Source organism: Carassius auratus, chromosome 41, assembly GCF_003368295.1.
Source record: "Carassius auratus strain Wakin chromosome 41, ASM336829v1, whole genome shotgun sequence".
In the NCBI taxonomy this organism is placed as follows: Eukaryota; Metazoa; Chordata; class Actinopteri; order Cypriniformes; family Cyprinidae; genus Carassius; species Carassius auratus.
In genome coordinates this window covers 23,363,112-23,424,059 of record NC_039283.1, presented here as the reverse complement: position 1 = coordinate 23,424,059, position 60,948 = coordinate 23,363,112, and the positions used below count along the sequence as shown (strand labels likewise).

General features: G+C 36.7%; 4 protein-coding genes across 10 annotated transcripts in view; 1 reads left to right on the top strand and 3 right to left on the bottom strand.

Moving 5' to 3' along the window:
- Positions 1-4,307: 4,307 nt before the first annotated feature.
- Positions 4,308-15,734, top strand: LOC113059325 (protein eva-1 homolog B-like). Of its 2 annotated transcripts, XM_026227750.1 has the most exons (4): positions 4,310-4,547; positions 12,343-12,459; positions 14,481-14,573; positions 14,681-15,734. In XM_026227750.1, exons 3-4 carry the CDS (start codon positions 14,507-14,509, stop codon positions 15,115-15,117), a joined length of 504 nt encoding a protein of 167 aa, XP_026083535.1. In that variant the 5' UTR covers positions 4,310-4,547; positions 12,343-12,459; positions 14,481-14,506; the 3' UTR covers positions 15,118-15,734. The 2 variants fall into 2 exon arrangements, with proteins under 2 accessions (XP_026083536.1, XP_026083535.1); XM_026227751.1 differs by lacking the exon at positions 12,343-12,459 and having other exon boundaries at positions 4,308-4,547.
- A 1,156-nt stretch (positions 15,735-16,890) lies between these two features.
- Positions 16,891-28,184, bottom strand: LOC113059324 (SH3 domain-containing kinase-binding protein 1-like). Of its 2 annotated transcripts, XM_026227748.1 has the most exons (17): positions 27,912-28,183; positions 26,473-26,630; positions 26,331-26,388; positions 25,537-25,649; positions 25,253-25,343; positions 24,697-24,755; positions 24,568-24,613; positions 24,117-24,211; positions 23,503-23,601; positions 23,019-23,070; positions 20,864-20,926; positions 20,573-20,696; positions 19,331-19,538; positions 18,941-19,009; positions 18,050-18,231; positions 17,904-17,967; positions 16,891-17,495 (listed from the first exon to the last, which is right to left on the bottom strand). In XM_026227748.1, exons 1-17 carry the CDS (start codon positions 27,913-27,915, stop codon positions 17,463-17,465), a joined length of 1,518 nt encoding a protein of 505 aa, XP_026083533.1. In that variant the 5' UTR covers positions 27,916-28,183; the 3' UTR covers positions 16,891-17,462. The 2 variants fall into 2 exon arrangements, with proteins under 2 accessions (XP_026083533.1, XP_026083534.1); XM_026227749.1 differs by lacking the exon at positions 18,941-19,009 and having other exon boundaries at positions 27,912-28,184.
- Positions 28,185-30,121: 1,937 nt separating this feature from the next.
- On the bottom strand, positions 30,122-51,470 carry LOC113059323 (thyroid hormone receptor-associated protein 3-like). Of its 5 annotated transcripts, none has more exons than XM_026227742.1 (12): positions 51,164-51,470; positions 43,777-43,934; positions 38,266-39,108; positions 36,005-36,691; positions 35,686-35,855; positions 35,314-35,425; positions 34,727-34,811; positions 33,854-34,041; positions 33,134-33,139; positions 32,843-33,008; positions 32,624-32,761; positions 30,122-31,344 (listed from the first exon to the last, which is right to left on the bottom strand). In XM_026227742.1, exons 2-12 carry the CDS (start codon positions 43,911-43,913, stop codon positions 31,120-31,122), a joined length of 2,757 nt encoding a protein of 918 aa, XP_026083527.1. In that variant the 5' UTR covers positions 43,914-43,934; positions 51,164-51,470; the 3' UTR covers positions 30,122-31,119. The 5 variants fall into 5 exon arrangements, with proteins under 5 accessions (XP_026083527.1, XP_026083528.1, XP_026083530.1 ...); XM_026227743.1 differs by having other exon boundaries at positions 32,624-32,758; positions 51,164-51,467; XM_026227745.1 differs by lacking the exon at positions 33,134-33,139 and having other exon boundaries at positions 51,164-51,467.
- A 5,390-nt stretch (positions 51,471-56,860) lies between these two features.
- The window catches only part of LOC113059322 (putative SCAN domain-containing protein SCAND2P), a 4,561-nt gene continuing 473 nt past the window's right edge, over positions 56,861-60,948 (bottom strand). The window contains exons 1-2 of the mRNA XM_026227741.1: positions 60,214-60,948; positions 56,861-56,902 (exon numbers count right to left, since the gene is read on the bottom strand). The exon at positions 60,214-60,948 is cut by the window's right edge and continues 473 nt beyond it. Coding sequence (XP_026083526.1) covers positions 56,900-56,902; positions 60,214-60,948 — 738 coding nt within the window. The 3' untranslated portion in view covers positions 56,861-56,899. The remainder of the gene's footprint in view (positions 56,903-60,213) is intronic.

Genomic DNA, 60,948 nt, shown 5'->3' with positions numbered 1-60,948 from the left:
TTCACTGCCAACATTTCACCTTATAAAAACATCTCGGGGCAGTTTAAATTGTATTTAAGCACTCTTAAGGGAACATTTGCCTTTTTTTTTTTTTTTTTTTTTTTTTTTTTTTATGAGGCTTGTGGTAGGATCGCTTGTGAGTCTGTGTTACTTATTACTTTATCAGTTATGTCTTTGCCAAACAGCTTGAAAAAATAAGTTGGTTAGGTTACTATCACTATTAATGCATATATTATATGCTCATTCTAACAAATGCTTAACTTTAACATTTGTGGTGCTTAATATTTTTGTGGAGGCAGCAATATTTTTTTTTTGGTCAGGATTCCTAGAAAAACAGAGAGATAGATTTATAGATTTTTTTTTTTTTTTTGTAACAGTAGAAGTGCATTTTCTGTTGCTTTTGATCAATTTAATGAATCCTTGCTTAATAATAGTAAAAGAAAAAAAAAATTATTTTATATATATATATATATATATATATATATATATATATATATATATATATATATATATATATATATATGTGTGTGTATGTATATATATATATATATATATACACACACACACCCATAACAAACTCAACTCCTCTTTATTTTCCTTTAAAACCAAACTCTCTAGCATCAAATAAAATAAATACTTTTTGAAGGCCTTCATGCTTTCACAATATTTCTACATTCAGAAAAGAAGGAAATGAAGGAGGGTTGTGAAAGTATTTAAGATCTTTAAGAAACCGGGGTCTTGGCCATGTGTATGAATGGGGGGAAGGAGGACTCAGCGATGCTTGGCTGCTGGGGTGTTGAACTGTTTATGTTTATGAACTGTTATGAGCTTGATGACTTTTGCTATAAACAACATCTGCTTATGATGTATGTGGCAGTTTCTTACAGGGGCTAATGTGGGAAAAACTTATTATGTAGGCCTATTTATATGTTTCATCCTTATAGAAGAGGGTGGAGGGAAATGTAATCGGTCTATAGGCAATAATTTGGTTAATTAGTAGGTAAGAAGTTACTAGAATTCTCTGGCAAATATTTGTGCATCAAAAAACTTCTCCAACCCAATTCTTGTTTTTAAAGATTTTAGTGGCAAGATAACATTGTCTGAGTAAGATGTCAAAGTCAGTCATGATTTTGTTTAGCAGAAAATGAAGGAAATGAAAGATTGACTCTAAAAATGTTGTGATGCATTCACCAAGCTAAAATAATATTTTTAAACACAATGAATACGTTTGAATTGTACACATCTTAATCATTTAATTGGTGCAAATATATTGCAAAATGCATTTGTAAAGTAATTATTATTTCTGTTCTGTCTGTAGATTTAATCATTTTTCTTGATTCAACAGAGCCGTGTTGAACTTCCTCCAGGAATCCTTGGCATTCATCTCAGCGCATGGTATTTTTCTATCATACACACATCTGAAATAGAATACATATTCTTCACAGCTGCAATTATATCAGTCAATTATCAGATTAGCGGTTGGCTGGAAAAGTAGTAACTACTCTACAGGAAACTGCTCTCAATTAAAGAGCTAATTGTAAAAGGAGACAGTATAGTGGCAGAGTTCACTGGAGTGGAAAGCATTATATTATATTATATTGGGTGAATTTGGTTAATTTTACCTGCCTTGAGTTTTTATTTTTATTCTGCATAGAAGTCATACAGTTGTTCAGATATTATTGAAGCCTCAAAAGTTTGGGGTCTGTAAGGGTTATTATTATTATTATCATTATTATCCTTTTTTATTATTATGAAGCTGATCAATGGCAGTAAACACATTCAATTAATAATGTTATAATAAATAAAAAAAATCAAATAAATGCTGTTCTTTTGAAATTTATATTCATCAAAGAAAAAAAACGTTTTTCAACAAATCTATTAAGCAGCACACAGGTGTTTTAAACATTGATAATAATAAGAAATGATTTTGAGCACAACATCATTAGAATGATTTCTGAAGGATCACGTGACACTGAAGACTGGAGTAATGGCTGCTGAAAATTTAGCTGTGCCATCATAGAAATAAATTATTTAGAAACACATTCTTAAATACTGTATGTTAAAATTAGCACATTTAGCAATAGTACTGTTTTTACTGTAGTTTTGATCAAATGCCTTGGTGAGCTTAAGAAACTTTTTTTTCTAAAATTCAAAATCTGACCTCAAACTTTTGAACGTATATTATGCTGTGTTGATACATAATGATACACAGCAGATGTACATAGAATTAGATAAATAGATACATCAAAAATCTCGTTTTGCAAAAAAAATAAAAAATAAAAAAATTATAATAATCTAAAGGGACAAATAAGTAAAAGTTGTGTAGATCTCCATTCCATATCTCAAGCAGTGTTAACTGAAGTACTGGTGTAGTGTTAGCTAACACACCTGGTGTGCTTTATCACCTCATTTCCCCTCAGTTATGGTCTCAGCAGACAAGCACGATCTTGCCTGTGATATCCTCCTGTCTGCACCACCCATTATAGCAGCTTTCTCCCATAAACACATCTGTGCATCTTCAGACCTCATGGACTGCTTTTGACAAATATGCCAATGATAAGTGCACATCGCCCCACTCATTCATTAAGCTTTGGATGTTCTTGTAATTTACTCCTTAGTGTTAAATGGGAGCGACAGGTCCAGCATAGACAGCCTTTGCCTCCCACTGGTCTTTCTCCAATTTTGCTCCCCCATGCTCCCTACTGGCTTCGAAGAGCCGCTGCACTGGAGTGGAAATCAGCCCATGGGACAGGTGGATATCTCTCAGCTGTGTGGAGATCCAGGCCAGAATGTCACAGAAGACAGGGAGCTCACCACTGGATCTTCTCTAAAATTCGGGGGAGAAGTAAAAGTAATTGAATTGGAAAAACATAATTTATGTTCTCTGTTACTTCAACAGATATGATGCAGATGTGTTTGGCAGGTAACAGTAACAATTAGATTTAATTTTACGTTTTCTGAAGAAAATGGGAGTGGTGCTTATAGATGTGTTGTAGTGTTGTAGTAAATGAGTCTTATGTCTGAATTCAAGACCATATTTTTCATGACCAGTTCTTTTGAGTCCAGGCTGAGTCCAAATGCTCCTGAATATATATATATATATGGTCATTGATGTTTTTGCTTTTGATAAATGGTTCTTATAGTCACCAAAGCTGCATGTGAACAGCAAACACTGAGATAATGTGAAACAGTTTTACTAATAAAAAAAAAACTATTTTAATATATTGCAACATTTATTTATTTATTTTATTTTTGCAAAATATTTATTTATTCCTATGATGGAAAAGCTGATTTTTTTGCAGCGATTTATTTATTCATTGTCACATGATCCTTCAGAACTCATTCTAATATGCAGATTTTTGAAACTGTAATATATATATATATATATATATATATATATATATATATATATATGTATATATATATATACATATATATATGTATATATATATATATATATATATATATATATATATATATGTATATATATATATATATATATATATATATATATATATATATATATATATATATATATATATATATATATATATATATACTTTTATACTTTTTTAACATTGTAAATATCTTAAAATGTCATCAATTTAACATTTCCTTTCTGGATAAAATAATTATTTTCTTGAGAAATGCTGTTCACCCCAGAATTTAGCATCATGGTAAATATATTATAAATATGCCATATTTTATGAAATTTTCATATCTTATTTAGTAGCTAGTCATCTGGACTTTTATTCACCTTGATTTGCTAGTTTTGTGTACTGCATAAAACTAGCAATTTAGTAAAACAAATGAACACAGATTTTGTTGTGTTATGTGTTTTATTATGTTGCAGGCTTAGCACCAATGAGTGTTGGGTATCTTAACTAAAAAACAAAACAAAACAAAAAAAAAAACAAGTGAGACTAGGCTACTTATGTGTAGTTGTCTACTTTTTGATTGCTGCTTGAAGTTTAGCTCACTACTTTTTCACAACAGTAGATTCAGTGTGGTTCTGTACAGTGAACTGCTTTCAGTTATGATTAGCATGTAGCTTGGCAAGCTACAGTTTCAAAGTAGCTTCCCCAAACTGAAGCAAACTCTCCCTGTTCAGTCAGTGATTCTCTCAATGGCTCTTTCATTCTTCTGTTCTGCCATGTTTTATTCAGTGTGGAAAATCTTAGTTAATTGGTCTAGAGTTGGCTTTTCATGGCTGTTTCCTTAACAACAGGGGAAAGACCCATTCTCCCTCCCTTTTTTATTTCCCAAACCCTGCCCATTTAAGGCTGTACCACTTTTTCCCCTTTTCCACGCTCTCCCTCTCTTTCCATGTCTTTCTGTTCTTCTGTGTGTGAGGACTCTGTGACAGCTTTTCCTGCTGCTTGTAGTGAACGGCTGAAAGGGAGTCAGACTCAAACTGAGGCAGACACTTACACTGCTCAACGGTTATTGGTCTAAATGTTTTGAATGGTCAATTCTGGACTAAACTTCCCAAGACGTCTGGTGAAGTGTCTGATGCTGCAGGAGAACAGCTTTGAGATTTATATGTGGTAAGTCTCTGTCCTTTTAGCATGCCATATTTAGTGATATTACATTGATATAACTTTAGTAATCTTGTTGCACTGTATGAAAATTGATAAGAAATACGAAATGATTCTGTGATGTTCTGCACCGCATTTGTCTTTTGCGTTTCAGTAAAGATGTCAAAAAATCCTTAAAACAAGACATGTTTTCTTGACAGGCAAAATAGTCCAGACTTTTTTCTTTGAAGAAACATGTCTTGAATTAAGTTTAGTGTTGTATTGTTGTTGTTATTGTTTTAAGCGTAAACCTCACTTTGGTTGACTGATTAAAATCAGAAAAAATATTTTAAGCATAAAATGTTTATTCTCTATTATATCCTAATATCTTAAGCAGGAAATGATCCTAATGTATTAACTTAATATTCTAATATCTTAAGCACACACACACACACACGCACACACACACACTCACACACACACACACACACACTCATATATATATATATATATATATATATATATATATATATATATATATATATATATATATATATATATATATATATATATATATATATATATATATATATATATATATATATAAAGCATACATTTTTTCACACAAAAAAAATGTTTTTTAATGTGATGATGCTGAGTGTTTTAAATATAGAGCTCTTGCACATGTCACGTCTCTATGACTTTGTTGACTCATTTGATCATAAATCATGTCCTGTAAGGTTATGATTATTGAATCCACCAACCAGAGATATCATCTGCGCGGATGGAAGTTATTTTAGATAATTTTGCTCTGCATGAAGCGTGTTTATGTGTGTATGGATGTTTTCCAGCAGGAGAGTTTGATCCAAGTTCTGGAGAGAAGCATCCCTAATATAAGTTGTGTTAGGGCCAGAGCTGTAGCTGTAAATTGGTTAATGTTTTATTATAAAAATAAACACCCGGGCTCATTGTGTGCTTATCTGCAGGAAGGTCAATAATAATGTAATGTGACCAGGTTGCTGAGGTGAGGGCTTCATGCATGGCTGATGTGTTTCGTCAACTAAAAGGGGTTTTCTTGTGCAAGAGCCAAGTGAGTTAAAAGGCCCTGTGTTTGCATGCCACACCTTTTCAGTTATTAAAAATGCACCATTTAAATTTACCTTTGACACGAAAAACTATTCAGAGTCTCACTCCTTTAAGGCAGCTGATTGTTAAAGTCTTAGTTTGTTTTGGTATGCAATGTTAGTTTTGATTTATAACCCCGATGGAGAAACGTGCAAAACTCGCAGCTGCTCTTTGTTTGGAGATGGCTGACTTGTGTTCATATCTGTTCAACCCTGCTCTGAGCATCTGCTTTCTTCTGCAGACACTCTACTGTTGATCAGTCAGCCACCGTGTCTTCTGCGGTAGTCTGTCGATTAAGGGAAGGTCAGAGGTCAATCTCTAATCTAAATGCATTTGTAAATACTCCAGTATCCATCTTTTTGTGATGAAACGACTACTGACATATTCACAAAATATAGTCCTGACTAATCATATAAAATATTATGAAAGTATCATAAAAATGGGTCATATTATATTTTATATTAAATCTATATAATCATATTATATATATATATATTATATTGCATTCCAAATCTTCTAAAGTTTTGTGTGAGGAGCAGCTCGTAAGTAATAAAATTGATTACAGACGAAAATTTATAACTTATCACATTTATTATTAATATATTCACTTGTAATATTCCTTTCCACTCTTAAATGAGATATGGCATCATAAGATTTGATGTAGGTGTCATTTGGTCATAAGCATCAATGGCATCAAATCACACTGACATGCACTTTTGTCTTGGAGAGACAACATTTTCATACATAAGTTCAATTCACTTTCATTGGCACTCAAATGTATCAAGGCTTTTATTCTGCTATGTCTTATCCAAGTTTGTTGGATTCAGAGGAATGTTTACACTGACACTCCTTTTGCTCTGAAGGTTTGAAACCTTTAATGACCATGTCAGTCTGTGCTTTTAAACACCTCCCAAACATTCTTTCTCTCCCCATCTCTGTTTTTATGAGCTTGTGGATTTTGATTGAGAGAATAAATCCCTAAATCTAACAATACAGAAAACCCCAGATAATAGAGCACAAAATCTCATCTCAGTGGTATGCGTTTGCTCAATTAATGCCATTGGCTTGATTTACAAATGCACTGAGAGTGTCAATCTCACATTATGGAGCAATAATACAGTTAAAGGGAAGTACATCCCTTGGAATGAGACTGAACATGGGTGTGTACAAAATTAAACATCATTAGTTCTCTGTATGCGGTTCTCTTTGACAGCTATTAAGAAATATATATAAAATAAATAAATGTGTGTGTATATATATATATATATATATATATATATATAAGATGCATTCAGTTTATTAAAACGATCCAAAATATAGCACAGTTTACACAAAAATATTAAGCAGAGCAATTGTTTTCAACATTGATAATAATTATAATAAATGGTTTTCAGCACAAATAAAGTAATGGCTAAATTACAATTACATATTTATTTTCAATAAATTACACATTTTATACAAGTTTACAAAGTGCTTTACAAACATAAAAATCATACATTTCTGCAAAAAAAGAGGAAAGTATGTAATAGAAAAAAAAAAGGGATTTGGGCTACTCCTAAATTCCTTATCCAATCACAGCTTTCTTTGATCTGTTTGCTCTCATAAACCTGAGTACTTGTGTTATGTTAATGCTTTAAAGCTCTATGGTCAGTATGGGGTTAAATAATGTCCGCCCACCCATGGGAAAGACGGACGGCATGTTTTGTGTCGTACAGTAATCAGAGGGTCTGAGTAATGGATCCAGCATGTTTCTTAGGATCTGCAAAGGCCTCCAGGCTCGGATCGATCTGCAGATGAGATCATTGTGCTATTTGTGGAGCTTTAGAGCTGGGATCACCTGAGGGTTAGTTGTGCCATCATCCACATACTCTCTGTGCCTTTCACACTGAACCCAAACTAGCAGGAACGAGACTGCAGATGCACATGATTAATTAAATCCAAATAACTCACGCTCTCATTTTCATGATGGGTCTCCTTAGGGTTTTAAAACTGAAGCGAGTCTTAATTGCTTTTAATTTAGAGTTTTAGCAGTGGTTAGAGACTCTTGAATTCTCATCCATTCCCATATATATATGTTTTGTCCCTATTGACCCTAGAGGTGGACTAGAGCCAACGATCAGGGTACATGAAACACGCATTATTAAAAGAAGTGTTTTTCTACTCTGCATTTGCATATAAAACTATTGAGGCTCTTTGGCTCCTCTGAGACACACATCTGGTCCACATTAACACCCAAGAGCACAGCCTTCAGCCACACAACCCCCACTGACAACCCAGGCTGGCACCCTCTGTTATTTAAGAACACTGAATGGTACACACAACATGAGAATAATCTGAAAAAGGCTTTTAACTTCTAGCAGAATTATTGAAGTTTTGAACTGCATTCCAATTCATACTGAGTCCATGCACTAAATGTATGTACAGGATACTCTTGATGACGGGGAAGTTTGTTGCATGTTACAGTTTGTCACTGTTGTAATGCCACTGCCATGACACAAAATTGCATCTTGTGTAAATATTAGCATTAAGCTGACTTCATTAGCTTACTTAACCTTCATTATTACTTCACTTTTCAGTCCATATGTTTAACAGCAATCATATATCATACAAACTTTTCTTTTTTTTCAACTGAAAAGAGAACTTCAACTTTTATTTGGCTGGTCATGCAATCTTAGAACATGTCTCCCCACATGTACTTTGTAAAATAATACAATTAGTTTAACTGATTATTTAATTTATTTATAGTAGTATATGACTAGTTGACCTGCTTCATGTAAAAAATAAAAAGTAAATAATATAAAGAAGATGATTTGGGGTTTTATTTATTTATTTTTATATTTTAAAATGTAGTTTATTCCTGTGATGCCAAGCTGAATTTCCAGCAGCCATAACCCCAGTTTTCAGTGTCACATGATCTTTCAGAAATCATACAGTGTGCTGATTTGGTTTTGCTGTTTGATATTTTTGTGGAAATCCTTTTTTTTTTCAGGATTATTTTATAGAAAGTTCAAAAGAAATGAATTCATTTGATATATAAATCTCTTGTAACATTATAAATGTCAGTACTTTTGATCAAGGCGTCCTTGTTAAATAGAGTAATCATTTTTTAAATAAAAAATAAGTAATCTTACTGACAACATTTGAACAGAAGTGTTAGTAGTATCAGGCTGTTGATATTGATATTGAGTCTTATATTCATAATTTTTAACATATCAGAAAAATAAAATTCCTTCATGGGGGATAGAAGTCATTTAAAGAGTAAAGTTTGAACAGGGATTTGTGCATTTGAGGAAACTGAAGAAAAGGAGTTTCTGTGGTGTTCATTTAGTATCGTCTTTCTCGGCTGGCATGTGTCTTTAGGGTCAACTTCACATTTGGTGCAGGGGTCAAGAATCTGATGGCAACCACATGTCTGACTTGGCTCCAAATTAAATATCCAACTCAGTAAGAGCTACTGGCAGGTAACACAGTCCAAATGAGTTACTCGACCTAATCTGCTAGAATCTCTGTCAAGAGAAACAAGAAAGAAAGACACCCTACACTGTTTTTGAAATGTCATGGTGAGGTCCAGGCCTGTACAAGAGCTCAAGCTAATTCAGCGAATGCTTTTACCATGCAACCCTCCTGAGCAGTTTTACAGGCAACACAGCTGGTAGAAATGTGTCCAAGTTCACTAGTTGGACAGTTACCCTCACCTCTGAGGTTTTGGAAGCTACACTGAGCTTCTAACTTTGATTTGTTGAGACAATTCTGGTCATGGTTTGTGTTCAGGTGAATCTGCCTGATGGGAGAAAATGAGACCCGAGGGGCTTCATACTGACTGAGAGATTGCACAGTCAGTACTTCTACAATGCTTTTGGACGGTTGTTTATGGAAAAGCACAAGATTATTAGGACGTTAAGGTTGTAGCATTCTGCCAAACACAAAAATGATGATAAAAGCAATGTTTCAAAGTTTCAAATGTGCGTTCAGGGACACATTTAACCCCCCTCTACCATTTTCCAATATAACTGTTCATGGGATAAGACAAAAACATTAGCTTTCTTCATTTTTGAAGTGAACTTTTTATCTTAAAAGGACATTTTAGGAGCGCAAACACTCCTTGAAGCAACTCCAGTCATGATGAAGTTGTTTTCTACTGAGGCTGACAGAATAAAATAGTCATTAAGAGTATTTGGTATATTGCGATTAGCTTACCTCCTCCAGCCTGTCCACAGTTTGGGAATAGTGAAAGAAACCCAATTATATTTAGATTTAAAGTATCAGTATCAGTCACCAAGCCCTTTGCCAAGAAGACCACAAGTGGTTCATCCACTGTGCCAGGAAATTCCAGTGGCTGGAAGAACATTTCTTAGTATCAGAAATATCCATGTGCTTGTTTTGGCTGGTGGTGTGTCATATGAACGAGAAGGCTGCACTGGCTGCTCGGGTTATGTTTTTCTTTGATATTGGTGAATTCAATTACAGCCTTTGAAGTTGTGAAGATTGTTTTTGACCGATGTGTCCCGCGGTGGTCAAGACTGAAGCTTCTGTTCAATGATTAGCAGAAAGAGGAATCGCTCCAGAGGTCTTTGACCTGTCACTTTGTCCCCAACAAATCATCCAGATATACTCTTTGTTTGGACAGACAACTTAATGAGAAAACCAGAGAAAGAAATCGGAGGGGAGGGGTATTTTAGGTAGTTTAGGTATTTGCACTGGGTCTCAATTTTTCCTGTCGGATAGAGAAAGATTCAGGGGAAGGAAATGCTATTGTGGTCTTCTTATTGTGGAAAAGACAAGAACTATTTTTAATGGATCATTTCTGGACTTCCTCTGTCTCTCCTGTGCCTTTAAGCAAAATTAACCTTTAATTTAGAAATAGTATTTCGGACCTTTTCCCAGGCTTTGTGATATAGGCAGCATTTGCTTTGGCGTTCATTTGTGTTTTTTCTTATTAAATCAACTGTCAAGTGGAGTTCAAACATTGGTTTCTAAGTCATGTTAAGGCATAGCTTTATCTGGAATTCCAGAGCAATTTTTTTCCTCTCTTAAAATTATACATGTAAATATATATATTATATATATGGCTAGACTAAAGATGAGTGAGAAAATTATTATTATTATTTTATTTATTTTTTGCCAGCCATTTATTCTCTGCTAACTGATTTGAAACCTTAATACCTTTGTTTCCCTGTACTGGGTTTAAAGTTTTTATTTGGGATCTGACTAATTTTTTACTTATGAAATATAAACAATGAATTCTTTATTATTTGCTGATTTTTTTCATGTCTTATGGATGCTACAGTTTTTTTTTTTTCAAACTGCACAGCAAGTTGACAGAATTTTTTTTTAATGTTTCAAATTAATAGCTGCTGAAATGTAAGCTTTGCCATCACAGGAATAAATTACTCTTTAAAATATCTAAAAACCAATATTTTACATTGTAATAATATATATACATTTACATTTACATTTATGCATTTAGCAGACACTTTTATCCAAAGTGACTTACAGTGCATTCAGGCTACATATTTATATATATTAGTAAATTAATGCAGGTGTGCCTATAGTTAATAAAACCAATAAATATCCTCTGAGTCTTATTAATGTCCCCAGATGTCAGAACATAACATATGTTGGTATTTTCCCCTTTGCTTTTTCATGTTTAAATGCAACATCTGCTTTGGAGCAGAACATGAGGTCAGAGAAAGTAAACCGCTGATGTTGGATTGACAGGATCGCACGAGGGCAAGAGGCATACAAATCATTTCCTCCCCAGGGGAAAAACAAAACACAAACAAAACAACACGGCAGGTTAACAGATGTCTAAACCTGTCTCCAGCTGCCATTAGACTCCACTTAGACATGACTGCTGTGAGTGAAGAGTTAAACAGCTGATATAGTGAACTTTTTCTGGAGATTATAGTGTTACATAAGTTCATTTTCTACATTTTCTGGTATTTTGTGTATTTATAATTTTTATTAGTGCATCGGTGTTATGGACTTTTTGGATCAGCCACTGCAATAAATCAGACAGGAACCCGACAGGAACATGCAGTTTCTTCATACTGTCTCTCTTCTGGGTCATTCCTAGGTTTGCCATGTGGGTCAAAATGTAATGATCACTGGCTGTGGTTTCCATCCACGTTCCACGTTACAAGCTTCCGAGAGTCAGCGAGATCCAAATCAGCACTGCAAAGCTTAGGGGCTTTACTAAACCAACTCGAAAGAAACCTCCTGTTTCAGCAAGTTTTTCACACCATCTGCCTATGAAATATTTCCAAGCTTGGGCCAAATGTCTAGAAGCATTATAACTGGCAAAAACTGAATAATTTAGGCTAGTGCCTTGTAACATTTGAAGAAGCTGAAAAATGAACACAAAGGTTAATATTGAAACATTTTCATGTTCAGCCAGTTCACACTGTGATTTATTTTTCTAATTCAGTTCACTCCTGCTAAGTTTGAGAACCACTCATTCATCATGTAGCGGTTCCTGTCTAGGATATGATTTATTGCATTTTCCTAGATGAAATGTGAATCGTTTTTTATGCTGTTAGATGTCAAGCTGACTTCCTGTGTGCACAGCACAATCAGTCATTTGTTTGCACTGCAGATGCCTCAGTGATTCTAGATGTGATGTGGTCTGACAAGGTTGTGTGTCTTTTTCTCTCCCTCTCTCTCTCTCTGTGTGTGTGTGTTTGCGTTTGTCACTGTATAGACGAAGACCCAAGATATTCTGAGCAAACAAGGCCAATGAGTGAGAAGCTTGATCCATCTAAAAAAAAATTAAAATAAAAAACAGTGCACCATGAGGAGAAACTGACTGCTTTACATGGTAAATATTAATGCATTCATTTCTAGGCTAACTCTATTTGTTTTATAGTTGCTATGCATTTTGGTTTGTTCTGCTTTGTTGTGCGTTGGGACTATTTCCACAACTGGGAATGGTATGCTTATTCAATTCTAGAAAACAACTGTGTATTAATTCCACATTTATATTATGTTTTATAACTGACACTAAAGAATTCTTAATGGAATAGTTCACTCAGTTATATTTATGCAATCATTGATATTTCCTATATGAATTTCTTTCTTTTATGGAATACAAAAGGAAGTATTTCAAAGATATAAAATATTTTATGTGAAAAACAAAGTTAAACACAGAGCTATCATATAAAAAACAGAAAACTTAGAATATAAGATTCTAAGAATAAATTAATATAAGGTTAGAGAGTCTGACTTGCAACCCAAAGGTCGCCAGTTTGAGTCTCGGTACTTGCAGGGATTGTAGGTCAATATGAGACCCTTGAGAAATGCACTGAACCACTAGCTGCTCCAGAGTGCTGCTGCAAAAATGACTGCCAGCTGCTCAGTGTGTGTGTGTGTGTGTGTGTTCACTACTCACTGCTGTGTGTGTGCCATGTAATCGGTTAAATGCAGAGCACAAATTGTGAGTTTTGGACACCCTTTCGCTTTCACTTTTTAACATTTAAAGTAACATCTCCTCTTGTGTTTCACTAAAGAAAGTTAGGCATAGAGGTTTTGAACGACATGACGGTGAGCAATTTCTTTTTAGGTTAACAGTGCCTTTAAAGGTTAATTTTTGTAGGACCACATGACTGATCATGTGTAATCGCTGTCATTTAAATCACTGAGTTTGCATAAACAGTATGTGTACAGCAATGATGTCAGACAGAGAACAAAAGCTAGCAAGAAAAGCCAAAGTCAGCAGGAGGTGTAGTGGATGGGATATAAAAGAGGAGCGTGGGGACACAGGAAGTGTGGTAAGATCCGGCAAGCACACATGACCCCAGTTCTCCATGTTTTATGTGACGCCTGCAATGCATTGCGGATTGAGATAAGAACCAGTCGCAGAGCTGACATATTGTCATAGGGAGGATATGTTTGTTTGGGGTTATAAATTTAAACCCCTGAAACTCTTGCCCTGTATGTGAGGGTGTGGCTGTATTTGTTGGCCCTTGGAAATATGAATCTTCCTTGGGAGTTAACAGTTAGAAGGGAAAAAAGACAGAGAGGAAATATACAACGGACATAACCAAAACAGGAAAGGAAAATGCTGTAGATGTATTCAGATGGACGTCATTAGGGAAGAGTATTGTATCATGTCCTTTATTCAGATACAAAAGCATCTGACTTCTGGCTACACTCCATTAGGAGGAGATTTGTAAAGGAAATGGGCCCCACTAGCTGACCTTTTGACCTCACAATAGGAGCAGGGATGGGCTGTAGACGTGAGGATGTTTTTACTGAATAGTTATATATAGTGTGTCTATACTGTGCCTCACAGTGAGAGAGAATTGTTGTAACTCCATGACAGAATAAAATGCTCAGTTTGACTGGCCTGTTCCTTTTGGAACACAGAGGCTTGACCTTTGGCCTATTTTTTTGTTTTTGGCTGAAATCCTTGCAAATATTTTATTCAAATTTTTTAAATTAGAATCTTACAGTTTTAGATTTTAGATTTCTTTCTTAAATTCTAAATGTATTCCTCATTTGAAAACTTACTTAATTCCATAACATAAATTTTTACAGCTGTTTTCACCTCTAAAAAAATATTTTTATTCATTCTTTATTTTTGTAAACTTACTTTAATCTTCTAATATACATATTTAATGCTAATTTTACCTCTAAAAATTTCACCTTTAAAAACAAAACTGTTTGCATTTTTTTCCTGGCTTCATAGAGCTTAATCAATCAATCAGTTAAAACAATAAAAAAATATAAAAATACTGATTTAAAAAATATGATTTCTGAAGTGTTTTTATGACGGTAAGAAAACACCCAATTCTAAAAAATAAAACACTTAATTCTAATTCCAATGTTTTTATCCTTTAGGTTTGGAAACACAGGACAAAGCCAGGATGAATGTGAAAAGGAAGGAGATGGATTTCTTGAGCAACACTATTGCTGCTTATGCTCATGTTAAAGGTCTGTGCTTTTCCCATGTTTAACATACAGCTCAGGGTTAATAGAACAGCAAACTCATATGAATATGTTCCAGTGAATAAACCAGACTCATTTCCCCATCTGTTCAGCCAATCCAGAGAGTTTCGGCCTTTACTTTGTCATCGGCGTCTGTTTTGGCCTGGTGCTCACTCTTTGCCTCTTGGTCATTCGGATTTCCTGCAAGCCTCGGACCACTACGGCGCCCCCTACGCCAGAGAAAAAACATCTGAAAGACTATAGTGAGGAGGAGGAGGAAGAAGATGAGGAGAGCGATGACGAGGAGGAGGAAGATGCAGTAGGCCTGGAGTCCTCTATCCAGCACAGCACCACAGAGATCCCCATGAGCAACCACCTCATCACGCCGGACGGGACTCTGAGCAGGAACGTGTTCACCTCAGCTGAGGAGCTGGAGCGGGCACAGCGATTGGAGGAAAGGGAGAGGATCATCAGGGAAATCTGGAGAAACGGACAGCCGGATATTCTGGGAACAGGGACAGGCACTATTGGAAGAGTGCACTACTACTAACACTCCTGAACACAAACTCAAGCCATTTCACTGGTTGAGTGCAGTACTGTTAATGGACAGAGTTTCCAAATACTGATGTTATTGTAATTCTACAGACAACGGGTACAGCTGTTCTGTATGCAATATTTGGTTGCTGTCAGTTCCCATGTCATGGTGCTTATAAAAAAGTCATTTTAAAGCATGAATTTAGGCTTTGATGTTGTTCAAAAATTATTTGTGAATTGTACATGATTATTAGACACTCACTGAAAGCAAATGCACTTTTGCACCATGACATTAATTGTGTATAGATTTTTTCATTTTTTTTTTTTTTTTTTACTTAACCGCCCCCCCCCCCATGTCAAATCATGTAGTAACTCTGAACAGTAATTAAAATTTAATGCAGATGAGATCATTATTTTCATGATTTATACTAATTTGTCTAAATAAATAATAATAATAAAAAAGCTAAAGTTAATTGTTTTTAATGCAACAATGTGAAATAGCAAATAGGCATCACGACATTGTAATTTATATAAAAACTAGATATTAATTTTGAGATTTACAATGTATTTCAAGATTAATTGTGAGATATAGATCGTAAAATGTGAAAGTAAAAAAGGGGGCGTTTGAAATAAGCCTGCACAAAAAAAAATAAAAAAAAATAATCCAGTATCAATAAACTTTCAAAATGTCTAACAACTCATAACTGATATGGTGCCAATATATATTGTGGATTCCTAAATGAGATATACCGATATATATATATATATATATATATATATATATATATATATATATATATATATATATATATATATATACACACACACACACATATTATCTCAAGGTTACACCAATCAGCAGATGCAGGTTAATACAATCAAGTGTTGATTTGCCAAACAATCATGTGTTTAAACTCTCAGAGCCAGCAGAGTATATCAGTAACAAATATTAAATGACATATTTGCACACCTGATTAGTCAGATCATTATGTGTGTTTTACAATAAATTTCAAGTTTGTTTTTTGGCCATCTTGTTTTTTTATGATCAAGTTATATTTGCTCACCCAATTGATGTTATTGTATCATTTTATTTCTAGTTAAAACATTCCCTTTTTAAAGGGAATGTGAATACGAAGAGCTCATGGTAAGATGTGTTTGATTTAATTATCATTGAGCTTTACATTCAGCGAAAATACTGAAACTCAAACATTTAGACCAAAGCATACCAATAAATGTTTACAGAGGACAGAATGCTAGTTTTCTTGTAAAACAACTTTTTCATTGTACTTTTCTCATTGAACTTGAGAACTGCTCACAGGACACCCAATATGTTAGGAACCCACATGACATCATAGATGAGCCCGGAAAAGTCAAGAATTTGAGTCTGTTTTGATCGATGGTACTGTCATCACAGTAATTCAACCTACAAACCTTACAGACATATTTCTATTGAGAATTAGTCTGTATGTCATTAAATATAGTCTATTCCCAATGATTAGTCAGACTGTGAAGATGCATTCCACATGGCTTCCAGATGCTGTTTTCAGTCTAAAGGGAAATTAAATCCACACCAGTCTCGCTCCACATCTTCACCTAGGGAAACTGGACTTTCACATTCTGGTTAGTGTCAAAGCAAAGCCTATTCACGTCATTCAGAGCTTTTCAACGACATTTGGGGTGTAATAATTGGTCACAAATAACCTGGAGCCAATCAAATTGTGTTTCGTGTCATTTGATGAGATTCTTTTCAATCAGGTCATGGGGTTAGGAAAAGTGCATAAAGGCTGCGTGCATTTGATACCAGTTCTGTATTTGTACAATTGTATATTTCGCTCACAAAAATAAAGTTATCTTGATTTATATTGTAAAACAGACAAAGAATTTGTGCTCATCATGAACGTCTCTGGGTAAATCAGGCTTGGAGCTACAACATTTGTACAACATCAGTGGAACAATCTATTGATTTATTTGTCACAGAACACAAACACCAAACAGAAATATATTAATAAAAGAAAGTGTGCTAATATCTTAAAATATGACCTACATTATCCCTGAATATCCATGAAAATATAAGATATTGGATGTCTGATATTTACACATTTCAAAATGCACATACGTCTTAAGAAATGAGCGGTGAAGCCTCCCACAGCCAAAAGAGCTCATAAGCAGAGTATTAGAAATCAAGAACTCTTTTTGTAGTTCTGCTGTCGGAATGGAGCTCTAGCTTCTAGTCCACTCAACCAAGAATTAATCAATCAATCAGTCACATGTGCTGGATTTCCATCCTCTTTCTGTAGCTTTTACGTCCATATCCCAGAGAACAATCCCTGGGGGTAGTGAAAAACTCCCGATGTTCAGTGTTCAGTGTTTTTTCCTCAAAGCCTCCACTTCATCCTAGAAGAATTAAAATACTATTTAAGAAGTTGTACTCCGTAACAATGGAAGACCAGCATTAAGGTGAGACAATATTTAAATTCTACAGTGTAAAAACAAACTGGATGGCCATTATTCTGAAGTAAAAATAATAAGCTCTATCAGTTTAAACAGGTTGCATTTTTATCTCACTGCTGCTCTCTTGAGGATGAAGATGGTACTTTTTTGTGCCATTTCCAACTAGATTTAAATTGGAACATAGGATTTAAATGCATTTATTTTTTATGTATTTTTTCCTCTTTTTTTCTTATTTGTTTTTTGCTCAAACAACTGAAATTAAGTTCAATATAATTCTGTTATTTCTGTATTAGATATATATATAATAAAATAAGACTTTATTACCTCCACAAAATTAATCTCACCACTAACCTGTATTCTAATTCTTTTTTCCATCTCGTCCTTCAGTTCATCTTTAAGCTCCTTTATGTCCCTCCTGGTCATTAAAGAGAGATATTGCAATAAGAGAAATGTGTGATATGATTGTTCAGGTGTGGTAGTCAGGGGTTTATACTCACTCATGCTGTGCTTTGAGGAGATCCAGTGACATGCGGAGATCTTTGAGTTCTGTCAGCACAGAGGCCAGGGAAGCGCTCTCCTCCTGAACCACAGCTTTGCTTTCAGTCTGTGTCTTGGTTGGTGAAGTGGTCTTCGCTTCCTGGTCTGTCTTGGTGGAAGGTGATGACGGAGGTTCTGTAGCCTGTAGAAAAAAATACCAGCAGCTGAAAAACAGAGGGATATAACTTCCAGGACAAAATTACAAAATGTTAATAAATGCATTACCAAAGTAATGTAAGAAACTGTTCAGTTTTGCACAAGGGCACATACAACTGATAAGTGACAGTTAATACTTTTACACTGTTACGAATAACAAAAAGAAGAGGAGGAGAAGAAGTTTTTTGTGTACCAAAATAGCAAATTAGACTGATTTCTGAAGGATCATGTGACACTGAACACTGGAGTAAAAACTCAGCTTTTCAAATCACCGGAATAAACTACATTTCCAAAGACATTCAAAAAGATTATTTGTAAATTTTAATAATATTTCTCAATATTATTGATTTTAATTGTATTTTTCATCAAAAACATAAAAAATCTTACCGCCCTCAAACTTTTTAACAGTCGCATATACCAGACATGTTTTAGAAATATAATTCCATAATCTAATGCCATTGCTTTTCCAACCTTTGGTAACACTTTAGAACAACTTTCATTAATTGCCCTTTAAAACATGACATAATGTTTAACAGATCAATAGTTAATGTGCTTTCAAACATGAATCTATATGATAATACAGTGTATGAATCCCATTTTAAATATTCGAAGGCACATGAGCTGAGCTGATCTGTGAAGCATTATATAATGTAATAATATTATAAATTAAAGCTATTATAAAGAGTTATCCAAACCTCTGGACTATTTTGTGGTAATCCATCTTTCTCTTCTGAAGTTTCATTGTTGTCAATTTCAGCTGGAACCTTTATGAAAAAACAAATGTCATTTGCATTATTTTTCAAGACATTAGAATGTATTAACATTTACTAAAGTTATTTAAAAACTACTTCATCGACTAAATTTGTATAATTCTTATATAGAATCATGATTCATTGTTTTAAATGATCGACAGTCCTAATTTTTTATATCATTCTTCAAGCACCTCCCCTGATTTGGCTTGAGTGGCACAAACTCAAGCATTGAAAATCACAAGTCTGATTAAAGTATTAATACTCAATTCATTTTGTTGCAATTCAGATCATAAAAAGAAATCATCTTTAAAAATCAACTCAAATTAAGCTCACTTGTCCCGCAGTGGTGAGGGCTGTTGGTGGTCTTCTCTGTGGAGGTTTGGCTCTGTTGGCTGTGGGATGGCTCAGTTTCTCGGAGGACACATCTACACCATCAAACTGGTCAGGGGTTTTCTCTATAACCTCCTTATTGTCTTTAACCTCTTTCTGTACTGGTGAAACTGGGGGCTGTTTAGGCGAGACAAGTTGTGGCTCTTCATTTCTAAGGGGGAAATATGTATTACAATGCATTAAAACACATTTAAGAAACCTAGTCTAAGTACTTCAAATACAAAGCAAGCAGGAACCACAGATTGTCAGTGCAGTTTCAATGTAATAGCACTGTTCTCTGCACTGAAATCAAAATAAACATCAGCATCTGTAACATGGTGACTATGCTATCAATTTGTGTTGAATGCATTTTAAAGTACTGACAGCTTTCTTTCAAACAATGCACTACTTTGATTTGTTGTGGAAAGGGTTCAATCTAACTGGTAATTGACAGTAATGTCTTCTGTTTGTGCATGCATTACAGTCAGAATGACAGTTCTTTCTGTAAGCTCTGCTTGAAGACTCAGTCTCACAGGAAAAAACAGGAAACATGCAGTTTGGGTTTGTTTAGTCCCTCAGCAACTCATAAAATTTTCATCGCTCTTTGCAAGACTGAGCATTCACAGGCCCATGGCATGCTAAATGATTGTCTAATGAGGGGGAATTCAGTCCCTCTCAGCATGATTATAAATCTGACCGATGGAAGGAAACTCATGATTTTATTTCTCTGGTGAAATAGTGAAAAACTTTTGTGTTTGAGATTACTTATTTTTAGGGATGCACGATATAGGATTTTGGCCGATATTCGATATGCCGATATTTTCAAAATAATTTTGGCCGATGCCGATATCGATATATATACAAATATATACTGATATATTTAAACTTTAATTTTACTGAAGAGAAATCCATGTATCTCTTCTGTACTGATTCTACCATAAATGTATTATTTTACAAATGTAGACAGACATTCACATCTGAAAAACAGGTCAATTATTTCACTTGGAGAATATCGGTTTGGCTCATCGGCAGAAATATTCATATCGGCCGATACCGATGATGGTCATTTTAAGCTTTTATCGGCCGATACCGATGTTGTGCCGATATTATCGTGCATCCCTACTTATTTTTGCCATTACTTAATTAAGCATTACTCAAGAGCATCACAGAAGGTTGTATGGTCGAAGATGAGGAGGCATCACTTACTTTGGTACTAGTTTTATGGGCTTCTCCTTCACTGGTGGTGGTGGAACGGCTGGTTTGTGTAAACCAGGCAACTTAATTTTACCAGGTGGGTCACTTCGAAAATCTTTAGCATCTGGTTTCTCACCTATGTAAAGGACAGAAAGGCCAAAGGAGAGATAAATATTATCATAATGGGTACATTTCCTCAGAAAAGCAGTGCTTTTAAATGCACTCAAATATTTAGAATTCAGTCATCAATACAGGATGTTACACTTCAGCAAGCTTATTTATAGGCGTGTTCATAATGATTACTTTTAGTCTCCGTTTTTGGGTTTGTGTCAGAGCTGTTCTGGTCCATCACTGGCATCTGGTTCACTGTGATATAAAGATACAAGATTTGGCTGTCAGTATCAAGATGTTTCATTAAAATCTGACAGCAGAGGCTCTTATGCATTTGTGCTTTTGTTGTTTTTGTTTCCACTCTTTCCATCCCTGTTTTTGCTACAACTGTAACAAAAATCCAGCCTTTTTTTTTTGGACCGTTACAGAGTATCTTTTATCCCCAGAATACCAGAGGAGGCCAGTCAGCACCCTCATTCTTTTTCAGAATTTGCCCTTTACAAACTTTTAAAATAACAGCACAAAACAAACATCACTTTGAAGCATTCTCACAACTACACGGGTTACAGGCTGGACATCTCCGTGGCATGGGAACTTTCTCTGAAAAATGAGCAAAAGAGCCAGTCTGCAGTTTGCTGTGGCTACAAAAACAAATTCTCATGGTTTCCCTTAATAAACCCCAATGAGTTCAAGTATCACCAGCCTTTACTTTGTCCTACAAAATAAAAACATCAAATCTCCATGCTCATTCAGAATTACACTTGTGGAGTCAAAATCAAAAAAGACACTGAAGTCACAATACAAGACTAAATTAAATCCTAAATCTTACCAAAGCCATAAATATCACATGTAATTACTTTGAGTAAACATCCTCTCATACAGAACATTAGTTCACCTCCCATCATAATCATGATAAGATCTTTTCTTTTGAAACCAAATCTTCCAAAAAACCTATTATTCTGTGACTTTCTAAATGCCTGGAGTCATAAGACAAGCGATTTCAACTGCAATCACATCTAGCATGTAGAGAACACTAAATATAATGTCTATACATACCTTCTGAGTTTTGTCAGTATTCCAACATTACAATCCTATGTGCATATGAAGACGTTTATATGTAGAGAGCACTGTGGTACTCCGCTTTGCCCTTGCCTTTCTCTAGAGTCTGCTCACATGAAATCTCTTCATGGCCTATGACTTCCTGTCACAGCCCCACACAGCTGCATCAGTGTTTCTTAAAGCGGTTTTGTGGTTATGACTGTTGTGTGTGTGTAGGCATATTTAAAACTTCAGTATTGAACAGAGATTCCTGCGCTACATTTCCTGGTTTTTAAGATCACTTTCATACGGTCACAGATAATTGTGCAGTAAACCAAATCTGATCAGCCTGAGGGGAAATGGAGTCTCACGCTCGAGTGAAAACAAAACTACTTCCTGTCCTAGAAATAACAGGTGCAGAAACTGTATTTTACAGTATCCATGTAGTTTCAATCAGAAAATGTTTATGAACTACCAAACATAAGCTAATATTCAACTTAAGTCATCAGAAAAGTCAAGCTGCTATTTTTTTTTTATAGTGTACCAATAAAGACTGCTTAGCACTGTATAAAGTCAACAGAATGTACATTAAATGTTTATATTCTTTGTAAAAGCAAAATAACTAAGCTGTTCAACTGCAAAGAGGAAATTTAAGTTCCGTTTTGAACTTTAAAAAATTGTACCAAAGTAAAAATATTCTTATCAGCATCTAATAATGGTTGTCTAATTAAAAAAAAAGTGAAGTATGCAACTACTGTGTGTTCCTTGATTAAAACCATAACTCAATAGTCATTATTTACCATGAATTCCACCTTAACTGGGATCAAAGTACTTATTTGTGTCTTTTGATGAACTATATCCTATATTTAATGAAGTTGTTATAAAAACACAAAACAGTATGCAAAAATTCAAATTTTATATTACAAGATCCTGTTTTTCAAGCTGAGCATATACTATTTTGTAGTGTATAACTGTGTTAGCATATAAATTATAGTATAGCGTATATCTATAGTACTTATAGTTAGCGTATAACATAGCACTTTCACAAAACAAGTAGTAGTAATTTAGCACGAAAACTGTTATCTCAGCAGTAATGGCTTAGTGGTCAAATCCTTGCAGGGTTCAAACCTACAAACTTGCGATTCAACCTGACAGTAACAAGTGCTTTAAAGATATCCTGATCTTAAAGAATGGCTCTTATCAAATCAGCTCACACCGCCCCCAAAACATCTTTTAATGCTATTTCTATCAACATTTCCTGCTACTTGTCAAACCAGCCTTTCTGCTATGACAGGTTCTGATGTCTTACCAGTGTTTTTCTGAGAGCCATGTCTCACCGGTGGCTGTCCTGCGTTACCAGTCTGTCAGAAACAAGAAATTATCAACAAAAATGCAGATTAGTCTTTCTGAGCAGGATGTAGCTCACACCCTTTCCATGTAGAAGGAAACAAGTTGCCGTTTTTAGTGTTCCTCTCTTCTAATGGAAACCTCTGACTCAACCTCTTTTAATAATCCCAAAGTAACAGGAAGCAGATACAGTCACGTATAGGCCACAGTTAGCCTTCTTGTGTAATCACAGACAGGATCAATGTATTCGAAACAGATTTATAACCTCTGGTTTGTTCAAACAAATGTAACTATTTGGAAACTAAAACGAATGTCCTTTGGCCTTGGTTTTCTGAACCAGCACATTACTAAAAGTCCAGAGTGGTGTTGACAAAAAGGAGACTCCCATTCTCTAAGAGCGCAACAAATGGGCAAATCATGAGAACATTTCTCTGTCCCACACTCACATGAAGAGCATCCGCTGGAATCACCATGACAAAGTTATCGGGAAAAAAGCCCCTGTGTCCGTTCAGTTCCCCCTCCCACCAGCCCTCGTCCTCAGTGGTCTTCAGGGAAAAAGAGAAAGAAAATAAAAGCACAAAACTGTATCACTGCCCAGGAAAACACACAAACTTGTATGGGGTATAAACAATCAAACAAGGATGTATTCAGTTATAAATACACATAACATATCACTCCACACCCTTTTTAATTACTGACCTCAAATGTTTGGAAAGTAGTATGTAAGATTTTTAAGAAACGAATACTTTTATTCAGCAAGGAGTATTAAATGAATGCGCATCTATTTACTTAATTGATAAGTACAGTAGTCATTTAAGTAGACATGTTATAAGCAAGATAATGCTGTATTTATCCCAAAATACACCACTTAAGAATGCCAACACAAAATAATTGTGTATCATTCTAATCACCAGATCATCAATTATTATTTTGCCGTAATGAACAGCTGACTGATATTATCCTTTACATACAAATCTAATGATTTAACATTGTTTTTCTTTAGAAAATGTACTGCGTGCCGTATAAATAGAAAGCAGTCATTCGGTCACCAATGACACACCTTGTTGACGATTGCTATGACGTCTCCCTTCTTCAGGTTCAACTCGTCTTCGGCAACAGCTGTGTAGTCGAACATGGCCTGACAACATTCTTTCACTGTGGTGAAATTAAACATGTAATTAGTCACATCAGATGCACTAACATTGTGATTAACTTATTAGCAAGTTGGACGTTTCCTTAACAGATTTGCCCTGAAGGTTTGGTGAGTGAATCTGAAAGCACATGTTTGAAACCCTTAGGGAAGTCCTTTAAGAATAGATCTGTTCATTCACTGATAACTGAGTAACCTTTGTCTTAAGACTCTGTGTTCTCTGTCACGGTCTATTATGAGAATCGTGTTATTCAGACCTCTTCACGTTGAAGAATACAACATCAAGAACCAGCTAAACAGCATTTACATTACTGTACCAACATCATATCTGTACGGTATGGCATGTTTTCAGACTTCTCACCACTTGATGCTTTTCTCCGTAAACTTGGTCTCTGTTGTACTTTTCCCTGTATGAAAAAAGGTAAAGAGTAAAATTATAACATAACAGAACAACATAACATATCATAACATAACATAACATAACATTCACCTCTTTACTGAAGACTTCAGAGAGTTTAGGCCTGGCTGTGGCTTCGGTTGTCTTACCATCTGCAGAAGACAGATGTTTGAACAGATGATTACTCTATTTAAATATTTGGTATTTAGCCTTAGTTCTAAGGCTAACAGTGAGCAACAGCAGACAAACCTAAGGCTAACCAGAATCCAACCAAATCCAAAACATGTTGTCTGACAAACAGTACAGTGTTTAAGCACCACTCAATTGCGTGGGGCCCCATGGTCCGGAGGGGGCCATTTCTAATGAGGGGCCCCCGCAGGGCCAGCATGCTTAGGGCCCCAGAACTATAAACACACACCTGCTGACAAAAACACTCTTCAGAAAGCATTTGTGGTTGTCCACAAAAGACTGCATGAAGTTATGCTGCAAGATTCAACTACTGGTACACCAGAAAAACAGGACGCCCAAGTTCCAACAATCTTTACCACAACAACTACGGTGAGCACTGTATCCTTTGTAAAGATTCTCAGATTAGATTACGTTAGATATGCAAAAGAAATGCAAGCTCCAGTTCAATGCAAAATCTCACCATTTGAAGGGACAAAAATTTCCTTCACAAAATTTGATGGAAAGGCTCCAACTTGGTTATTTTTTTTCCCCATCCACCATCCATCTTCAATCTGCCAGACAAAATAGTAAATATAGCAGAACATTTGTTTAAAACAACAACAACGGACGTTTCTAGGTTTTAAATCTGATTTGGAAACAAACATTTCCCACACAGAAAGCAAAAGCAAAAGTTACTAGTAAGACATGAGACCATCCACATAAGACTCCATCAATAAGGTTTACAGAAATGTGAAAACGTATTACCTCTCGGAGAATCTCGATGGTCTCTCCGACCACCAGCGCCAGCTCGTCTTCGTTCAGTGGGGTGTAGGCAAAAGCCACCTCACATTTCCTCGCCTGTACCTTTGGTTTCTTCGCTGGAGCGGTGAAGTAGGAAGGAAACATTTGTAACATGTCAAGACGTTAATGTGTGAGGACAACTGAACTGAGCTAGACTGCAAAAGCACTTCCAGCTTTCACTTTTACAAGTACTTCACTTTTATGACAAACACTATTTTATGGTGGATATAGTAACAGCCTATGGATTTTAGTGGGTATAATTTGAGAACGGATGTGGACACAAGCCTTCCATTAACCTAACGTTACTTATTTTAGTTTATCAAGTCAGATGCTTTGGATAGCTTCAGATTCTAACGCCACGAATGTACTGTAGTTTAATAAAAAAAACTAGATCAACAATTTAAATATATCCCCATATATTTTATATCATCAGCAATTTTTAATTCTTCCCGTCTTGTTTGGAGCCACTCCAAGAGACTCTCAACAACGACTCGTTTTATGAAGGGTAGGCCTATATTCGTTCATTCGGTCCAGCCAAACATACTGCATCTGCACAGCCAGCACTCAAGATTTCATCGGTTCGTACTATAGTCGGTCTTTAAGGCAGGTTATAGTCACACACTTCAAATTAGATTCATATAAACTTATACAGAAAATAATCCAGTGAATTGAAGAAAACAAGAGATTTGTTCACCTAAAAAAATACATTTACGATTTTAAGTTTATCATGTTTGTTATTTAACATAATAGAAACTTACATTTCCTTAGGCTTCTTGGCTCTCTGTTGCTTTCCCCTATTAAGTAAACAGGAACTTCCTGTAAGAAGAAAAATAGCCATTTTGAAAGTGACCATTGTGGTTACCAGGAAAGCTATGGAAAGAGTGCTCTACAGGTCCAGACCTTGGCGAAGTTGCAGGGGAACATGCCTCTCTTTCCTCTCAGCTCTCCCTCCAGCCATCCTTCCTCTTTGCCCTTTGAGACGTTCTTCACAACATCCCCTACACATATCGTCAACTCATCTGGCATGGTGGCCTCAAAGTCCATAAGCACAAGCACCTCTAAAAAGAACAGGAGCAAGGGGCGAACAGATAAGCATCTAAAATGAAGTTTTACATATTTATATTCCACAAATTGTTTTCCTCAAGTCTGCAGATTTCATATGGGCCACCTATGATGTTACTCCTTTGTACTTTCTCAATAATGAGAAAGCTTTATCTTTTCTGAAATACTTACCCTATGGACAAATAAGTCTAATTATGTGAAAGACATGAAAAAACATGATGGTGGTAGGATTTGACTCTCAAGTGCAGACTAATGGAGCTGGACAGCCATGGGTCATGCGTTTCAACAGACATCCAGGTATGTGAGCTGAACCTGAGCGACCTGAACTCAAGAATAAATAGCAGTACAAAGATCACTTTGCATGATTGTCAGTGGCATTTCATCTGATTTCCAGTAAGAAACCCTTGTGTGTTTTATCAGTCTGAATGCCAAGCGTAGTTTGTGATCAGGTAAGCTCAAACAGCATCAACAACAGTGATGCTGGTGTCATAAACAGTCGTCATTTCCAGGTTTTTTTTTTTTAACCAAATGTGTCACACTAAGTTAATCAGTGAATAAATAAATACATACAGCTATGCATAAATGTAAGTAATAATATTAAAAGCTCTGCTCAGTCTAACCCATCTGTCACTTCTTCGTCATTTATGGTTTACTTAAAGTATATTGCTTAAATTATATTGCACTTAGTAGCCTATACTACAGTTCACATGAACACTAGATACTGTATATAACCACTGTTTGTTTCTTTATAATACATTGATCTAGTCATGAAAATAGCAATAGATGTTGGAATGTCAAGAATATAAAAAAAGATAAATAATAATAATAATAATATTGTGTATATATATATATATATATATATATATATATATATATATATATATATATATATATATATATATATATATGGATGGGGGATGCTTTTGGAAATGTTCACGAAAACGTTTTTATTTCGACGGAAACTGTAACTTTGTATTTTTTGAAACTCCGAGACATTAAACCATTGCGTCGCAAAAAGATTCAGTGTTTCGAAGCGATACAAACGGATCGCGAATCATTTGATTCAGATCCGGACGTCCGAAAGGTTTCGGGGGATGTTTTTATCCCCACCGCCGGAGATAAAAGTAATTCAGCAGAGGCAGGGATGCGTAGACCAGAGAGGTATCAACCCCACCCACCCCGGCAAATCGCACCCTGTATATAGATATAACATAAGAAGGCCTACCACAAACACCACAGCTTGCCAAATCCTTTTGAAACAAAGTTTAAAAACTCACCCATGACCCCGTGAAAGCTGTGTTTGGAGCACCAAGTCAGAAAATGAAGATTCCGTTCAGTTCTCAAGTGTCATGGAATCCCTGTGAACCCACGGCTTGATTTTGTAGTGTTACACAATCCAGAGAAACTGAAAGCTTCCTTGGACCTCCTTCTTTCTAGTCATTCGTGAGCATTGTTGGGGGAAAATAAATTTTCAGCTAGTCAAGACACGTTATACCCCGAGAAGAAGCGCTGAAGAGTGTGTAACAGGTGAGACAGGTTTGTGATGATATGAACCTTCTGGTGTCACGTGTCCCACCAAAAATGATGACAATATGTTTACACACTTGAAAGGAATTCGAGGAAAAACATGTTTAAATACAACCTTGATTTTACAGGAGCGTAATCTTTGTTAAACAAGAGTGTCTTTACATTAGTTCTTTCAGTCTATCCCACACTTAACTGAACAGATAGCAGAGATTTGTTCTGAGACTAATGCTTTTATTTAAAGTGCCTTTGGTTTAAAGCTATTATCTGCAATGACAGGTTAATATTTTGGTTTTGGGAGTCCCCCAACCACAAGTTGACATGCATGCAAGGTAAAAAAAACAAAAAAAAACACGTTCATTCATTGACTTTTTTTTGTGACAGCGCCACCTACCGAGTCAGAGAGCTACAGTCCCAGGAACGCATTTCAACATAGTTTTGGAGGACCGAGAAAAAGTGCCACCAATGCACTATTTTCACCCAGTTTTAACTACTTAGTTTAAGAGGTTTTTAAAGGTTTATTTCCCCCAAATACTACTTTCTTTATTGCAATTAAACCTGGTTCCTACGAATGTTGAATAATTATTGGGTATAAGTATCATAATATAATAACTCATCAAGTGAAATAAACAAGGAATCATGTTATAGTCTTTTCAGTCACTAGACGACTGGGGGTAGATTTAACATTGTGTATATTTTATAAAATAACATATTACAACAGTTGAACTTGAACTGATAAAAAAAAAAGTTTTTTACATGAACCACATAGAAAGAACTTCATGGACAAGTCTTCACCGACGCCTAAGAGAGAGAAGTGAATGAAATAAGGAACATTTAGTTGAACATGTTGTACTCTCTAATTTTAAATTTCATTTTTAAAAGATCTTAGTGACCACAGAGCGCACACACATATACAATACAAAAATAATTATATAAATAATTATATAAATCTTCATGTTCATAATATTGTTATTGCATACTGTTTAAAGATTTGGAAAAAAAATATGTTGATGTTGTGGGAACAAAGGTTCTTTAAATATTAATGTCAATGAAGCCCATCTGAACTGAGAAAAAAAAAATAGGGATGCAAGAAATCTGAATGGAAATAACATATTATTGACATAACTTTTCCTGACCTTTAAACATTTAAAGTGCACATTGTGATGTACAGTATGCAGCAGCACTACCTGCCAGCTGGATGCTTTCCCCCTTTTTCTTAATTGTTTCTCTATCACCGTATTAAATTCTTCCACTTCACTGAAATAGTACACGAAGAACATAATCACTGCTGGGTTAACAGAAATAGTGTTAACGCTTAAAAAAAAAAAAGATTTTTCATTGTGTAAAAACAAAGGACACTTTACCATAAGCATAAAAATCCCACAGTCATTTCGACAGATCTGGTGTTGCAAGCCCTATAATCAACAAAAGAAAAGATTAGTGATACATGAAACATCAGCTGCTGCTCTCTTTATCACATGTGTTAGATATGAAATGCAGATAATTGGCAATCATATTTTAATGAAATATCTAATCATGCATGATATTATTCATCTCTATATAGATGAATATACTTGTTTTTTCATGAATGCATTTTATAACAATGTGAAGAACAATGTGTAACATTTAACCAGATTTTTAACTTATTTACTTTTATTTGTAAATATATTTTGCTGCTGAATTATCCACTAACCTAGTTTATAGTAGTATTTTTTGTCATAGATTATGATTATTTATTTGTTATTTTTCATTAAAATGAAGTTGTTTATATGTAGTAAATTGTGTTTAACACACAATAGAGTGGTGTTCAGGTCAACACAGATAAGTACAGAAATTGTACACTAAATAAAAATTGGTTGGATTGTTATCGGCAGATACTCAGAATTTTCTGTATCGGATCGGTTCTGAATTTTTTTTATTAATGCATCCCTAGTTTCTACATGACACAAAAATCAGTCAGATGTGAAATTGCTGCATTTTTTATTATTATTATTTCTGATTGTGAGTATATAAATGCAAGTCAAAATGTATATATCAGATACAGTGCAAATCAGAACCCAGACAGCTAAAATAAAATTTTAAGTATGAATGTAAATTATTCACTTTTCCTGTTTGTTTCTTTTTGTTTTGTTTTGTTTTTTACTTTTCATAATAAAATTCCCCAAAAATACAAAATAACCTTTTATTGGTATGTGAGTGACAAAATTATTACTCCATCTAAAGGTGCTTAGCCAATAGAAATAGGCTTACAATTTGAAGACAAGACACACATTTAAAAAAAAACGTATGCACACACTTATTGTCAAAAACTTGCACCTCAAAAATCTAATTTGCTAAGTCTTCAAAACATTTGTAAATTTTTTTTTTACTTTCTCTATAAGCTGTTTGTACAGTTTCAAAGTTGACATCTCTGTTTCTATAAGTAAACACACATTGGTCTCAAAGAGTTTCAATCAAATCCACAAAACATTAATATGTACATCATTTTCTTTTTCAAAAGCAACAAATAGTACATAAGCAGATATAGTTCTATACTGCTATTCTGCACTTCAGGCACCGAAGGCACCTAACCTTTGAACTAGTGGTCAACCGAAATTGATTTTTAATGCTCGATATCAACATCTAGAAAGCAGAGTGGCCAATAAAAAATATATGTATTGATTATATTGAATGGTACTTCATTTTACACATTCAAAATTCGCACACAAATAATCAGTAATCAGTCCAATTTAAACAAAACAAACAAAAAACAAAATTAAAAAATTTGCCACCAGGCTGACAAAAGCATCCTCATGAAAATAGAAAATGAAAACTACAATAAAAAAGCCCTTTCATATCAAAAAGTTTTAGATGCATAAGGAGGCTGATATTATATCCATTCTTGAGAATGTGAAGGCCAGCAAGTCTTATCCCAGGGTTTGAAGTATGATAAGGGATTATACAATTTTTACTGCTCCGTTCTCACTGGTCCTGTTCTACATCTTCTCCTTGCTGTTCGCCTTCATCTTCATCAGTGGCCTGGAATTTATCATGGGCCCATTTAGGGCTCGTATTATTGGTGGGGTTGGTATTTGTGGCCCTCCGGAGGATAAAACGTCCCTTTCCACGAATAGCATTACCGCGACCACGACCACGCACTCGCGTGTAAATCATCTTCTTCTCAGCTTCCCCATCTCTTTCACTCTGCTGCAACAACAAAAGACAGAAAATATGACCCTAATTTATTAATATAACTTAAAGGTTTGGAAACCTTTTATATGAGTTTAAGAATAATCATCAGTGTTATATTTGACTGTACATTGTATTAATATTACACATACAGGCCCTGAATGTAAGAGATTATGATACAAGGACTATTTAAAGTCCCTCTCAAGGAAAGTCTGTTCACTTGGCAGCCGTAATTGCAATGCCTCCGGGCAGCTATTTAAGGCATCCAAGACCAATTCCTATCTAAAAATGAATGGGGGAATCCTGAAATCTCAAAAACTTCCTGCTGAACTCACAATTAAAGCTGCAGTCGGTAACTTTTGACACTGTAGCGGTTAATAAACAGAACTGCTTGCGTCTGGCGGAAGAACATTGTAGTCGGAACTACTTCTCTCTGTTTATGTCTATGAAGAATCACAAATGTACTGGGTTACTCCGCTGAAGCAATCTAAAATAGTCCGAATATAAACACTTATTATAGGTGCACCCTAATGATTCAGGACAAGCTAAAAACCACTTTTGGAAAATGGATTCATGGTGTACTCGCTTATTATATACATTTTTCTACATTTTGAACACAAACAAAGTTACGGACCGCAGCTCTGATTGGTTATTTTTTACCGGGAGCGCATGACTTTCTGCAAATGGCAATAGGACCACTTGGAGGAGCCAGAGGAGCTTGATTTTTTCACAGATTATCTGTCTCATATTCTACTGTCAGGACATAATGACAGGTTTAATAAATATGTAAAAAATATATATATTTTTTACAAAAGTTACCTACTGCAGCTTTAAATTACATATTTCAAATCAGCAACAAAATCTGAAATGAACTGTCCCCAATGAATGTTGTTCCTTATGCTCAAATACCATTAAAAAAAGCTTAGATCAGCCAATTCACATGTATAATCATAAGCATGAGTCTCAGGTTTATATGGAAACCGGAGCTTCTCACGGCAGCTGCAGCGACTGGCCCTTTCATTTAGAAGGCTAGACATATTCCTCCATATTGTGCATTACAGTTTCTCCCCTTCATAAGTAATAGGAGTGAACCGTCTTTGTATATCTATAGTCTTTAATATAACCTATCTTCTTTATATGCACATTATATTAATTTGTAAATGTGTATATTTATGTGTATATATATATATTTTTTTTACTGTTATTTTACTAGAATTATGTTAATAGCTTGCTGTTTTGTTTTCCGGGAACTGTATAAAGGTGATGCAGAATGGGTGTTACAAAGTTCACAACATACTAAGAAGTATTTCTTGCTCTTGGGGGTGTATTCTTGATCCCAGTCATCATTCTTTTCTGACATGTTCATCTGTGAATCCCCATTACTGCTTCCATGGAAATTTCCTCGGTTCCAGTTTCTACCGCGTCTTCTAAGCTGCTGAGAAAACAGCAAATGGTCACCAAAAGTACCACAGCAACAAACAAACATCTTAGTTCTTCAATATCACCCAAAACGTACAAAGCCTCCTCGTGCCCATCTTCTCTCTGCAGGTTCTCCATACTCTCTAAACTCCTGTTGGACTTTGGAGAAGCCTTCTGCCTTGATCTCAGCCTCTTCTTCATGGTAAACAGAGGAAAACGATGAGGATGATGACTCAGAATGCTCCCGTTTCTTCTTGCTTTTCCTTGGGAGTGTAATAACATTAGATTCAGACATTGTTCAGCATTCTTCAGCATGTTTTTTTTTTGAATATGTGCAGTATGGCTTCATCATCATTTGCTTCTTCACCAACTATAAATTAATCTTTACCTGAATCTGAAAAAAAAAAAAATTCAGGACATTTTCAAACAATGAAAACCTTTATCCAAGATATTTAAAATGTCCAGCTGACCAGAAAGACAAAAAGATGTGTTCACACTGACAGCGATTTAATAGCTGAAGATGACCAAGTTGCTGTCCTGCTGGGCGCAAGCAGGTGTTCCTACTTGATGGTCTCAGGAGGTTAAAATCATCTGAGCTCCGCTCCCATTGGAAGTAGCTGCATCGTATTGCAGCTGTTTTTCGTAAATTTTAAATCCGCTCAATATTCGCACTGCCAACAATTTCTGTCACTCATGACGCTTCACATCACCAACTATCTTTGAAAGCGTTTGACTTCTTGTTTCTGCAGACTGCTGGGAGTGTAAACGCATCTTTAGGCCTTTTTTATAAATGTTTTTAAGGTCTCCTGAGAGGCTCAAGATGGATTTCTTGTTGGTTTCATCTTGTTTACTCTTTACTTGCCTCAACCAGATTCTTTGAAATTGCAGATTGTTTCCTGGTTGATCAAAATTGCAGTTTCAACCACATTTAGAGAAGTTATCAACATGGCAGAATTTTTTCACTTGTGAGGTCACAACAAACCCAAACAAAAACACAACTGTCAGCTTAGCTTTGTCACCAATGGTTTAGGTCTTTCTTTAATCTGTTTTTTACAACTGAACAAATGTATACTGAAGATCACTCTGACATGTCTATGCAGCAGCTTACTTAGATTTTTTGTGGTTCTTCGAGATTTTCTCAGTGGATATTTCCTTGCTTGCATCTGGAGATTTCCTCGACACTCTTCCTCCATACTCTTCCTCTCTGTGCTCTCTCTCTCCACTCAAGTATTTCTTTCTGCTCTCAATATCCAGCCGAAGGTCCATTGAATCACCTTTAGATTTTTTACCATCGACCTGCGGTGAGGAGAAAGAGATATTTTGGCCAGATGAGGGTTAGCAGCGATCTAGTAGCGTTGTGTAGCATTGTATGGGGCAGGTCCACAACGCAAAACATGGCAACAGCAGAATTAAAACAAGAGACCTTTTCTAATATAACCTTAAGTGGCATTTTGGCCTCTTACAGTCTTTCAACAGGCCGCAAAGGTAACATTTTGATTTCCTCTTACTTGCTCACAAAAAAAGATAATAAGCTAAATGAAATAATACAAAAGGCAACATTACAGGACCACAGCAGAAATACTTTCATTGGTGCTCCTGAAAGTTTGTTGTTTTTACTCGGCCTAAACACCTCACTTGTTCTTTGCAGGCTTTGAAGAGGAATACTTACTATGAGTTTTGTTTAGTGTCCTTTAAATGGATATGACATGGGAACAACTGGTCACTTCCATTTCTGACCTCTGATTTCTTGCCTCTTAGGAAGGCTTGTACCCATAGTAAAAGGTTACCATCAAACGTTGAGGGGGCATTTACAACACAACAACCTGAATGCACCTCTTTTTGCATCTCACATTTGGACTTTTATGTCTCTCTCATCAGAAACAAGAGTTTAGCGAGAGAAGGAAGCCTAAGAATGCTCTGTCCGGATCACTCGCGCAGCATTCTGTTCCAAAATATGTCATATTTCAAAATGCTCGGTCACCTTGAAGCTGTTTTCCATGGAGCTTTTCATCTCATCAATCAGAAGAGCGTGCCTCTTAAAAGCACTGGGAGAAACATCAATTCTCCTGTGAGAGTTGGAGAGAGAAATATTTTGATAAATGTTAATCCTCCTTTCTTAGAGCCTTCTAAATTGTCAACACACCAAAAAAATATTACCGTATTTTCCGGACTGCACTTTTTTTCATAGTTTGGCTGGTCCTGCAACTTATAGTCAGGTGCGACTTATTTATCAAAATTAATTTGACATGAACCAAGAGAAATGAACCAAGAGAAAACATTACCATCTACAGCCGTGAGAGGGCGCTCTATACTGCAAGAGATGCTGCTCAGTTCTCCTGTTGTCTACACTGAGCAGCATAGAGCGCCCTCTCGCGGCTGTAGACGGTAATGTTTTCTCTTGGTTCTTGGTTCTAAATAAATTCGACTTATATATGTTTTTTTCCTCATCATGACGTATTTTTGGACTGATGCGACTTATACTCAGGTGCGACTTATAGTCCGGAAAATAAGGTACTAATACGTGCATGAGAAATCAGCCTGGGAAGGTGTCCCTGAATTTTATTGTACCTGTGTATCTCTGGACTCTTTCTCTGCTTCATGAATTCTTTCTCAGCAGCTCTCCTCTGGTACATGGCAAATCGGTCATTTAGGCTCAATCCAGAGGAAGGAAAATATTGAGCTGTGGGTGGACAAAAAAAAATATTTTTTCTTTTTTTATTAAATTATGAATTCATATTTATACTTTTTAATATAAAAAATTTAGTATTTCATCAAGTGGGAAAATAATAAACCCTGGATAATACAAAAACAAATATAAAACAAAAATATTTAATAAATGAATAAATGTACTTAAAAAAAATGGAATAATACAAATACTAAGGCCAGTGTAGCCCCTCAGAACCTTGACAGCAAAAGACTTCAGCATTCAGTTTCAGTCACCTTTAATGTGATGGACAATTGAAACTATGTGTTGGGCAAACAGCTCAGATGGACTTTTGGGTGAAAGCTGAGCCTGAAGATGCTGAAGGACAGACTGAAACTCCCAATCCTTCTTATCAAGATGCAGAAAATCCAGAAGATTCCTTCTTTCATTGGTCAAAGCAGGTGTCCTGTCAAATGCAACAATGGTAAGGAAAGATACAATGAAATATAATTCAAATCTGATAGTCAGAAGCAGTCATACGCACAACAATTCAATGTTTTGCGAAGATGCAAGCAGATTCAAAAAGTCATTTCTGAGATGTGTGACAAAAATCACCTCAGAGAATCCATCCTCACACTGAATTCACTTCTTTTCATTGAAGCTCTTGGCGGGGATTCGTCATTCATAACTACAAACATCTCTTGCTCACGGTTCTCAGAGCTCCTCCTGGGCAGCAGAGTGGGTTTAGAAGAGGATTTCTCCTTTGGGTTAACATTAGAGAGCTTTTCAGGTGAGGGATCCTTAAACATGCCACTGAACTGGTCTCTCTTAGAGAGAGCAGCTAGAATATTGGCTGCTCTTTCCTGTTTATGGCAGAGCAGGAGAGCTTCCAGCTCATCGTCCCATGCCATGTCCTGCATTCTCCTGATATGCCTCTCAAACATCTCACGAGCAGACAGCGTCACTTTGCTTTTGCAGGGGTCGTTTTCCATATCCCTCACCCTATTGGAGATCTCCATTTCTTCATCATCGTCCTCACCATCCTCGCACTGAAATGTCAGTCTGTTTTGTGAACCCCTTTTAGCGGAGCTTATGGATAACTTGTTACCATCACCACTCTTGGCAGATCTGGATTTCTCCTTTCCTGCCACGTCGTAATCTACAGTGCGAGACAGCTCAATGCCTTTTTCAATAATTTCTCCATTTTCTTGATCACATACTATATCTCCATTACTTTTCCCTTTATGTGTGTTGTTGTCCCATGCAGAAGCCTGTTTTTTAAGCTTTTGCTCCTCCAGGAATCTGGTCAATGAGAGAGAGATTTTTAGTTGATCATTATTTACAATAATGTGCTCAAATACATCTGTTGTCATTTTCAGGTGACCAAGGACTTCTGCAGCAAGTCAGATTGACAGAACTATGGATAAGCTGTAATGGATTCTGTTCATTTTACCGTGCACAAATGAATGGCTTCCACTCTGAAGCAGGTAAACAAGTGTGTGCAGCCGGGGAAAATTTCACTTCATCTATTTGCAAAGTGCAAATAAAGACCTTTTTAGAACATCTAAATTACAGACTGTGAGCTGACATTTGTAAACAAGGCATATCTAGCTCCTCTTGTGTGTTGGTTCTTTCTCAGTACAGCTCTGTTGATGCATTTGAAGGGCAGATTGCAACCAACTGTGCAATCTTACTTTTTGTCTGGCACACACACAGGATTTATTGTGTTATTTCCTCTCTTACACTGACTAAAATGAAGGTAAAAAAGAAAATAGAAAGCAAATTTCAAATGCACGTAATCCATCAAAATTATGAATATCTGTCATTTATTTAGCTTGAAATGTCTAAAAAAGTATGTACAAGACAAACTTATATAGGGCTGGGCAGAAATTATGATCTTCAATTGAACAATTTACACTACACTAACAAATGACTCTTAGGAATCAGTCCTATTTACTGAATCCAAAATATACAACGTGTCAAGTGTAGCCCTGATTCCAGCAATTAATATCTCATGGGATGCTTCATTTTATGAATGGTTCAAAAAGATGAGTTACTGATTTGTATCAGTCTAAAACCCTGCACTTTATAATATATTTTTTTTTAGTTTTTAAAATAAGTCGCTCTTCAAGGATGCATTTATTTGATCAAAAATATAGGAACAACAATATTTGTAATAAATTAAATTAAAATTATGCATTTAGCAATTGCTTTTATCCAAAGTGACTTACAGTGCATTCAGGCTATCAATTTTTACTTATCATGTGTAATAAATAATTTATTTAATTAATAATTAATTGTAATAATTATTACAATTTAAAACTACATTCTATTTTAATATTTAATATATTTTAAAATATAATTTATGCCCGTGATTTATGATCCTTTAGATATCATTGTAATCTTCTGATTTGGTTCTAATTTCTTTTAAGAATTATTACATTTACATTTACATTACATTTATTCATTTAGCAGACGCTTTTATCCAAAGCTATTTTTATTAGCTTTTAATATTATCAGTGCTGAAAATGGCTTAATATTTTATGATTTTATTTTATTTACTTTTTTGGATTCTATGATTAATAGAAAGTTCAAAAGAACAGCATGTATTTGATCTTTTGTAACATTATGTCTTCAGTGACACTGAAGACTGGAATAGGCTGCTGAAAATTTAACTGCCATCACAGGAATAAAATACATTTTGAAATATAATAAAATAGAAAACAGTTGTATTAAATTGTAATAATATTTCATAATATTACTGTTTTTAATTTATTGGTGAGTCTAAGAGACTTCTTTTATCCCAAACTTTTAGGTAGTGGAAAAATGTATAAATTAACAACACGGATATTTCCATTAAAATAAAACAGACTTACTTCAATAATGCAAATGCAGTGGACATAGCAGTCGTCTCATTTGTCTGTTGGTCAATATTTGAAAAGAGTCCAAAACTATTGAAAACTGGTGTAAAGCTTTTCTTTATGGGGCTGGTGTTTGAAGGTGCAGTTTCAACACTCTTCCAGGTGGTGGCACCTTTATTAGGAGCATTCTGAGCAGGACTTGTCTCGTTGGTTGCAGAGTCAATCAGTTGGTCACTAGTGACAGTGGAGAAAACCTGCGGACTTGCCCTTTTAGGACTAGTGTCACGGTTTGTTAAAACCTGAGATTCCTCCACAGTCCTGTCTCCATCAGAGTTCCCTTCAGCCGCAGGAGAGCCTCCCACCTGCTCTGCCAGAGCCCCATCTCCTCCTCCTCGGGTTTCTTCAGGCACAGAGATGTCCTCTCTTAGATCTTTGCAACTGTGTTTGGCAGACCCAGAGTTGGAGGAGGAAGAATGGTGCGACTGAGGTGATCTCCCTGAGGACGACCTGTCAGAGCGGCGGGAATGGCTGCGGGACTGCGGGCTTTTTGACTGCTTCTTGGGAGAGCGTGAACGCGAGTGGCCCCTCTTGGGGCTGTTGGGGTGGTACTGCTGCTGCTGCTGCTGCTGATGGTGCTGCCGGAAGTTCTGCCAGTTTTTGGGGTGGTAGTTATTATATCCACCCCTTCCACCACGCTGAAAGCGACCACGGAAAAAGCCCTGACCTCTGCCCCGGAAGTAATATGGCCTTCGGAAGCCTCTATGGTTGCCTCGAAACTCCCGTTGGTTCTGGTACTCCCGCGTGTGGTTCCGCTCCCTGTTGTGGGACGGAGAATGGGATCTTGACCGAGAGCGAGACCTAGAGCATAAAAGACAATGAAAGAAATGATTGAGCGAAAAATAAAAAAAATTTAAGTTCATCGGGATATAGAAAATGACACAAAGAGATATTACATATGCTACTGTATTTTCTAAGGAACATAAAAATTATCCATTTTCAAAATTAGGGATGCACCGAATGTTAGGCAAACCAAAATTATTCAGCCCAAAATAGCAAAAAATATACATATTCCGGTGTTCGGCCTAATAAGCGAAAAGGGCGAATAATATGTACCAAACAATGACTTACACAATCAAAAAGAGACACGCACTAATGCAGCAAACATGTCGGCGATGTGAAAGTATTTCAAACTATCAGATAAACATGCAGAAATCATTAAAAGCATGAAGCACTGAAAGCGAGAGACTGTTTAGTGCTGTATAACATGTCTGCGATTAGAAGAAGAGGTGACTGATGCTGGTGGTTAGGCTACTATATGATGACTGAAATCACGAAATGTCCTCAAACGATTAGTGCATAAACTGCAGAATTATATTATGTAATGCACGCATGAATTGCATGTATTCTGACAGCACTGCATGAGCTCGGGCACCAGGGTTTAAAGTGCGACAAATATTTTCTAAAATTTGTAATGAGAATCATTTTATAAATCTGCATGCTGCAAAAAGAAGCACTGAGATCTTCCTGCGGGTTTCTGCCGAAATAAAAGTGAGAAAAACTCCATCGACATGACGGTAATGTAATTTTACAGGTGTTCTATAAAAAAAAAGAAAAAGAAAAATTGAAAAATAAGACAATAATAATGATAATAGTACCATACAACAGCTCTATTAATACATTTATTTGCCTATAACATTCATACAGTGTTCAAATTGGGATCTGTAATATATTCTTCTTCTTTTTTTTAAGAAGTCTATTCTGCTCATCAAGGCTTCCTTTAATTGTACAGTAAAAATGACATGCCTAATTCAAGTCTCAAAAATGGCCAAAAACATTATTTTACTAGCTTATTCATTTTAAGTTAAATTGTGCTTTGTTGGTTTAATGTCTGCTAGAATGTTAAAATAACGTTCAGTGTTAAGAAAACATTTTTAAATTACTGTTTTGTAATTTATTTATTTTTTATTTTAAAATCAGGACAAAACAGTGAAAAGCACATTTTGGTTATTTAATTTATGCAATGGTGAAAAAAAGGGCAAAATAGGCCTACATGGGGACATTAAAAAAAAAAAAAAAAAACATGTTCTGTTTTCAGCCTTCGACCAAGTGTTTCATTTTTTTTTCAGCTTCGGCCAAGAATTTACATTTCAGTGCATCCCTATTCAAAACATCTTCTAGACCCATATGATACCTCTATGTGAGGATCAACAGACCAGATATTTTCACTAGTAATCTCTACCTCCAGTGCAGATCACAAATCAAAGTTTAGTCAAATGTGAGTTTGTTATAATGTCAAGACATTTGGTTATGAGACACTTTAAAATGAATGAAATTTGATTTACTGATGTCCAACGTGAGGCCTTAGGTCATAACAAGAAATAACGACTTTAAAATTGTGGCATTTCCTCAAAAAAAAAAAAAAACTTTTTAAACATTTGCTTTTAAACATTTTATTTTAAACATTTTAAACATTTGCTTTTATTTAGCTTTTTGTCCTTTTTGGAGCTTGAATGCCCAGTAGTTGTATTAAAAAAAAGATTATCTTAAAAGAATGTGTAATAATAATAATAATAAATTATTTTGTTATTAAATAAATAATAATAAAATATGAACTATCCCTTTAAATCAGAATGATAATTGATAACGTTAATATAAACGTTCTAAAACTAAAAGGACACTCAATATAGACTTTTTTTTTTTCCAAATATACAAGAAATATGTAATCTGTGTATTCCATTACTGATTAAACTAATTCAAAGATTTAAGATCAATAATTAGTGTAACAATATTTCACGTAATTCTTTCAAGTTGTACACACTTTTGCTACCACCAATTACATTTAAAAGCTTTAGGTGCAAGGTCAACTTCAGCCACATGGTGGCCCTGTTGTTCTATTTATGAACACATCTATAGTCAGTAGTTATTGATTCTTGTCTCTTTCAGCGTGTCTTAACATCACAAACACTGATATTAACTGACTACACAACTTGCGCATACAAGTATTTCATTCTGTGCATTACACTCAGATCTATAGAATATTCAATATGAATATATCGAATATAATCTCATTGTAAAAAGAACAAACACTTGAGACATTTCAACACTATATGCACATGCCAACTATGTCAGACAATAAAATGATAAAAGACATGCAATTATGTCTAGCATTGAATTCAAACCTGTCATTCTAGTATAGTGTTATTTTTCATCATTTGGAAAGTGAAACCGTGTTGAAAATGATTATCCAACTAAAGCACTCTGCAACCAGTTTACAATCAAACAAACAACTACAACCATAATGACATTAACAATAATCTACAGTTTTGGTTGGTTTTGTACTCACCTGATGCATTTTTTCATTGGAATACAAAGTAAGAAGGTAGTGCACAGAGCAACATGATACTCTCACAGCGAGCAAGAGGGACTTTGCATCTCTTCTAGTGAGCGCGGATGGAAAGAGTCAGTCACATGGGTCATATGGGAAAGATTTGTACTCTCTTTCTACGAAGCAAAGAGGAGGTTCTCAGCCTGCCAGTTACAACACATTAGCTTTGCACAGAGAGTAGACTTTAACTGAAGGTAACAATTACAACAATTACTCTAAAGCTATTTATCCACTAGTTAACTTCAGTTAGAATTAAAATTCTGTCATTATTTAGCCGGTCCCATATAATTTAAAAAAGACAATTTTATTTCTTCTCTGAAGCACAAAAGCAGACATTTTACTTGCACTGGTTGCACTTTTTCCTGTAGGCCTATACAATGAATGGAAACTGAGGCATTTAATCTACAAACTGAACACCTTTTAGTCATTATTGACTGTAAACGTTGATATTTTAGCTCACATCTCACAGGTGATCAATGAATAATGACATAATTTTTGGTCCGTTTGTCAAAAGGCTATTATATGACTTCAGACATAATAAGACTTAAATAGTGCAATTGTCCTCTTTAACTGTAATTGCGCTTGAAAAAAGCAACTAGTAGAATTCTACAGTACAATTATTTTATGTTCCACAGAAGCAAAAGGAAAAACAGGTCTGGAATGACAATTCCACGAAACGGGGTATTTATAATTTGGAAGTAACTGCATTTTCATCCACTTATGCCTATGAGTTTTCATTAGACAGTTTGACTTCATTCAAAGCCATATGCTTCATTCTTCTGACATGTATGCGTCAAGCTTTTTCTAACAGCAGAACCTTTCTGAAACTGTGGTCAGCAATAAGAGACCAGGCTCACCAGATTTCCCTTGCAAATAAGGGACATCAGATTTTTCCCTCTGCAAAATCTATTTGCATGAAAAATCATTGTACATATCATTGTACATTGTACATACATATTGTACATTGTACAAAGCATTGTACATATCTCTGAATGCTCTCAATGTGTCAACCACACAAGAAAAAGTATCCATGCTAATAGGGAAAAAAATCATACATCCTCAAAAAAAGAAAAAATGAAACAAAATAACCAGAGTACCACAAGTATGTATCTGTTTTTGTCTAATACAGAGCAGAGTTTTTTTTGTTTTGTTTTTTGCAGGGACAATTTACATTTGCTACCTAACAGGCTCCACTGTGCTGTAAGCACAAAACCAGCATTCCTATGAGAATGAGTACAATTTTACCATGGGAAATAAGAAAGTGTGGTGAGCCTTTCCAAAGCCACAGCCCTTACCAAATATCAGTCTTTATGCATTGCTGATGAACACATGGAGAGTAAGATTACGGTGACTGAACAACCCCTTTTCAACAAGTGAGGAAGCCAGAGTAAAGGTGCTATAAAAGCACAGGGTGCTTTAATGTATGTTTATCTTACATAACTTTGGCCTGGCAGCTGTGGCTAAATGGCTGAGACTGGCACTAGAATATTGATTTTAATTTAAAAAGAGTCATGGATGGGAAGCCGAGCATGAGTCACATGGTGGGTGTTTAGAAATGAAGTTCCAGTGTGTGTTTACGAACATAGTGAGAAGTTAACAGTTTTCCAACCCACTCAATCATTAAGCACATCTGTCAAGACACAGTGAGCATTATTGTGTTTAGATTTGTACTTTATAGTATGGTCAGAATGAGTAGCTAAAGATCAGTGTTTACCAAGCGCAAGATTATAAGTAGACCCAGATGTAATCTTTCTTCTTGCATTTTCTGGGTTTATTTATTGCAAAATTGTGAGCTAATTCCACGTGGGCCTGATTGTAAGACAGCAAAAGAGGCTAAATGAATCTGCATGAATGACTCAATAGTCAGGAAAATGAAAAGAAATACTGCCGATTACTTTTTAAGAGATAATTTCATTCGTTTTTCCTCTTTTTGGAGAGGAATGAAAGTGAGGACTAAAACTTGAAAGTACAAAATCTCAAACTCAAAACTGAAATTAATAATCGAAACTGCACATCTGCACACGCCTGTTTTGTGCGCTGCAGTAATGGTAACCATCTCATTTTTAATTTGCTAAATATTTTGTATGGCATGATGATTGCAAAGTCAGTAACTTCTGTTTATTAGCATACTGGACACTTACCCGTATCTGCGCTTCCTTGATCTAGGTCTAGGGCTGCTTCGTGATCTGGAGCGAGAGCGGGAATCAGAGCGGCATCTTGATCTGGAGGCCGATCGAGAGTGAGACCTGGACTCTGATTTCTTTGTCTTATTAGACATTGTGGCCTTTCACATACGTGCCTGTAACAGAATGCAAACCATTCAGACCAGCAACTTACAAAAAGGAAGTTAATATTCATCAAGTAATTTAAAAATGTAATTTAAAAAAAATATAAGTCCAATTATTCTTTCAGTAAAAAAAGCAAGGGAAATAGAGTTTATAGTGTTACAGGGGCTTGCTTGAATTAAAAAAATTCAATGTAAATCACCACTCATCAATTTACATTGAGGTGTTTTTTTCTCTGGGACATTAAGAAGGCTTGGCTGTGGAGTATTACATTTTCCATGTCTTCAAATTACAGTTTTTCAGGCTACAACCTTGAAAAAAAAGAGCACAAAAGCTTTGTTTAAAGGCACAGCAGGAATTAATTATGGAATACCGAGCAAATGTCAATCTTTGAGTCTGTTTATGTGAGGGATAATCAACAGATAGTCTGCCATTTCTCAATGATAATTTACAGTCTGTTTATTTTGAGATAATGACTGGCTAATTATACATTATACCACTCACTACACAGCTAAATATTTATTTGAGTTAAATGATTTTATCTTCTTACCTATACATTATCTTAAAGTTTTCACAAAGAAAAAACAATCATTACAACAATCAGCCAACAATTCAACAATATTAATCAGTAATGTAATATACTGTAGTAATTTTCACTACAATTGATAACTCAGACTTAAGACAGCATCTTTTGTTTGTCTCTCACAGTGTGATGCCAGAGGCATCAAAATAAGCGCCAGTTTCAGTTACTGATGAGAAGCAACAGTGCAGCAGTCTGGTTCTGGAAGTAAAACCACATTATTTCCTCCATAGGGGAATTCAGTGGAAAAACAGTTCTGAAACCAAAGTCGCTGAAAAATGATGGCCACTATTACACTATATTAGTAAGTATAAGAGTGCTGAATGTCATGATGTACTGTAGAATATTTTAGAGCAGTGTATAATTTCTGTACCAAGTAATGGTAAAAACAATGACAGGGGAAATCCACTTAAAAAAGTAATGTCATAAAAATAGTCATAAAAATAGGCTAACGGCTTAAAGTGTTCTCTATACATTAAAAAGGGATAGGAGAAAGTATTTTAACACTGAAAATGCACACTTCAGCCTTAATTAATCTGACTTTCTTAAAGACAAAAAGATTTAAATATACACTGTATGTGTTAAGTCTATTCACAAGAACAACTGTGAGGAAATGCTGCAGGTTTGGCAGAAAAGATGAAAAGTGACGCCACATTAGCATGGAGGCGAGAGTGATTTACTAGCTCTTTAATGTTATGCCCAATGTATTTAAAGATGTGTTGAAAGGTGATTCTGCCTATTGTCTGTCATCTTTACCCTCCGCAAATGCCCCCAACTGTTTAGCTGGACTCACACTTGGGTTTTTACCACAGGGAACACTGGTGATCAAAGAGAGACAGCACTGTGGCTCAAAATAGACTTGCACACGAGATAAAGAGATAGCTTTTGAGTTCACTGCGATGGCTGCAAATATTCATACTATAAGGTGCATCTTGACTGCTTGTCACCATACCTGTCATGACCGTAATCATAGATGTGCAAATACACATAATGATAGATCTGTATTAATGTTATAAGATAGTACAATTAATTAAAGCTCCTAAACATTGATTCAAATCCTGGCTAAATTTATTAGCTATCTTTGCACTCATTACTAAGTGTGACACCATCAAGCTATTAGTTTACTTTATTTGGACAGAAATAGCATGATGACGCACCACAAACAATTAGCTGTCAGTTCACTTGTCCATTAGGACTGCTAACATAAGGATCTCAGATAGATCCTTAAGGCCCGTTCACACCAAGAACGCTAACTATTACGATAACTGTATTAGCATCCATACAAAAGTTCATCAACTGGAAATAAACTCTTTAAAAGAGATTTCAACTATATTGTTTTTTTATTGTCATTATTGTTATAATTGTGGTGTGGACTGCACTTTTTTTTTACTTCTAACTTCACTGTCCTCATCTGTAAGACACTTTGGATAAAAGCGTCTGCTAAATGAATAAATGTAAATGTAACTGTTATCTTTAACTTTTCTTTTTTTATGTCATTCTTGGTCTGAATAGCCCTTTTTATGTTCAATGAAATGCTAGACTTTCTCTTGGCTTTGCTAAAGTGAAGGAACAAGTCTCAAGATTTACTGCCATTTTTAGTAATCCTACATATGATGTGCATTTCACCACAGCACTCCAGAAAAGTTTTTTGGGAGCTCTTCCTTTTTGCGACTCATCAGAAGTAGTATTGCACACAGGAAATTGCAGACTAAACATTTACGCTACAATTCAGTATGGTGTCTTTGTGTAGCTACAGCATGCGAGTCTGAGCAGATCTGTGCTGCTGCTTCAGAAAACATTGGCTGAAATTAACTTAAAGCCTTTTTTTTTATTCCTTTTGACTGCTTGTTGGTTTTGGCCAGCAGTCCATAATTTCCTGCAGCCTCCAGACATCCAGATATTTGGCTTGTGCAAAGTTTCTAAGCTACTTTACTCCTACCGTATACTGAAGTACTATAGGAATCACACGTTTACATAAAGTACGTCAGCTAAGACATCTGCAGACCTGCCAACATTTACGCATTTTGATTAGCAGTTACGCATTTTGACCTCAAGGTACGCTGGTACGATTTGTCACTCTTAACCAAAGTCTCTTTAAGACAAGTCATGTCACTCGGCAGCCATCATTGAAATGCCTCTCGGGCATCCAAGTGCAACTCCTATCTCTTTGAATTGGGAGACATTGAGTTCTCCAAATGGTTCACTAAGATTAAATTTCATATTTGAAATCATCAAAGAAATCTGACAACTGTGTTAGAAATGTTGTTTCTTTTGCTCAAATAGCGTTATAAAAACGTATTTTTGAGTCTAGACCAGCCAGTGCACACGCGCAGTCCTAAGAGCACGTCTTGGAAAGCTAACTGTTTCTATAGCAACTGGGATTTCTAACGGCAGCTTCATTGACATGTGCCTTAACCAATTAGCGTTGGTCTTTCATTCAGAAGGCAGAGCTTCCTGTGATTGAGCGGCCATATTGAGCGTTGCATTTTTCCCCATTCAAAACTATACAATTGACACGTCTTGGGTTTTGGTTTTGCATTTAAATAATTTCTGCATTTTATTTCTCTCCTAGTAGCCTATAGTTTGCAGTTTCAGTTCAAAGCGGCTTGCGCTCGCCACGTCAGATTGTCAGACAGAAAGGCTGTGTGTGAGGCTGACAAAGACTTGCTGTTTAATGTGTTTGAGATGTGACGTTTTCCTTAATGCATATCTTGCATTTCACAGGTATTTTGTCCATCTGTAAATGTTAAAAAAAGCTATGGAAATATTTCCATTTTGCTGTCAGAAGCAGTGGCAGCTCGTCGGGGGAGGTAATGTTAATAATCTTAATTAATGTTAATAAAATTCATAATTAATTTCAGTTCATGTCTCAGAATGTATATATTTTTGTTTGTAATTTCACATTTACCAATTCCATAACGTGAAAGCGCCGCTTTTCTATTGAGAATGTGCCGAATCTGCTATTGTAATTACAACCACTAAGTGATAGAGAATGGGAGGGGGAGGCCAGGGGAGAGATGAGCTCTCATGCCTCCGTTGTAAAAAAAATTTGCCAATCAGCATCGATTGTTCACTTTCCACGCTGAGGAGTTTGGAGAAAAGGAACATCATAGAGGAGGCTAAACTCCCTTCTGGTATATCAACCAATCATCATAGAAACGTAAATCACATTTAAACATAAATCATTAGTTTGAACGTCTCCCATAGCAGCTGGGCTGATAATGTACCAGGTACTTATGATGAGAAGCGATATTTGATCGCCAACAGATTTTCCAAGCTGTCATTCAAACAGTATATATACAAATGTAAAATAAAGGGAGCTAGAACTATGGGCTACAGCAGTAGGCCTAATTAAATAGCACAACAGGCAGCTCTCTTTTAACACAGACTTTTAAGAATGGATGGATGTTTGTTTTTTAAGTGATAGGACAGGTAAGTGCTGTATGTATGTTGTTTTCTTTACGTTTTCTGACTAAAAGCCACCAAAAAGCCATTTTAAAGTGTTTAAGCAAATAATAATAATAACGATCAGCAGGGATCCCCAGACCATTACAATTAATGTGCATCCTCCATACTTTAAAACCTATGAGCTGCCACTGGTCAGAAGTGCATGAGCTTTTGCTTTGCGATTCTCCGCTAAACTCCACAGACTTGAGTCCCACCGCACATACACGGCAAACAGACTGAGCTCAATGAAATAGGAGAGCTGTAACTCTGATTAAAATATACAATTTGCTGAAATTTTTAAACCTAGAAGTATGTGTATTTGTATGATAGCAATAACTGTAAAGTTTAATGGGGTAATTAAAATAGCCTTTTATTTTTTTATTATCTATGTTTTTAGATTGCATTGTTACATTGTTAGAACTACTTGTTTCTTTTTTAAATAGCATTAAAAAACTAAATAGCAAAAATGTACTAAACTGTTACGGTAAACAGTTACAGTAAACAGGAATGTACAAACAGTACAACCCCACCACCACCACCACCACGCTGAAAAAATTCAAAGTTTGGCAGGTCTGCATCTGGTGTTCAACAACCCAGCAGAAACAGTTTCTCATTCACAGTTAGTTTCAGATGCTTAAAATAGAGAAAGCAAAAAAACAAGTCTACAGATACTTTGATCTGTAAACAGTATTGCTTCCCATCTGCAAATGAGGTCTATCTAATTGACTCATAAGGGTTGAGGAGTCTGATCATGACACTTTTATGATAATGAAGGCATATTTGCATGGGTTAAGAAATTATGTAGGATTCATTTTAAAGCATGGTATCATTTGGTTAATAAAGAGTAGCTGTCTTGTAATCCTTCTGTAGATAATCCTTAATTTTCCTCAATAAAGTATCTAAGTGTCTATTTGCCTATATGGGAGTGGAGTGTGGTCCGTGGCCTGATCAACAGGATTTGATAGCTAAATCTGTGACAAACATCTCCTGTGGTCATTAACTTTTGTGCCGTCATTACATCACACATGCACACACATCTACTAGATACCTCCCAACAGTGACAGCTGCATTTGGACCTTCTCACCTGTTCGATTAAAGGGGGAGAGTTGATATAAACAATGGAGCAACCCGACACGACCACAATTTGTTCCCAACACTCAATCAGCCGCTCTATTACTGAGACCACAGATGTGACACCAGCAGCACTAAAATCCCATTTGTTATCTGCATTAGTCTATGCAGCAAAAGAGACACTTATCAACAGCCACAGCAACTGCTACGTTCTTCCAAAGACTCCACAGATGTGTGAAAACCTCTTTGAAGTGTACAAAGCATATGAGCTTTGGAGCCCACAGCTTTAGAGATAAACATTTGATTGATTGTGGAATTTAAAATCAATGTCTTCAACAACTCTTATATTAACTGAAGTATGGATGCGTTGCACGACATTACATGAAGCTCTATAATTTTCGCTTGCAATGAGATGCAGCTTCTCAAGGCTCAAAGAGTTTCACATCCTGTCAACATTTACTCACCACCATAACGTCTGCATGTTTTTCTATTTTATTTAGGCCACAGATGTAGATATTCACAATAAGTAAATTGTGGCTAATGGCTGTTGAAGTGTTCTAAAGTCAAATGATAGATAGCCTATGTGTCAAGAGTTGCTTCTGGTTGATAAAAGTCATCTCACCATTAACTTTCATTGAACAGAACAGGGCAGCGAGAACATAATAGACATAAGACACAAAACCCTGCGTATAGAGGAAACTTTTTTTAGTTATTCATTTGAAATGACTTGTGTCTCATCTTGCTGTCATCGCTGCATTTTTTAGCCTCTGGTGATTTCACATGGAAACTCATCAGTTGAAGGTCTTCTCTATTTAAGTCTTATTCGAGGATGGAGAACTGATGTAATAATAGCTCACAAGCTCCCTGTAGTCTGTTTGACAAAACTGATTATTAAAAAAAAGAAGAAAAAAAATGGGCTGCTGAACAAACTTTCCAAATTAAGTGAGTTACTGAAAAGGCAAGAATTATTTTTCCAAGAGCATGTTTCACAAAGCCAAAAGTTACTGGATAGTCTTACACAATGTACAAACCTAAACGCAAATTGTAGTTGAAAAGATTTAAGATTATTTAAAGAAATGTGTAACACATTTTATGGCATTACGATGTCATTTCTGACATACAAAATGATTTGTCAGAGTCACACATCGGTCGCAGTGATTTTGCCATCAACATCTCTTGTTGATCCTGGATCAACATTATTGTCCAAAAAATATCTAACCCAATCCCTGCCCCTAAACATAACGCTACCCATAATTTATTCCTAAAATCAGAGGAAAAGTATAGGTGAAAAACGAGGATGTTGAAGCATCTAACCCTGATTGTAAACCTAAAACTGACATTTCTTGAAAACCTATCCCTCAGTTCTGATTAGCTGATTGTAATGTTGTTCCAGGATCAACAAGGATGTTGATCCAGGAACATGTACTGGTCTCATCCTTCATTAATTAAGACTTTAAAACAAATCTCGTTTTTGTAGGCCTACATTATCAGACATTCCCTCTTAATTTTCATAAAATGATGCTGGGTTGTTTTTACCCAACTTTGGGTCAAATATGGACTAACCTAACTTATGGTTTAAAAATGTTATGTAAAAATTGAAACAACCCCGCATTTTTTTGAGTGATTCTAGAAGGTAAGATTATATGGTAAAAAACACAAAAAGTAGCATGATAGGCGCAAAAAGTATGTTTAAATAATGAATTCCATGCCCAGGACAAAAGAATGAAAATGGATCAAAATTATTAACTTTGTGAATTAAAAACTGACAATGTAATGCAGCAGTCTGTAAACCGATGGTTTCAAATTGTATTTTGTTAATATTTGGAACCTGGTGTAGAACCATTGTTTTATATATATATATATATATATATATATATATATATATATATATATATATATATATATATATATATATATATACTTTTAATTAATTATAAAACCTTACTATGATCATTAAAACTTGGCATCAGCAACCAGTGTCACCAAAAACATGAATTAAACAAAGCACCGTCTCAAAGCAGAGTTCCCAAAGTTCCCAGGGTATATAAAATATATATATATAAAATAAAATAATATTAATAATAAAATTATATCCTCTTTTATTCCACTCTATTCTAAGTTAAAAAAAAAAAAAAAAACACTTACCATATAATTCGATTTAGTCCAGGGTGAGAAGATGCATCTACTGTCAAATGTTACAGTTCACTGAAATGCTTTCCCTTCGTTTAAAAAGAATACAGCTTTCGTTTTATATTATTATAGTAGCTATTTAAATCATTCTGACGGAGAAGGCGGCAATATCCAGTCCGTTTCATATGAAGTATCCGCATTCAAAACGTATTTTAATTCCAAATGACAAACGTGTCGTATTAAGTTGTAACCCACCCGTGAACACGGTGCACTGTTCAAGTCAAATGATGTAAAGCAGCTTTAAGTGCTCACAGTAACAGACTGGGGGTGTGACACAGCAGAGATACACCGTGGAAACTACAGGCTGCTCGGATCAAGTTTCTCTCCTGCATTCTGCTGTCAATCAAATGCATGCTGACAGCTAGCCACGCCCCTAAATGAGTTAAAGGAACAGGCGCTCCTTTTCAGATTCTTTGTACATGCTAGGATCTTACTGTTTTTGTTATACAGTATAAAAATTCAAATAAAATAAACAGTAAAAATACAGTAAATATGGTTTAAAGTGAATAATATACTAAGTGTATAGTTACTGACTATACATTTATTTATACAATCTACATGTATTAAAGATTATGAGGTTGCCAATTAAGGAAAGCTGCCGAAAATTAGTATAATCTTCTTTCCACCAGTACAAGTTGTTGTGTTGCATACATTTTAGGCTGCTTGCAATGCTAAAAAAAAAAATAATAATCTATGACATAAGATAAAAATCTAAATATAACTCTGTTTTGGTCTTGTGAGAGAGTGCAGTGGCAGTTCGTTGCACTGACTAGATAAGCTCTCCTCTTGTTGAGGATGGTAATAGCCTAGCTAATAAAAAAGTAAGACCAGTCATTTATTAACATTAGACTGGAATTTGCAAATGCATCTGCATCTGATCAAAAGGAAGCATATAAGGTGTGATGAAAAAAGAACAAGACATTATTTTATTTATAGACCCAAGAAATGGCTTAATTAAAGGCTATTTAAAGGAAGAGTTCACTCATATGGAACATTTTCTGTTTGAACTCTCATTTTGACGCCACCCATTCACTGCAGAAGATCCTTTGATGAACAAGGGATGTAATGCTAAATTTCTCCAAATCTGTTCAGATGAAGAAACAAAGCAAAGGGTGCAAACTTTTGGGTGAACTACAGTATCCTTTAAGAAATCATGATGAATTAGTCTTTCAGGTAGGCCTAAAAATGTATGTCAGGACTGAACAGTCCAAAAAGCAATACTGTAAAATAATGAATTATGGGCTTGTAATTCTCATTTAAAAAATTAAGGTGATAATTAAAAATAATGTGTAGATTCCGCTAAAGAAAATGTGATTCAGTGTAGTATAGAAAATATTGAGGACCTTTTACTAATGGAACCAAGAGATGTGTTTTCCTCATTTTAAGCAAAACATACAGTTTTGATCCTTGAATTGAGGAACTGACTAAACTAAAATAATAATAATAATAATACTAATAAAGAAATGAAGGCTACCTATTCATTTTAAGAGTATTAACTCAATTTTGCAGTTTTATTTTAGAGGTGATTGTTAGTTCCCTGAATGCTTTGCATGTGGCTTGATACGGAGAGTAAATTTTGAAATTAAATGCTATTTTATGTTTTTGAGTGAATGGAAGCATCTATGTTTAATGTTCAGTAATGTTTGACATTTGAAAGAGTTTCTGTTACACTGAAGTGTCCATTGCAAAGTTAAATCATTACCATTGTGCAGAACCTATGTTTATGAATACTATTCCTCTAAGGCATTAAGCCTTGTTTAATGAGCAGTTAGCCTTTGCTAGTGCTAGTGGACTATACTTTACAGTATTTCTCAAGTATGTTCCTACCTGAGCTCTTTGGCAGTCTTTTAAATGTATAAAATAACTCAAAGTCATAAACAGACCTCACTTAAAATCACAGACTTTTGAGATGCAACTTAAAATAAATGAGCACATTTCACTAATTATATTAAATTAATTGTGTCATAGATTAATTAATTTAGGAAATTTCACGTGATTTATTCAGGAAGATTCCATTTAAAAAATCAAGCCTGAGAAACTATTTTACTATTTAACTATTTTTTTAAGTAAACAGCTTGTTCCGTTTTTTTTTTTTACAGTGAATAAATGACAGTGTCAGCCATAAAGTGTATTACTCAATTGATATTATTCACTTTACTTTTCTTCTTGCTTGAATTAATAATTTTCTTGACACTAGACCTACATCAAATAAACATGCTGTGAAGCCCAGGGTTTGTGCTAGGCCCTCCTACTCATAAGTTTACCTTTGCAAGGCAAATATTTAGCCATGTGTGTTTGGGGGTGTACCTCAAATCAAGCCATGATGTGTGGTCCTTGGGTTTTGACAGATGCATTGAGTCAAAGAAGAAAACAACCAAAAAATCTGTTTTTTCATGATGAAACTGGTGTCAACTGGTGACTATATTTGACTTTATTGATTATACTCTGCATGGATGCACAAATCGTGAGATATTTGTTAATAGGATTATGATTATGTGTGCAGTGGTTATTCTGTGGTTTAAATGTCTTTTTAATGGTAATATTAATAGGACTTGCACTTAGTTCAGTTTTCAGTTTCCCACAATTTAAGGGTGTGTGCTGGGAGTAAACTGGACATATGAAGTGCTCAGCACTGCTTATTTAAGACGGGATAAAAGAAGACTTCCTCACTGACACCTACTTTGTAAATATAAACAGGTGACCACACAGAAATGATCAAATTAGGCAAATGCTTTAGGCAAACAGATAGTGTTTGATTATGTTCATGGATGTCCATGTGGTTTTGATAGACAGCCCCAAAATCTATTGACTCTGATCTAGTACTAAATACATTTAAGGATACAGACAAAATTGACCAATGCAGACTTCATTTAAGCAGTCAATATCACAGTTCTGACAGAATCTTTGAGCCAAAAGAATCAGTATTGGTTTAAGTAATATATCACAAAACCTAAATGGGTTATTTAAACAGCCCGAGACTAAGAGGTCAAAACTAATTCATTTCACTTCCTTTTCATTATTCAGAATGTAGTTCAGCTGTCTGACACATATGATAACTATTAAATCTACGATCAGCAGAGAGCAGTTATGACCATTTTTACAACACCTCAATGGACAAAACTTGGGAGGAAGAGAGCTTTAATGCCAGCTTTGTTTTCCAAGCATATTCTGATGTGTTACAGTCTTCTTTTCGCCAGTGTTTTCATGATTGGGGCTTTTATAGCTTTTCTGGCCATCTGTTAACTGTTACATCAGGTTAATACACAAAGTCCTATTGTTTTGTGTTGTGTGTCTTCCACTTGCAACACAGACACACAAAACGGGTGTTTCAGCATGTGCAACTATTAGCTTCAATGTTTGCTCGTCTACATTTACATCAAGAACTTGCTTAAGATAAACAGTAAAGTCCTGATATCAATGCAGAATATGGATGCATGCTAGAGACAATCGACAGTTTGTCATCATGCATCTGACATGATTTACTGACTCAGATGTGTCTTTTGTCTTTCTTTGCAGAGTTTTTTCAAAGAGATTTTTGGAAAGAGGAAACTGGTATGATCCAAAATTGTAAATTCAGACAGTTACTATTATGCAATACCACAAGAAGTGAACTGTGCTTAACATAATGGGGGGAAATGTATTTTAGAGAGTATAGAGATGTAGAGAAAAATATTAGCACATTAAAATGGTGGATTTCGAGCAGTTATGTAACAAAGAGTATCATGGCAATCTATGTAATGCCAACAGGGCATTTTGGAATGGAATAGGCCTGTTCTGTTCCTTTGGATTTAGTCCAACCAGATGAAACTCTAAAAAGAGATTTTGCACATTTTGCTCTACCCATGGAAAATATGGGCCTTTGTTGCTTGCCTAATGAAAACCATATCATTTGAATGCTGCATGTTTTGTAGTTCAAGATTTCATCAGCCAAACTGTAACCTCCAACAGTTTTGTATTCTGATTTCCATTCAACTGCAGTGAACATGGACTGAGGCTGTCAAGCTTAAAAAAGAAGCAAAAACACCATAAAAGTATCATAATTTTTTTTACACATGAATATATGCACCATATGAACCATGTATTATAAAACCATAAACTATGTGGAAGGTGACCACAAGGAAAGATAATAATAAACACTACTTTCTGATTAACTTCTGTAAAATCACGTATCTCAGAAGTCAGAGTCAGAATTCAGAAAGAGCTTTATGATGGAATAGGATGTAGAGATGGACTAAGATGGGTGGTATTAAATAAATATAAGGGTTATTGCACATTTATATTGCACAATGGTGCAAGAATTTAATTGTCCATGAGATAGTTTGCCTTGGGGAAGAAACTTTCTTTGTGTCTGGCTGTCCTGATGTTAGTTGATCTATAGTGCCGGCCAGATGGCAAAATTTCACAAAGGAGATGGCTTGGATTTGAGGGATCCAGAGTGATTTTCTGAGCCCTTTTCCTCACTCTGGTTATATACAGTTCTTGAAGACTCAATGAAAGCTGAGCAGAACTGTGTTTTCTGATCTCATCCAGCTTTAGCACATATTGCCTGAGGACATGTTCAGTTTACAGGTGTGTCCTCAGTGACACACCATCAAAACACAAATCAAACAATATAATCAATATTTAATGAGTCTATAAACTTGTCAAACTGCAGTATTGCATTATATAAACTGATTTCGCTCTTTGATTAAACAACTGAAGGTGCTTTCATAATCAAGCTTCTCCATTAAACAGTTTTATTATTTTACAATCTCTCTTTTTATGCAAACCATGTTTTCCATGCATACACATACTTAATTACATGCATTAGTTTTAATGCCAGTATTAAAGCTCTAAGATTTCTCAATCTCATTGCAGTACTCTTTTGTTTCCTATCCATGGTAATGCACACACCTTTGATTGTCAAGCCCAAAAAGGATTGTAAAGCAACCAATTGCACAAGACATCAGAGGAGCTGACACAGCTATTTTCAATCTACACCGAACTAAATTATTCATTTACAAAATTAATCACACCTGTGTAATAATCATGCTGTCTAATCAGCATCTTGATTTGCCACAATTGTGAAGTGGATGGAATATCTCTGCAAAGGAGAAGTGCTTACTAACACAGATTTAGACAGGTTTGTGAACAATATTTGAGAGAAATAGACCTTGTAGATAGAAAAAGTCTTTGATCTTTGAGTTCAGCTCATGAAAAATGGTGGCAAATAACAAAAGTGTTGCGTTTATAATTTTTTTCAGTGTATTACTATGTTCTAGTCGCTTCCACTGAGTGCAAACCATCAGTCCACACTGGACGTCTGCCAGTGCTGATGGAAGAAATCTGAGAGTGTGGCACAATCTCAAGGTTTTTATCACAGCGTAATAAGAGTCATCAGGGGAAAGTGATGATGGGACAGATCAAGCTAATGCACATTATATAATTGTAACAAGGTTCAACACAGTCTCAATAGGAAGGAAGAAGGCAGGGGTCGGCTTGTTGCTGGGACACTCGTTTATTCAGTAATACAAAATAAGAAAACACGATGCCCTCTGGGCGTAGACAGCAAACGATTGCTTAAACACGGTCAATAACTTCAATAACTTTAAAGCACTGTTGTAGCTTCCCTAGTGCAGCACGAGGTCCCAGCGTGTCTCTCTCTCTTTCTCTCTGCGGTGACTCGGCTTATATCCGGTCTCTCCACGCCAATTACTGCAATCAAACACACGTGTTCGTTAATTGCATTTGACCTACTTACGCCTCGCTCTGCTCCCTCCGTCTCTCTCCCGTTGCGGATTCCGCTAAACCACGCCCCCCTCGCCACATACCCCCACCGCCCGACTCAGGCCGGGGAGCCGTCCGGCCTGCAGCCTCCCCCCCCCCCTCCTGGAGAGGAAGTCAGCCACAGCCATCTGTACACCCGGCCTGTGGATCACCTGAAATTTAAATGGCTGTAAAGCTAGATACCACCGGGTGATCCGCGCGTTGGTATCTTTCATGCGGTGGAGCCACTGCAGAGGAGCGTGGTCCGAACAGAGGGTGAACTCCCGCCCCAGGAGGTAATAACGGAGGGTAAGAACAGCCCACCTGATCGCTAGACATTCTTTTTCTATGGTGCTGTACATCGTCTCTCTCTTAGAGAGCTTCCGACTGATGTACAGCACCGGCCGTTCTTCCCCCTCCACCTCCTGGGACAGGACTGCGCCCAACCCTCTGTTCGACGCGTCTGTCTGCAAGATAAAGGGGAGAGAAAAGTTAGGTGCATTCAGGAGCGGTCCGCCACACAGGGCAGCTTTTAACTGGGTGAAAGCCTGCTGGCACTGCTCCGTCCACTGGACCGTATCTGGTGCCTCCTTTTTAGTTAAATCAGTCAGCGGGCTAGCAGTATCCGAAAAATTAGGTACAAACCTTCTATAATACCCTGCCAGCCCCAGGAACTGTCTAACCTCCTTTTTGGTCTTAGGCCTTGGACAAGTTGCAACTGCTGCCGTCTTATCAATTTGGGGACGCACCTGTCCATGACCCAAGTGGAAACCCAGATATCTTACTTCCACCCGCCCAATTGCACACTTCCTCGGATTAGCCGTGAGCCCAGCCCTCCTCAGCGTCTTCAGGACCGCTCGCAAATGCTGCATATGTCGCTGCCAATCCCCACTGTAGATGATGATGTCATCCAGGTAGGCGGCGGCATATGCAGCATGCGGACGGAGAATTTTGTCCATGAGACGCTGAAACGTGGCTGGAGCCCCGAATAGCCCGAACGGAAGAGTGACAAATTGGTGTAACCCGAACGGCGTGGTGAAAGCTGTTTTTTCTTTGGTCATGGGAGACAAGGGGATCTGCCAATAACCTTTAGTTAAATCCAGCGTCGAGTAAAAGCGAGCCGAGCCTAGCCGATCAAGCAATTCGTCCACCCGGGGCATTGGATATGCGTCAAATTTTGACACAGCATTCACCTTTCTATAATCCACACAGAACCGCACGGAGCCGTCTGTTTTAGGTACTAAGACGATCGGGCTCGCCCAGTCACTGTTGGATTCTTCTATTACTCCCATCTCTAGCATTGCCTCTAACTCCCCCTGAACCACCTTTTTTTTATGTTCAGGTAATCTATACGGCCGGCTGCGAACTACCACGCCCGGCTCGGTCTCAACATGGTGCTGAATGAGATTCGTTCGACCAGGCAGGGGCGAGAACACATCAGCAAAGGCTGCTTGAATGGACTTGATATCAGTGAGCTGCGATGGTGAGAGGTGGTCTCCTCCAGGGGCCAGAGCGAGAGATTGGGATTTTGAACTCGCTTCTGGACCGAGATCCTCCTCCCCACTCACTACCGTCGCCAGCAACACTGATTCCGCCTCAGACCATTTTTTTAATAGGTTGAGGTGGTATATTTGATGTGCCCCGCCCCTATCCGTTCGAGCTACCTCATAGTTAAGATCCCCAACCCGCCGTGTGACCTCAAAGGGTCCTTGCCACTTCGCGAGTAACTTTGAACTAGAGGTAGGGAGTAATACAAGCACTTTATCCCCCGGTGCAAATTGACGTAGCCTAGCCCCCCTGTTGTACAACCGACTCTGTTTGTCTTGAGCCTGCAACAAATTCTCCATGGATAGCCGCCCCAACGTGTGGAGTTTTGTTCTCAGGTCCATGACATATTGAATTTCGTTTTTGCTAGCAGAAGGTCCGTCCTCCCAAGTTTCTTTAAGGACGTCAAGGACCCCGCGGGGCTGGCGCCCATAAAGAAGCTCGAAGGGGGAAAACCCCGTGGAGGCTTGCGGGACCTCCCGTACAGCGAACAAGAGGGGTTCTAGCCACCTATCCCAATTTTTGGCGTCTTCCTGAACGAACTTACGAATCATGGATTTTAATGTGCGATTAAATCGCTCGACCAGCCCGTCTGTTTGTGGGTGATAGACGCTTGTTCGAATCGATCTAATGCCCAATAATTCATAAAGCTCGCGAATAGTACGTGACATAAACGCCGTGCCTTGATCGGTGAGGATCTCCTTTGGGATCCCCACCCGGGAGATTAATTGAAACAGTGCACTCGCCACACTCTTCGCGGAGATAGAGCGGAGAGGCACTGCCTCAGGATATCGCGTTGCATAGTCCACCAGAACTAATGCAAAGCGGTGTCCTCGTGCTGACCGCTCTAATGGCCCGATGAGGTCCATGCCAATTCGTTCGAAGGGGACCTGCATTAATGGAAGGGGGCACAATGGTGCTTTTGGGGTGGCCGGTGGATTCACCAGCTGACATTCACGACAAGCCGCGCACCATCTGCGCACATTCTCGTGAATGCCCGGCCAGAAGAAGCGGGCCATGAGACGGTTTAGTGTAGCCGCTTGCCCTAAATGCCCGGCCATTGGATTACAATGAGCCGCCTGGAAAAGCATTTCCCGGCGGCTTTTAGGTATCAACAACTGGGTTGTATCTTGCTTTGTCTGGGCGTCTTGGGTCACCCGATACAACCTATCTTTTAAAATTGAAAAGTACGGATAAGAGAGCGGTTGGTCAGGGAGGAGAAGCTGTCCGTCGATCGAGCGAACCTGGTCAAAAGCATTTTTTAGCGTCTCATCGCGGGACTGTTCCAGGGGAAAATCATCGCGCTCCGGGAGGATGTTCCGCTCGGGAGCACTCGGTTCCCCTGCCACAGGTTCCGGTGGTTCCGGTTCAGCCTCTCCCACCTGCGCAACCGCTACTCCATCCCTCCCTTGTTTCCCCCAAGAGCCATCCGAACATAAATACCCCAATAATTCATTAAACGCGGGCCAATTCGTACCCAAAATTATCGGATGCCTGAGGTGCGGGTTAACGGCCACCTCTACTCTATGTTTTCCTCCCCTAAATTTAATATCCACAGGCAAAATAGGGTAATTCACCACTTCCCCGTGTACACACCGAACCCTAACCATGCGGCTATTATCCAATGCCTTCGGATGAATCAGGCTTTGATGGATGGAGGATTGGTTACATCCCGAATCCACCAAAGCCTGATATGTACCCCCCCTGATACTCACTGGTATTTGGTATAAGCCAGCCTGATCGAGGGCAGCCTTTGGCGCGTCGGGGACCCGGATCAACGTCCCCACTTCCATCACCGGACACCTATCGATAAAATGCCCTGGGTCCCCGCAACGCCAACAGGCCGGCCCAGACTTTACCGCCACCCTGGCGGCAGGAAGTAGGTCAAGCGATTGGCGAGGAGAGAGCGGAGAGGCCGGGGCCTGGGGAACGGATCCCATGGGCGAGGTCCCACCCCTGGGAGGAGCCCTGGGACCTGCTGGTGACTCAGCCCCGTAATTCGTCCTCCACCTCGGGGCTAGCTTCGACGGAAGCCCCCCACGGGACCTGGGGAGAGGGACAGATTTAGGGAGAGAGAGGGGAGGGGAGGAGAGAGAAGAAGAGAGAGAAGCAGATGGTAAGGGGTCGCCGACCCCTGGACACGCCACCATTTGGTCTTCCGCCAGCTGGATGGCCTGGTTCAGCGACGTCGGGCGGTGGCACTGGACCCACTGCGCTGTCTTCCTTGGCAGCTTGGCCACGAACTGCTCCAGTACCACACGATCGATCACGTCCTCGACGTCGCTACTGTCGGCCATCAACCACTTGCGGCAGGAATCCCGGAGCTGCTGTGCCATCACGAAGGGCCGGCCAGACTCTTCCAGGGTTAGAGTCCTGAACCTCTGGCGATGTTGCTCCGGAGTCCGACCGACCCGCTGGAGGATGGCACGCTTGAGGTCCTGGTAGGCCAG

What these genes read in the sequence shown, in the direction of transcription:
- LOC113059325 (XM_026227751.1), top strand. Translation starts at nt 14,507, where the DNA reads ATGAATGTGAAAAGGAAGGAGATGGATTTCTTGAGCAACACTATTGCT. An exon ending in TGCTTATGCTCATGTTAAAG is followed by an intron (nt 14,574 to 14,680) that starts GTCTGTGCTTTT and finishes CCATCTGTTCAG; the next exon opens with CCAATCCAGAGAGTTTCGGC.
- LOC113059324 (XM_026227748.1), bottom strand. An exon ending in CCATCGAGATTCTCCGAGAG is followed by an intron (nt 25,344 to 25,536) that starts GTAATACGTTTT and finishes TTTGTCTGGCAG; the next exon opens with ATTGAAGATGGATGGTGGAT. An exon ending in CCCTCACCACTGCGGGACAA is followed by an intron (nt 19,010 to 19,330) that starts GTGAGCTTAATT and finishes TTTTTCATAAAG; the next exon opens with GTTCCAGCTGAAATTGACAA.
- LOC113059323 (XM_026227742.1), bottom strand. Translation starts at nt 43,913, where the DNA reads ATGTCTAATAAGACAAAGAAATCAGAGTCCAGGTCTCACTCTCGATCG. An exon ending in AATTGTCCATCACATTAAAG is followed by an intron (nt 35,426 to 35,685) that starts GTGACTGAAACT and finishes GTCCACCCACAG; the next exon opens with CTCAATATTTTCCTTCCTCT. An exon ending in AAGAGTCCAGAGATACACAG is followed by an intron (nt 34,812 to 35,313) that starts GTACAATAAAAT and finishes CAACTCTCACAG; the next exon opens with GAGAATTGATGTTTCTCCCA.